The 71,468-nt window shown below is 48.2% G+C and overlaps 3 protein-coding genes across 3 annotated transcripts; 2 read left to right on the top strand and 1 right to left on the bottom strand.

Annotated features, from left to right (window-relative positions):
- Nucleotides 1-28,714: 28,714 nt before the first annotated feature.
- LOC103629801 (aldehyde dehydrogenase family 2 member C4) lies at nt 28,715-31,956 on the bottom strand. The gene is made up of 8 exons (XM_008650912.4): nt 31,666-31,956; nt 30,772-30,914; nt 30,266-30,649; nt 30,050-30,139; nt 29,623-29,937; nt 29,382-29,525; nt 29,184-29,245; nt 28,715-29,095 (listed from the first exon to the last, which is right to left on the bottom strand). The coding sequence occupies exons 1-8, from the start codon at nt 31,802-31,804 to the stop codon at nt 28,822-28,824; spliced, it is 1,551 nt and encodes a 516-aa protein (XP_008649134.1). The 5' UTR covers nt 31,805-31,956; the 3' UTR covers nt 28,715-28,821.
- Nucleotides 31,957-33,603: 1,647 nt separating this feature from the next.
- On the top strand, nt 33,604-35,748 carry LOC100276507 (uncharacterized). Its single transcript, NM_001150278.1, is given in 4 exon segments — nt 33,604-33,783; nt 34,184-34,350; nt 34,465-34,595; nt 35,187-35,748. Coding segments are annotated over 4 exon segments (459 nt in total). The 5' UTR covers nt 33,604-33,629; the 3' UTR covers nt 35,194-35,748.
- A 13,721-nt stretch (nt 35,749-49,469) lies between these two features.
- LOC103629800 (syntaxin-124) lies at nt 49,470-50,946 on the top strand. The gene is made up of 2 exons (XM_008650911.3): nt 49,470-50,037; nt 50,136-50,946. The coding sequence occupies exons 1-2, from the start codon at nt 49,603-49,605 to the stop codon at nt 50,628-50,630; spliced, it is 930 nt and encodes a 309-aa protein (XP_008649133.1). The 5' UTR covers nt 49,470-49,602; the 3' UTR covers nt 50,631-50,946.
- The last annotated feature ends 20,522 nt before the right edge of the window (nt 50,947-71,468 follow it).

Genomic DNA, 71,468 nt, shown 5'->3' with positions numbered 1-71,468 from the left:
CCGAGGAGATACTTGGAAAGTTTGTAAGCGGGCGGATGATGATCAAGGAGGCAAGATACGTTGACGATGCGTTGAATAGCCCAATCCAAGAGCCTCAAACCATTGCTCTCAAAGCAACGAGGAGCAGGTAGGCGCTACCTAGCAAGGTGGCACAAATTGAGGCGGCCGGACTTAATGATGAAGAAATGGCCCTCATCATCAAGCGTTTCAAGACGGCGCTAAGGGGTTGCAAGGAGCATCCCAACAAGACCATGACAAAGGGGAAGCGCTCATGCTTCAAATGTGGTAAGATTGGTCATTTTATCGCTAATTGTTCCGATAATGATAGTGACCAGGAACAAGGGAATAAGAGGGAAAAGAAGAAGGCTTACAAGAAGGCTAAGGGCGAGGCACACCTTGGAAAGGAGTGGGACTCGGATTGTTCGTCGTCCGACTCCGACAACGAAGGACTCACCGCCACCGCCTTCAACAAGTCGGCCCTCTTCCCCAACGAGCATCACACCTGCCTCATGGCAAGGGAAAAGAAGGTAAGCACTCGTGATACTAGTACTTACGCTTCCTCAAGTGATGAAGAATCTAGCGATGATGAAATATACTATTCATGTTTATTCAAGGGCCTAGATAGAACTAAGGTTGATAAGATTAATGAATTAATTGATGCCTTGAATGATAAAAATAGGTTATTAGAAAAGCAAGAAGATCTTTTGTATGAAGAACATGATAAGTTTGTAGAGGCACAAAAATCCCTTGCTTAGAAATTAAAAGGAATGAAATGCTTTCTTGTGAATTGTCTACATGCCATGACTCTATTTCTAGTTTAAAGAGCACAAATGATGATTTGAATGCTAAGTTAGAAATAGCTAGTAAAACAAACTCTCGTGAAGAACATGTTATGATTTGCAATAGGTGTAAAGATTTTAATATTGATGCTTGTAGTGAACACCTAGTTTCAATTTCTAAATTGAATGATGAAGTGGCTAGTCTTAATGCCCAACTTAAGACTAGCAAGAGTGAATTTGACAAACTAAAATTTGCAAGGGATGCCTACACGATTGGTAGACACCCCTCAATTAAGGATGGTCTTGGCTTCAAGAGGGAAGTCAAGAACTTGACAAGTCATAAGGCTTCCATCTCCATCAAGGAGAAAGGGAAGGCCCCTATGGCAAATAGTATTCAAAAGAACCATGCTTTCTTATACCATGACAGGAGATATTCTAGGAATGTTCATCATGATAGAAGTTGCAATGATGTTGTTTCACATGCTTATGATTCAAATGCAATGTTTGCTTCAAGTTCTTCTATGATGTATGATAGAAGTTTGGCTAGGAAAAATGTCATTCATCATGTGCCTAGTAGAAATGCTCATGTACCTAGGAAAACAAGCAATAAACCTTCTACAATTTATCATGCTTTAAATGCTTCCTTTGCTATTTGTAGAAAGGATAAGAAGGTAATTGCTAGAAAATTAGGGGCCAAATGTAAGGGAGACAAGACTTGCATTTGGGTCCCTAAGACTATTGTAACTAACCTTGTAGGACCCAACATGAGTTGGGTACCTAAGACCCAAGCCTAAATTTGCCTTGCAGGTTTATGCATCCGGGGGCTTGTAGCATCCCAAAAATTCAAATCCTGAAATTTTCTCAAACTCGCTCTAAATTCAAAATGAATTTCAAATTTCATTTCAAAATGTTTGTTTGCAAGTTGATATCAACAAATAAATTATAGTGGTCTATATTCTCTCCAAAATCCTCCTCAAAATATCCTACAAATGTTTCTCTAGTGACCCCCCTCAAATTCTTTCCAGAAATACCGCCCAGATATTTCCCCAGTAATCCCCTCAAGTTCTTTCCAGAAATACTGTCCAAATATTCCACCGATATATCTCCAAGTATTTTCTTCCTGAGAAATACCCTCAGAATCATTTTTCAAGTCCCTATAAACATTTTCTTCATAACTTTCCTCATGCTCATACGTATACGTATGCCTCTAGTGTCATACGGTGAGCTCTACAAGCAAATCTCACTTATACAAGGCAAATACATGCTAACCTCCCACTAATCATCTCATCCTCCCACTAATCCTCTCATCCCTCCCCCTAATCCCCCCACCATGGCTATAAATAGAGGGGCAAGGGCCTCCTCTCATCCCACCCCAAGCCATTTCATGGCAACTCTCTCCCCCCCCACACACACACACTCCATGTTCCACACAAGCACACACTAGCACAAGGATCGTTCGATTGTTCTTCGATCGTTCGTCCCCTGTTCTTAGTTTGTTTGTTCGTTCGTCCGATCGTTCGATCGTTCGTCCGTTCGTCCGATCGTTCGATTGTTCGTCCGTTCGTTCGTCCAAATAATCTTTTTCCTACCGTTATGCTGCTGAAATTCCGATCGTTCGTTCGTTCGATCATTCGATCGTTCATCGTTCGTTCATAGTTCCTATTCATCGTTCATCGTTCGTTCATAGTCCCTATTCATCGTTCTTCCAGATAATCTTTGTCCTGCCGTTATGCTGCCGAAATTCCGATCGTTCGTTCGTCCGATCATTCGATCGTTCGTCCGTTCGTTCATCCAAATAATCTTTGTCCTGCCGTTATGCTGCCGAAATTCCGATCGTTCGTTCGTTCGATCATTCGATCGTTCATCGTTCGTTCATAGTTCCTATTCATCGTTCATCGTTCGTTCATGGTCCCTATTCATCGTTCTTCCAGATAATCTTTGTCCTGCCGTTATGCTGCCAGAATTCCGATCGTTCGTTCGTCCGATCATTCGATCGTTCGTCCGTTCGTTCATAGTTCCTATTCATCGTTCATCGTTCGTTCATAGTTCCTATTCATCGTTCGTTCATACGACTATTCACCATCACTATTCACCGTTACTATTCATCATTACTATTCACTAACACTATTCACCATCGTTACTATTCAGTGTTACTATTCATCATCGTTACTATTCATCATCGTTACTACTCATCGATGATATCTAGTAACTTTGTCGTCGTCACTATTCATCGTAACTATTCATCGTTGCTATTCATCGATTAGTCGATCACCCCAAATTTCAACTACTCATACATCATGCTGTCCAATCCACCTAAGACCAGCCAGACCCATATTCCAGTCATACGAACTCCGGTGACTGTGATTTTCCTTCTAGTGGGAACTTCCCACCTGGTCACCCATCCCAGGCTTCTCCAAGTTGAGCACGCTTAACTTTGAGATTCCTTCGAACCGGGCTCCCAAACTCAGATTCCAATAATTCTCGTTTCTAAATTCTTATCAAACTATTCCCTATCCAACCATGTCATCCCTTAAGCATGGTCCATATTCCAGAAAAACTCTCAAAATACACTTGTCCTATATTCTGCTTATAACTCTCCTGTTCATACTAAGTCAGACGATTCATTCGTCAATATTCTCACCAACAGTGAACTTCACTGTGCTACACCACATACACCCAGCTACCCTCTCCCTCTCCACACACACTCAACACCCTCAGCCAAGGCAAACACCCCACCCACTCAGTTACTCCGCTCTTCCGGCTACACGCATAGTGTCGCTTCGCCTCCAGTCCACCCTCCTGGTAAGCACCTCCGCTCCACCACTAGTAGTATCTCAACACCACATGACACATATTCTACTCAAGACTCTACCCATCCATGTATCGCTATTTTGACCACTATACTAAATATCTGTTGGTATACTTGCTCGTTTGTATGTTTGCTTGTTCATGTTGCATAGTTATCGGAGCGTTCGTGTCATCTCGTGGAGGCCAGATCCGCGAGTCTACGCTAGGCGGTGGAGCCAGAAGCCAGTTCCGCGAGCTCCCCTTCCCCCTTCGCCGAATAAGCACGACAAGCTCACTGGATCCCTTTGATGCATAAATTACCTATGATTTTTCAACCACAACCCTCAGCCTGTTATTTTATGCATGATATGATTTTGAGACAAGTTATTATGGCCACCCAGCCGCTTGCCGCAATCAATCCCTGATATATATGTTCCAAATGATTTGAGAACAGGTGTGAGTTTTCAAAAGAAAATGCTTTTCAAAATGTGTGTGATGAAGGGTTTTCACCCTTATCACCTTGTGAGTGGGATAATCAGGGACTCCCTGGTTTAGGGGAGGGCCTAAGGTGTTGGCTCAGCTGGTTTAGGCGTGAGCAGAAGGATTGTCCCCTCATATAAGGACCGGTTTGTCATCTTCACTACCTGTACTCTTTAATAGTACAACCACTCGAGACTGTGTGGGCAGTCACTCAATCTGAACTCGTACGGTCCAACCCCAGGGTTATGAAGGTTGGGGAGCACCGGGAGGATAAGGAGGGGGAAAGTTTTGTCGGGTTTGGACATGGTGGTGGTCTGACTCCTTCTGGATAACCGTTAAGGTTAGGACGTGCGGGGAAAGAAAGAGAGTCGGATTCGGGTCTCATTGGCCATGGGATCGCAGAGCCGAACTAGTGGGTAAAGTGTACACCTCTGCGCAGAGTTTGAAAACCTATTCGAATAGTCTGTGTCCACAGGAATGGACGAGTCTGGTATGGTATGGCAATTAATGTTTTGTTTTCCAAAAAAAGAGATGCTTTTGAAAAGTGGTTTTTAAAAAGGTTCGGCGGTTGAGCCGTGAGCTATGGTGGACGGGAAGTCCAGTAGCTGTTTTTGAAAATGAAAACCAGTGGGAACTGCTGAGATACCTGGATGGTTTAGTCCAGGAGATTTTGTTATAATACTGAAAAACTTCCTGCTCCTTTTGGAGAGGATGCGCTTTGCAAAAATACAAAATGTTTTTCAAAACAACTCTGCATAAAATATTGTTGTTTCTGCAAAATATCCTGAGCTCCACATATTCCATGCATTATATCTGATTTCCCCATTCCGCGGGTGAAGGTGGGATGCTGAGTATGTTTGTACTCACCCTTGCTTATTTGTTGTTTTTCAGAAAAAGGAGATCGGGTAAGAGTTACGACTGTTCCCAACCTTGCCTGTGGCTGTTGGACCGCTGAATTGCTTCACTGCGTATATCGGGCTGTTTCAGCCCCACTCTGATGATATGTCCCGAGGTGTGGACCAACTCTTAAAGTTGTTCGCTACCTTTATAGGTTTGTCTCGTTTAAGCAGATCTGGAATCATCTGATGTATAAATGTGTTTACTAGCCTCCTGGGACTAGTAATTGTATCACATTTGAGTCCCAGAGGATCGGGACGCTTCAGGTGGTATCAAAGCTTTTAGGTTGGCCGCAGGACGTAACCCTTAGCCTGATCAAAAGTTTTTGAGTCAAAACTATTTTCTTAAAAAAATTCTTGCTCTCATCCCTTCATTTCAAAAATGCTTTCCCCCTTTCCTTCTCTCAGAAGTCAGATGGAGGTTCGCTGCCAAACCAGCTTTTGCCAGAATGAAGATGGTTTCCCCAAGTTGCTGAGAGCATGCACAGTTCGCCTCGGAATCAGGAGCTAGCCAGAGTATGATGGTCGTGAATTCATCGAGCATGGCACAGAGAAGTGTGTCGTGACTATATACATTGGATCCAGTCTGCACCATGTGGAATGGAGTGTCACTGCTGCTGGACACAGATTCAAGGACACCTGCCAAGTCGTCGCTCGCAAGGCATTGAGGGCCCTGTGTCAGATCTATGAAGAAGAAGTGGCCGACACCCCGCTCAGATTCTTTCCGCCCTTTCAGAGAGACCGTCCAGTTTGGATGGCCAGGATGCGTGCATTGGAAGGGAAGCAGCTGCTTGAGGACGACCCCACAGTCGTGTACCTCACTGCATACCTGCTCACCCTGGATGCGCAATATGATTTCTTGGCTCAGCACCACCGTCAGATGATTGCTTGAGCAGAAGATGAAGAGAAGCTCAATCGTAAGCTCCATGTGGATCTCACCACAGCTCAAGCCCGTGTAGCTACCTTGGAAAGTCGTGAAGCCATTGCTGTTGAAGCCCTGAAGCAAGACAAGGATGAGCACGTCCAGAAGTTGATGGAGGCCTACTTGGTAACCCATAACCAATGTAGAGCCCTGCGGATCCAAGAGCCCGCTTCATCCAACCCAGTTCAACCCATGAGAGCTGAAGATCCCCAGATTCTTGAAGGTCACCCAGTCTCTATCAGAGGAGAGAAGAAAGCTTGGGAACTCCCAGAAGGAGCCATAGTCTTGGAAGGAATTCCAGTCTCCCCTAAGGCTATGGATAAGCAAGAGCACCTCGAGTCGTCCCAAGATGCCCCGCCAGAGTTGTTTGAGCCCCTCACCATGAAGAAGATTCCAGCACCATCCCTTGAAGTCAAGGAAGAAGCTGCAAGCACCCCGCCACCACCGCCACCCTCTGAGGAGCTACAAGAGCTAGTCCAGCTTGAAGAAGAGTTCGACCGCGTCTTGCCATCTCAGTCGCCGCTAGCAGAAGTTATCAACATCAGCTCCCTCTTGACCCATCCAGGAGATGTCTCAGATTGAAGTTGTGCGCCAGCCTTGCCAGAAGAGAAGCTGCCTGGTCTGAGTTAGTTATAGCCAGTCCTCTGCGTGCATTGGGTAGTGAAGTTTTTCTTCACTTTGGTAGAGCCCTGCATGTATGAGAGGTAACCGTGTAGCCGCGTGTTTTGAAAAACTCTAATTGTGTTGCCCCCTAGGGCATTTCAAAATGAATTTCGCTTGATGTTTTCCTCCCTTTTGAGTGCATATGTGATGCTTTAACGTTAGTGCTCATAAGTTGCATTTAGCATAGTTATCAATTCAGGAGCCAAGCAATAGTAGTTATGCTTAGCCCTCGAATCTGAGTAGTTCGTGCTTTGGAAAAACTCTATTCTTCCCTTATTCAAAACATTTGATTTGTTTGTGCTTATCATTGCTGAGCTTGTGTTTTTCTTTCTTTTTAAGAAAGGTTTTCTCTAAAAACATAGAACACAAATTAGAGCTAATCCTCACCTTATGCTTCCATTCTCATCTTAACCCATCTCAAGAGAAAAGCACCTTGCCCAAGAAGATACCGGGAAGCTTACCCTTGAAGCATGGAATAAGCTACAGAGGAACCTATCCAGTCGCTCAGTCAAAAGGACCGGCCGTGAGAATCAAAGCACTGCCCCTGAGTCAAAGTAAACAGGAAAAGAGGGCAGAAGAAGTTATTACCATACAGAGAGGCAAAGATTCTTGGAACTAGAGACCACAAACATCAGGGTCATTGACCCCACCACTCACCCGTTCTCCCCGCACGCGTGCCCTGCCTCCATGCGCACTACCACCGCCCCATGCCCTTTTTGCAGCGCACCCACCGCCGCCATTACCGCCAGCAACACCATCTCCCCCTCCATCGAACTTGTTACCTTGTGTCACCTGCTCCATCACCACTACCCCGCAACCAAACACCAACACTCGCCTATAAAACCCCCCACCAGCTCCCTCAACTCCCATCTCGCTCAAAGCAAAGCACACTCCAGATAAATCCCCTCTGTCATAATCGCAAGCAACCCCATTTCCCACTCCCTCGCCCCTAAGATCACAATGCTTCGTGATTCTTGGGTTGAAGACTGTTGTACATGGTTCAACATCTTCGGTTTCCTCCTCTGTATGATGGTAATACTCTTTGATAGAATCCTCCAGTGGGAAGAGCAAAGAGAAAGAAAGGGTCAGTGAAAAGAAGATAGTGAAGAGAAGATGAGAAGAAGGTTGTCCCAAAATCAACCCAGTGTCAGTCATCTCTTCACAGCCTATTCAAGCAGCAGCAGAAGAAGTCCTCGTAACACCCTTGTTATGAGGTACTTCAAGGAGTTCAAATCCCCAAGATTCAAGAGTTCTACCCTCATTCTTTTTAAGTGGGGTAGTATTCCAGTAAGGTTCCTGCTATGGAGAAAAAGAAGAAGGCATGTAGCAAGCTTGTGGAGGACCAGATCATCAAAGCATATAAGTTTCTGGATGAGAAGTGGTCACCCAAGTTTTGTTGATGAAGCACCAGAAGACCAATCAAGAAAGGAATCCATGTGGGAGTTCGCAAGAGAAAGGTTTGCGTGTTGGCATCAATGCTTCCTCAATAAGCTAGCTGCCAAGCGAAAGCCAGAAGCCTGAAGATGATCTTTGAGTAGCCAGAATCAGCGTTTGCAATCAGCAACCAGATGCTCCGCCAGACCAGATCTTGTTGAAGTTCCATCTCCTCGAAGAGTTGCAAAGTGAAGATATGTAGCTGAAGTAAAGTTATACCCATAACCCTTCTAAGCCGAATCTTGAGGACGAGATTCCTTTTAAGTGGGGTAGATTTGTAGCATCCCAAAAATTCAAATCCTGAAATTTTCTCAAACTCGCTCTAAATTCAAAATGAATTTCAAATTTCATTTCAAAATGTTTGTTTGCAAGTTGATATCAACAAATAAATTATAGTGGTCTATATTCTCTCCAAAATCCTCCTCAAAATATCCTACAAATGTTTCTCCAGTGACCCCCTCAAATTCTTTCCAGAAATACCGCCCAGATATTTCCCCAGTAATCCCCTCAAGTTCTTTCGAGAAATACTGTCCAGATATTCCACCGATATATCTCCAAGTATTTTCTTCCTGAGAAATACCCTCAGAATCATTTTTCAAGTCCCTATAAACATTTTCTTCATAACTTTCCTCATGCTCATACGTATACGTATGCCTCCAGTGTCATACGGTGAGCTCTACAAGCAAATCTCACTTATACAAGGCAAATACATGCTAACCTCCCACTAATCATCTCATCCTCCCACTAATCCTCTCATCCCTCCCCCTAATCCCCCCACCATGGCTATAAATAGAGGGGCAAGGGCCTCCTCTCATCCCACCCCAAGCCATTTCATGGCAACTCTCTCTCTCCCCCCCACACACCCACACCATGTTCCACACAAGCACACACTAGCACAAGGATCGTTCGATTGTTCTTCGATCGTTCGTCCCCTGTTCTTAGTTTGTTCGTTCGTTCGTCCGATTGTTCGTCCGATCGTTCATGGTTCGTTCGTCCGTTCGTCCGTTCGTTCGATCGTTCGTTCGTCCAAATAATCTTTTTCCTACCGTTATGCTGCCGAAATTTCGATCGTTCGTTCGTTCGATCATTCGATCGTTCATCGTTCGTTCATAGTTCCTATTCATCGTTCATCGTTCGTTCATAGTCCCTATTCATCGTTCTTCCAGATAATCTTTGTCCTGTCGTTATGCTGCCGAAATTCCGATCGTTCGTTCGTCCGATCATTCGATCGTTCGTCCGTTCGTTCATCCAAATAATCTTTGTCCTGCCGTTATGCTGCCGAAATTCCGATCGTTCGTTCGTTCGATCATTCGATCGTTCATCGTTCGTTCATAGTTCCTATTCATCGTTCGTTCATGGTCCCTATTCATCGTTCTTCCAGATAATCTTTGTCCTGCCGTTATGCTGCCGGAATTCCGATCGTTCGTTCGTCCGATCATTCGATCGTTCGTCCGTTCGTTCATAGTTCCTATTCATCGTTCATCGTTCGTTCATAGTTCCTATTCATCGTTCATCGTTCGTTCATACGACTATTCACCATCACTATTCACCGTTACTATTCATCATTACTATTCACTAACACTATTCACCATCGTTACTATTCAGTGTTACTATTCATCATCGTTACTATTTATCATCGTTACTACTCATCGATGATATCTAGTAACTTTGTCGTCGTCACTATTCATCATTACTATTCATCGTTGCTTCATCGATTAGTCGATCACCCCAAATTTCAACTACTCATACATCATGCTGTCCAGTCCACCTAAGACCAGCCAGACCCATATTCCAGTCATACGAACTCCGGTGACTGTGATTTTCCTTCTAGTGGGAACTTCCCACCTGGTCACCCATCCCAGGCTTCTCCAAGTTGAGCACGCTTAACTTTGAGATTCCTTCGAACCAGGCTCCCAAACTCAGATTCCAATAATTCTCGTTTCTAAATTCTTATCAAACTATTCCCTATCCAACCATGTCATCCCTTAAGCATGGTCCATATTCCAGAAAAACTCCCAAAATACTCTTGTCCTATATTCTGCCTATAACTCTCCTGTTCATACTAAGTCAGACGATTCATTCGTCACTATTCTCACCAACAGTGAACTTCACTGTGCTACACCACATACACCCAGCTATAAATACACCCAGCTACCCTCTCCCTCTCCACACACACTCAACACCCTCAGCCAAGGCAAACACCCCACCCACTCAGTTACTCCGCTCTTCCAGCTACACGCATAGTGTTGCTTCGCCTCCAGTCCACCCTCCTGGTAAGCACCTCCGCTCCACCACTAGTAGTATCTCAACACCACATGACACATATTCTACTCAAGACTCTACCCATCCATGTATCGCTATTTTGACCACTATACTAAATATCTGTTGGTATACTTGCTCGTTTGTATGTTTGCTTGTTCATGTTGCATAGTTATCGGAGCGTTCGTGTCGTCTCGTGGAGGCCAGATCCGCGAGTCTACGCTAGGTGGTGGAGCCAGAAGCCAGTTCCGCGAGCTCCCCTTCCCCCTTCGCCGAATAAGCACGACAAACTCACTGGATCCCTTTGATGCATAAATTACCTATGATTTTTCAACCACAACCCTCAGCCTGTTATTTTATGCATGATATGATTTTGAGACAAGTTATTATGGCCACCCAGCCGCTTGTCGCAATCAATCCCTGATATATATGTTCCAAATGATTTGAGAACAGGTGTGAGTTTTCAAAAGAAAATGCTTTTCAAAATGTGTGTGATGAAGGGTTTTCACCCTTATCACCTTGTGAGTGGGATAATCAGGGACTCTCTGGTTTAGGGGAGGGCCTAAGGTGTTGGCTCAGCTGGTTTAGGCGTGAACAGAAGGATTGTCCCCTCATATAAGGACCGGTTTGTCATCTTCACTACCTGTACTCTTTAATAGTACAACCACTCGAGACTGTGTGGGCAGTCACTCAATCTGAACTCGTACGGTCCAACCCCAGGGTTATGAAGGCTGGGGAGCACCGGGAGGATAAGGAGGGGGAAAGTTTTGTCCGGTTTGGACATGGTGGTGGCCTGACTCCTTCTGGATAACCGTTAAGGTTAGGAGTGCGGGGAAAGAAAGAGAGTCGGATTCGGGTCTCATTGGCCATGGGATCGCAGAGCCGAACTAGTGGGTAAAGTGTACACCTCTGCGCAGAGTTTGAAAACCTATTCGAATAGTCTGTGTCCACAGGAATGGACGAGTCTGGTATGGTATGGCAATTAATGTTTTGTTTTCCAAAAAAAGAGATGCTTTTGAAAAGTGGTTTTTAAAAAGGTTCGGCGGTTGAGCCGTGAGCTATGGTGGACGGGAAGTCCAGTAGCTGTTTTTGAAAATGAAAACCAGTGGGAACTGCTGAGATACCTGGATGGTTTAGTCCAGGGGATTTTGTTATAATACTGAAAAACTTCCTGCTCCTTTTGGAGAGGATGCGCTTTGCAAAAATACAAAATGTTTTTCAAAACAACTCTGCATAAAATATTGTTGTTTCTGCAAAATATCCTGAGCTCCACATATTCCATGCATTATATCTGATTTCCCCATTCCGCGGGTGAAGGTGGGCTGCTGAGTACGTTTGTACTCACCCTTGCTTATTTGTTGTTTTTCAGAAAAAGGAGATCGGGTAAGAGTTACGACTGTTCCCAACCTTGCCTGTGGCTGTTGGACCGCTGAATTGCTTCACTGCGTATATCGGGCTGCTTCAGCCCCACTCTGATGATATGTCCCGAGTTGTGGACCAACTCTTAAAGTTGTTCACCACCTTTATAGGTTTGTCTCGTTTAAGCAGATCTGGAATCATCTGATGTATAAATGTGTTTACTAGCCTCCTGGGACTAGTAATTGTATCACATTTGAGTCCTAGAGGATCGGGACGCTTCAGGGCTCAAGCTGGATTATCGACAGCGGATGCACAAACCACATGATGGGGGAAAAGAATATGTTCTCTTCTTACGTCAAGAACAAGGATCCCCAAGATTCAATCATATTCGGTGATGGGAACCAAGGCAAGGTGAAAGGGTTAGGAAAAATTGCTATTTCATCCGAGCACTCTATTTCTAATGTGTTCTTAGTTGAGTCGCTTGGATATAACTTGTTGTCTGTGAGTCAACTTTGTAATATGGGATATAACTGTTTATTCACAAATGTAGATGTGTCTGTCTTTATAAGAAGTGATGGTTCATTAGCTTTTAAGGGTGTACTAGACGACAAACTTTATTTAGTTGATTTTGCAAAAGAGGAGGCCGGTCTAGATGCATGCTTAATTGCTAAGACTAGCATGGGATGGCTGTGGCATCGCCGTTTAGCACATGTGGGGATGAAGAACCTTCACAAGCTTCTAAAGGGAGAACACGTAATAGGTATAACAAATGTTACTTTCGAAAAAGATAGACCTTGTGCAGCTTGTCAAGCAGGTAAACAGGTGGGAAGCTCTCATCATGCCAAAAATGTGATGACAACATCAAGACCCCTGGAGTTACTTCATATGGACCTCTTCGGACCCCTCGCCTATCTAAGCATAGGAGGAAGTAAGTATGGTCTTGTTATAGTTGATGATTTTTCCCGCTTCACTTGGGTATTCTTTTTGTAGGATAAATCTGAAACCCAAGGGACCCTCAAGCGCTTCCTAAGGAGAGCCCAAAACGAGTTTGAGCTCAAAGTGAAGAAGATAAGGAGCGACAATGGGTCCGAATTCAAGAACCTTCAAGTGGAGGAGTATCTTGAGGAGGAAGGAATCAAGCACGAGTTCTCCGCTCCCTACACACCACAGCAAAATGGTGTGGTAGAGAGGAAGAACAGGGGGCTACTAGACATGGCAAGGACGATGCTTGGTGAATTCAAGATGCCCGAACGGTTTTGGACGGAAGCCGTGAGCACGGCTTGCCACGCCATAAACCGGGTCTACCTTCATCGCCTCCTCAAGAAGACTTCATATGAGCTTCTAACCGGTAACAAACCCAATGTGTCTTACTTTCGTGTATTTGGGAGCAAATGTTACATTCTAGTAAAGAAAGGGAGGAATTCTAAGTTTGCTCCCAAAGCTATAGAAGGGTTTTTGTTAGGTTATGACTCAAGTACAAAGGCGTATAGGGTCTTCAACGAATCATCGGGTTTGGTTGAAGTCTCTAGCGACGTTATATTTGATAAGACTAATGGCTCTCCAAGAGAGCAAGTTGTTGATCTTGATGATGTAGATGAAGAAGACGTTCCAACGGCCGCAATGCGCACCATGGCGATTGGAGATGTGAGGCCACTAGAACAAAAGGAGCAAGATCAACCTTCTTCCTCAACAACGGTGCATCCCCCAACTCAAGAAGATGAACCGGTTCATCAAGAGGAGGCGTGGGGGAGCACAAGATGTTCATGTGATAGAGGAAGAAGTGCAACCGGCACCTCCAACCCAAGTTCGAGCGACGATTCAAAGGAGTCATCCCGTCGACCAAATATTGGGTGACATAAGCAAGGGAGTAACTACTCGTTCTAGATTAGTTAATTTTTGTGAGCATTACTCGTTTGTCTCTTCTATTGAGCCTCTCAGGGTAGAAGAGGCCTTGCTAGATCCGGACTGGGTGTTGGCCATGCAGGAAGAGCTTAACAACTTCAAGAGAAATGAAGTTTGGACACTGGTGCCTCGTCCCAAGCAAAATGTTGTGGGAACCAAGTGGGTGTTCCACAACAAACAAGACGAGCACGAGGTGGTGACAAGGAATAAGGCACGACTTGTGGCAAAAGGTTATGCCCAAGTCGTAGGTTTGGACTTTGAGGAGACTTTTGCTCCTATGGCTAGGCTAGAGTCAATTCACATATTGTTAGCCTATGCTACTCACCATTCTTTCAGGTTGTTTCAAATGGATGTGAAGAGCGCTTTCCTCAATGGGCCAATCAAGGAGGAGGTGTACGTGGAGCAACCACCTGGCTTTGAGGATGAACGGTACCCCGACCACGTGTGTAAGCTCTCTAAGGCGCTCTATGGACTTAAGCAAGCCCCAAGAGCATGGTATGAATGCCTTAGAGACTTTTTAATTGCTAATGCTTTTAAGGTTGGGAAAGCCGATCCAACTCTATTTACTAAGACTTGTGATGGTGATCTTTTTGTGTGCCAAATTTATGTCGATCACATAATATTTGGTTCTACTAACCAAAAGTCTTGTGAAGAGTTTAGCAGGGTGATGACTCAAAAGTTTGAGATGTCGATGATGGGCGAGTTAAGCTATTTCCTTGAGTTCCAAGTGAAGCAACTCAAGGATGGGACCTTCATCTCCCAAACGAAGTACACGCAAGACTTGATCAAGCGGTTTGGGATGAAGGACGCCAAGCCCGCAAAGACTCCAATGGGAACCGACGGACACACCGACCTCAACAAAGGAGGTAAGTCCGTTGATCAAAAGGCATACCGGTCTATGATAGGGTCTTAGTGGGTCTTATTTATGTGCTAGTAGACCAGATATTATGCTTAGTGTATGCATGTGTGCTAGATTTCAATCCGATCCAAGGGAGTGTCACTTAGTGGCCGTGAAGCGAATTCTTAGATATTTAGTCGCTACGCCTTGCTTCGGGATCTGGTATCCAAAGGGGTCTACCTTTGACTTGATTGGATATTCAGACTCCGACTATGCTGGATGTAAGGTCGATAGGAAGAGTACATCAGGGACGTGCCAATTCTTAGGAAGGTCCCTGGTGTCGTGGAGTTCTAAGAAACAAACTTCTGTTGCCCTATCCACCGCTGAGGTCGAGTATGTTGCCGCAGGACAGTGTTGCGCGCAACTACTTTGGATGAGGCAAACCCTCAGGGACTTTGGCTACAATCTGAGCAAAGTCCCACTCCTATGTGATAATGAGAGTGCTATCCGCATGGCGGATAATCCTGTTGAACACAGCCGCACAAAGCACATTGACATCCGACATCACTTTTTGAGAGACCACCAGCAAAAGGGAGATATCGAAGTGTTTTATGTTAGCACCGAGAACCAGCTAGCCGATATCTTTACCAAGCCTCTAGATGAGTCGACCTTTTGCAGGCTGCGTAGTGAGCTAAATGTCTTAGATTCGCGGAACTTGGATTGATTTATAGCATACATATGTTTTATGCCTTGATCATGTTCCTTAATGCATTTTGTTGTTTATTTATGGTGCTCAAGTTGTACAAGCACCTCCCGGACCTCACAAGTCCATTTGCAAGTGATGCACATGTTTAGGGGGAGATGTGCTACAACTTGACCCTTTGAGACTAACTGTGTGCTTGAGTTTGCTTAATTTAGTCTCAAAGGAGGTTTGAAAGGGAAAAGGTGGACTTGGACCATGCAAGACTTCCACTACACTCCGATGAAAGAGTAACTGATTCCAAGTTCATCTTTGTACTCTTATTGCCTTTTTTACTCTTAGTTGAAGATTTTGGTGAGGCAATGGGGTTAAAGGGCCAAAATTGATCCTGTTTTGGTGCTTGATGCCAAAGGGGGAGAAAATAAGGCCAAAGCAAGAAATGGATCAGCTACCACTTGAGAAGTTAAGTTTGAAAGAGTTAGAGTTTTTGTTTGTCAAAATACTCTTGTTTGTCTCTTATTGTCAAAACATTGATCTCTTGCGGGGAGAAGGCTTGATTATGGGAAAAGGGGGAGTTTTTGAATCTTTGATCACTTTCTCTTGAAATATCTCTCTTTATGTTTCAACAAGTGTGTTTGACTTAGAGATAGGAAATTGAGGTGGATTTGCAAAAACAAACCAAGTGGTGGCAAAGAATGATCCATATATGCCAAATTTGAATCAAAACAATTTTGAGTTCTCATTTGTATTGATGTTGCACTTCCTTTAGTTGCTTTTTATTGTGTTGGCATAAATCACCAAAAAGGGGGAGATTGAAAGGGAAATGTGCCCTTGGGCCATTTCTAAGTATTTTGGTGATTGAGTGCCAACACAAGTGGACTTATGTTAATCTATGCAAAGTGATGGACAAAGTGCAAATCAAGTAAAAAGGTATGTTTCTAAGACTTAGTACATTGTTTTGGAGACTAATGTATTGTGTCTAAGTGCTGGAAACAGGAGAAATCAAGTTGGAAAAGAGATGGCTTTGTTCAGCCAAAGACAGCTCGGTCTGGGTGCACCGGACTGTCCGGTGGTGCACATAACAGTGTCCAGTGGTGCACCGGACAGTGTCCGGTGGTGCATCGGACAGTGTCCAGTGCGCCAGGCCGGCGTATGTCAACTGGCTGCTCTCAGGAAGCAATTAACGGCGTACGGCTATAAATCACCGGACTGTCCGGTGGCGCACCGGACTGTCCGGTGAGCCAACAGTCGGTCGGGCCAACGGTCGGCCGCATAATCCGCGCGCGACGCGTGGCAAGAGCCAACGGTCAGAAGGGGCACCGTACTGTCCGGTGTGCACCGGACAATGTCTGGTGCGCCAACGGCTCCAAAGCGCCAACGGTCGGCTTCTCCAAAGAAGGAAAGAAATCTGCACCGGACAGTGTCCGGTGGTGCACCGGACTGTCCGGTGCGCCAGGCGACAGAAGGCAAGAATTGCCTTCTTGAAATGCTCTCAACGGCTCCTAGCTACCTTGGGGCTATAAAAGGGACCCCTAGGCGCATGGAGGAGCACACCAAACATTCTTTGAGCATTGTTGATCATTCACACTTCATTCTTGCGCACTTGTTCGACATTCTTAGTTATTTGAGCTCCGTTCTAGTGAGAACCTCGAGATATTGTCTTGAGCTCAAGTCTTGATCTTGTGTGTGCGTATTTGCTATGGATTTGAGTGTGTTGCTTCCCTCCCTTACTCTTGTGCTTCATTGTGATTCTTATTGTAAGGGCGAGAGACTCCAAGTTGTGGAGATTCCTCGCAAACGAGAAAGAGTAAAGTAAAGAAAAACACCGTGGTATTCAAGTTGATCATTGGATCACTTGAGAGGAGTTGAGTGCAACTCTCGTCCGTTGGGACGCCACAACGTGGAGTAGGCAAGTTTTGTACTTGGCCGAACCACGGGATAAATCCTCGTGTCTCTTGTGCTTGTCCTTATTGTGTCTATTGTGCTTCACAAGAGCTCTCCTCTCTACTCACTTGATTTCATTGTTCTAACTCTTAATCAAGTTTGTGGTGTTAAGTTTTAAGTTTTACAGGATCACCTATTCACCCCCCCTCTAGGTGCTCTCAATGTCTTGAATGTACTTTGTTTGGCTAATGAAGGTGCCCTCTTGGAGTTGCTTCACTTGAAATCCCAAGAAGTACTTCAACTCCCCCATCATACACATCTCGAATTTTTGTGTCATGATCCTACTAAATTGTTCACATGTAGATTCGTTAGTAGACCCAAATATAATACCATCAACATAAATTTGGCATACAAACAAATCATTGTCAAGAGTTTTAGTGAATAGAGTAGGATCGGCCTTTCCGACTTTGAAGCCATTAGTGATAAGGAAATCTCTTAGGCATTCATACCATGCTCTTGGGGCTTGCTTGAGCCCATAAAGCACCTTAGAGAGTTTATAAACATGGTTAGGGTACTCACTATCTTCAAAGCCGGGAGGTTGCTCAACATAGACCTCTTCCTTGATTGGTCCATTGAGGAAGGCACTTTTCACGTCCATTTGATAAAGCTTGAAGCCATGGTAAGTAGCATAGGCAAGTAAAATGCGAATTGATTCTAGCCTAGCTACGGGTGCATACGTTTCACCGAAAATCCAAACCTTCGACTTGTGAGTATCCCTTGGCCACAAGTCGGGCTTTGTTCGTTGTCACCACACCATGCTCATCTTGCTTGTTGCGGAACACCCACTTGGTTCCTACAACATTTTGATTAGGACGTGGAACCAAATGCCATACCTTGTTCCTTGTGAAATTGTTGAGCTCCTCTTGCATCGCCACCACCCAATCCGAATCTTGTAGTGCTTCCTTTACCCTGTGTGGCTCAATAGAGGAAACAAAAGAGTAATGTTCACAAAAATGAGCAACATGAGATCGAGTGGTTACCCCCTTATGAATGTCGCCGAGGATGGTGTCGACGGGGTGATCTCGTTGGATTGCTTGGTGGACTCTTGGGTGTGGCGGTCTTGGTTCTTCATCCTCCTTGTCTTGATAATTTGCATCTCCCCCTTGATCATTGCCGTCATCTTGAGGTGGCTCATCTTTTTGATCTTCTCCTTCATCAACTTGAGCCTCATCCTCATTTTGAGTTGGTGGAGATGCTTGCGTGGAGGAGGATGGTTGATCTTGTGCATTTGGAGTCTCTTTGGATTCCTTAGGACACACATCCCCAATGGACATGTTCCTTAGTGCGATGCACGGAGCCTCTTCATCACCTATCTCATCAAGATCAACTTGCTCTACTTGAGAGCCGTTAGTCTCATCAAACACAACGTCACAAGAAACTTCAACTAGTCCCGAGGACTTGTTAAAGACTCTATATGCCCTTGTGTTTGAATCATATCCTAGTAAAAAGCCTTCTACAGTCTTAGGAGCAAATTTAGATTTTCTACCTCTTTTAACAAGAATAAAGCATTTGCTACCAAAGACTCTAAAATATGAAATATTGGGCTTTTTACCGGTTAGGAGTTCGTATGATGTCTTCTTGAGGATTCGGTGTAGATACAACCGGTTGCTGGCGTAGCAGGCGGTGTTGACCGCTTCGGCCCAAAACCGATCCGAAGTTTTGTACTCATCAAGCATGGTTCTTGCCATGTCCAATAGAGTTCTATTCTTCCTCTCCACTACACCATTTTGTTGTGGGGTGTAGGGAGAAGAGAACTCATGCTTGATGCCCTCCTCCTCAAGGAAGCCTTCAATTTGAGAGTTCTTGAACTCCGTCCCGTTGCCGCTTCTAATTTTCTTAATCCTTAAGCCGAACTCATTTTGAGCCCGTCTCAAGAATCCCTTTAAGGTCTCTTGGGTATGAGATTTTTCCTGCAAAAAGAACACCCAAGTGAAGCGAGAATAATCATCCACTATTACTAGACAGTACTTACTCCCGCCGATGCTTATGTAAGCTATCAGGCCGAATAGATCCATGTGTAGGAGCTCGAGTGGCCTGTCAGTCGTCATGATGTTTTTGTGTGGATGATGAACTCCAACTTGCTTCCCTGCCTGACATGCGCTACAAATCCTGTCTTTCTCAAAGTGAACATTTATTAGTCCCAAAATGTGTTCTCCCTTTAGAAGCTTGTGAAGATTCTTCATTCCAACATGTGCTAGTCGGCGATGCCAGAGCCAGCCCATGTTAGTCTTAGCAATTAAGCAAGTGTCGAGTTCAGCTCTATCAAAATCTACTAAGTATAGCTGACCCTTTAACACTCCCTTAAATGCTATTGAATAATCACTTCTTCTAAAGACAGTAACACCTACATCTGTAAAAAGACAGTTGTAGCCCATTTTACATAGTTGCGAAACTGAAAGCAAGTTGTAATCTAAAGAATCTATAAGAAAAACATTGGAAATGGAATGGTCAGGTGATATAGCAATTTTACCCAAACCTTTGACCAAACCTTGATTTTCATCCCCGAATGTGATAGCTCGTTGGGGATCTTGGTTTTTCTCATAGGAGGAGAACATTTTCTTCTCCCCTGTCATGTGGTTTGTGCACCCGCTATCGATGATCCAACTTGAGCCCCCGGATGCATAAACCTACAAAACAAGTTTAGTTCTTGACTTTAGGTACCCAAATGGTTTTGGGTCCTTTGGCATTAGACACAAGAACTTTGGGTACCCAAACACAAGTCTTTGACCCCTTGTGCTTGCCCCCAACATATTTGGCAACTACCTTGCCGGATTTGTTAGTTAAGACATATGATGCATCAAAAGTTTTAAATGAAATGTCATGATCATTTGATGCACTAGGAGTTTTCTTCTTAGGCAACTTAGCACGGGTTGGTTGCCTATAACTAGATGTCTCACCCTTACACATAAATGCATGGTTAGGGCCAGAGTGAAACTTCCTAGAATGAATTCTCCTAATTTTGCTCTCAGGATAACCGGCAGGGTACAAAATGTAACCCTCGTTATCCTGAGGCATGGGAGCCTTGCCCTTAACAAAGTTGTACAATTTCTTAGGAGGGCCATTAAGTTTGACATTGCCTCCCTGTTGGAAGCCAATGCCATCCTTAATGTCAGGGCGTCTCCCACTATAAAGCATACTACGAGCAAATTTAAATTTTTCATTTTCAAGTTCATGCTCGGCAATTTTAGCATCTAATTTTGCTATATGATCATTTTGTTGCTTAATTAATACCATATGATCATGAATAGCATCAATATCAACATCTCTACATCTAGTGCAAATGGTGACATGCTCAGTGGTAGATATAGAGGGTTTGCAAGAATTATGTTCAACAATCTTAGCACGCAATATATCATTTTTATCTCTAAGATCGGAAATTGTAACATTGCAAACATCTAGTTCTTTAGCCTTAGCCAGCAATTTTTCATTCTCAATCCTAAGGCTAGCAAGAGAAATGTTTAATTCTTCAATCTTAGCAAGCAAATCATCATTATCATTTCTAAGATTGGGAATAGAAACATCACAAGCATTTAAATCAACCTTAGCAATTAATTTGGCATTCTCATTTCTAAGGTTGTTAATAGTCTCATGGCAAGTGCTTAGCTCACTAGATAAATTTTCACATTTGTCTACTTCTAGAGCATAAGCATGTTTAACCTTAACATGCCTTTTGTTTTCTTTAATAAGGAAGTCCTCTTGGGAGTCCAAGAGATCATCCTTCTCATGAATAGCACTAATCAACTCATTTAATTTTTCCTTTTGTTGCATGTTTAGGTTGGCAAAAAGGGTACGCAAATTATCTTCCTCATCACTAGCATTATCATCACTAGAGGACTCATATTTAGTGGAGGATTTAGATTTAACCTTCTTCTTTTTGCCGTCATTTGCCATGAGGCACTTGTGGCCGACGTTGGGGAAGAGAAGGCCTTTGTTGATGGCGATGTTGGAGGCGTCCTCGTCGGAGGAGTCGGAGGAGCTCTCGTCCGAATCCCACTCGCGGCATACATGGGCGTCGCCACCCTTCTTCTTGTAGTATTTCTTCTTCTCCTTTCTTCTCCCCTTCTTGTCGTCGCCCCTGTCACTCTCACTAGAAATAGGACATTTTGCTATAAAGTGACCGGGCTTACCACACTTGTAGTAAACCTTCTTGGAGCGAGGCTTGTAATCTTTCCCCCTCCTTTGCTTGACAATTTGGCGGAAGCTCTTGATGACGAGCGCCATTTCCTCATTGTCGAGCTTTGAGGCGTCGATTGGTTGTCTACTTGATGTAGACTCCTCCTTCTTCTCCTCCGTTGCCTTGAATGCAACTGGTTGTGCTTCGGATGTGGAGGGATCATCTAGCTCATTGATTTTCTTTGAGCCCTTGATCATATACTCAAAGCTTACAAAATTCCCGATTACTTCCTCGGGAGTCATTAGTGTATATCTAGGATTACCACGAATTAATTGAACTTGAGTAGGGTTAAGGAAAATAAGTGATCTAAGAATAACCTTAACCATCTCGTGGTCATCCCACTTTTTGCTCCCGAGGTTGCGCACTTGGTTCACCAAGGTTTTGAGCCGGTTGTACATGTCTTGTAGCTCTTCTCCTTTGCGAAGCCGGAAGCGATCGAGCTCCCCCTCGATCATCTCCCGCTTGGTGATCTTGGTTAGCTCATCTCCCTCGTGCGCGGTCTTGAGCACGTCCCAAACTTCCTTGGCGCTCTTTAATCCTTGCACCTTGTTATACCCCTCTCGACTTAGAGAGGCGAGGAGTATAGTTGTGGCTTGGGAGTTGAAGTGCTCAATTTGGGCCACTTCATCCACATCATAATCTTCATCCCCTATGGATGGTACCTGTACACCAAACTCAACAACATCCCATATACTTTTGTGGAGTGAGGTTAGATGAAATCGCATTAAATCACTCCACCTAGCATAATCTTCACCATCAAATGTTGGTGGTTTGCCTAATGGGACGGAAAGTAAAGGTGTATGTCTAGGAGTGCGAGGATAGCGTAAGGGGATCTTACTAAACTTCTTGCGCTCATGGCGCTTAGAAGTTACGGAGGGCGCGTCGGAGCCGGAGGTGGAAGGTGATGACGTATCGGTCTCGTAGTAGACCACCCTCCTCATCTTCTTTTTCTTGTCGCCACTCTGATGCGACTTGTGGGAGGAGGCTTTCTTCTCCTTCCCTTTCTCCTTTTTGCGGGACTCTTCCGATGAAGTCTTCCCGTGACTTGTAGTGGGCTTGTCACCGGTCTCCATATCCTTCTTGGCGTGTTCTCCCGACATCACTTCGAGTGATTAGGCTCTAATGAAGCACCGGGCTCTGATACCAATTGAAAGTCGCCTAGAGGGGGGTGAATAGGGCAAAACTGAAATTTACAAAATTAATCACAACTACAAGCCGGGTTAGCGTTAGAAATAGAAACGAGTCCGAGAGAGAGGGCGTAAAACAAATCGTAAGCGAATAAAGAGTGTGACACGTGGATTTGTTTTACCGAGGTTCGGTTCTTGCAAACCTACTCCCCGTTGAGGTGGTCACAAAGACCGGGTCTCTTTCAACCCTTTCCCTCTCTCAAACGGTCCCTTGGACCGAGTGAGCTTTTCTTCTCAATCACTTGGAACACAAAGTTCCCACAAGGATCACCACATGATTGGTGTCTCTTGCCTCAATTTACAAGTGAGTTTGATCTCAAGAAAGAATGAGAAATAAAGCAATCCAAGCGCAAGAGCTCAAAAGAACACAACAAATCACTCTCACTTAACACTAAAGCTTTTGTGGAATTTGGGAGAGGATTTGATCGCTTGGGTGTGTCTTGTATTGAATGCCTAGCTCTTGTAAGTGGTTGGAAGCTAGAAAACTTGGATGACTTGAATGTGGGGTGGTTGGGGGTATTTATAACCCCAACCACCAAACTAGTCGTTTGGTGGAGGCTGCCGTCGCATGGCGCACCGGACAGTCCGGTGCGCCACCGGACACTGTCCGGTGCGCCAGCCACGTCACCAGGCCGTTGGGTTCCGACCGTTGGAGTTCTGACGAGTGGACCCGCCTGGCTATCCGGTGGTGCACCGGACAGGTCCTGTAGACTGTCCGGTGTGCCACCCGCGCATGCTCTGCTCCTCTGCGCTCGCTAGCGCACATTTAATGCGTTGTAGTCGACCGTTGGCGCGAAGTAGCCTTTGCTCCGTTGGCTCACCGGACAGTCCGGTGTGCACCGGACATGTCCGGTGAATTATAGCGGAGCAGAAATCCGAAGCTGGCGAGTTCAGAGCCGCTCTCCTCTAGAGCACCGGACACTGTCCGGTGGTACACCGGACAGTCCGGTGAATTATAGTGAAGCATCTCTGAGAATTCCCGAAGGTGCGAAGTTTGGCTTGGAGTCCCCTGGTGCACCGGACACTGTCCGGTGGCACACCGGACAGTCCGGTGCGCCAGACCAGGGCAGCCTTAGGTTATCCCTTGCTCTTTGGTTGAACCCATTTCTTGGTCTTTTTATTGGCTTAATGTGAACCTTTGGCACCTGTATAACTTATAGACTAGAGCAAACTAGTTAGTCCAATTATTTGTGTTGGGCAACTCAACCACCAAATTTAATTAGGAAATAGGTGTAAGCCTAATTCCCTTTCATCCATGTAGGTACATTAGGTCTCTTAATTGGACATTATAACCTATTGACCTTTCCGATTGGTGAGATTTTCCAATCGGTCTTACCGGCTGTCGCTCCTAAGTGGTTGAGCGAGGTCTCTTTGTTGGCCGGTCACTTAGGTCGGCCTTCTTATTCATATATTTAGATAATAATTGATCAAAGATCGGGCCAGATTTGACCAGTCGACTGGATGCCTTGAACGTGTTTGTCTTCCACGTAACTATTTCTGGTTGGCGAGGTTTGGAGGTACATGGTCGTCGCTGCTGAGAGCACCTAGAGGGGGGTGAATAGGTGATCTTGTAAAAATCAACACTAAATAGCACAAACTTGGTCTATGAAGTGTTAGTGAAATCAAAACCAAAGTGCTATGTCTAAAGAGAGAGAGATGACTCCTTCACTTAATTGATCTTCACAAAGTGAGAATTAAACTTAGAGCAATTATCAAGTGAATAGAAGCAGAGAGAATCACACAAGAATAACGACAGGTTACACGGCGAATTTTATCCCATGGTTCGGCCAAGTAGAACACTTGCTTACTTCCACGTTGTGGCGTCCCAATGGACGAGGGTTGCACTCAACCCCTTTCAAGTGATCCAATGATCCACTTGAATACCACGGTTTTCTTCCTTAGTAGATGTTTCCCTTTTGTGAGGAATCTCCACAAGTTGGAGTCTCTCACTCTTACAATATTGATCTCAATGAAAACCACAAGAGTAAGGGAGGGAAAGAAACACACGCAAGAACTAGAGTCACAACAATGACACGCACACAAGTCAAGAATCGAGCACAGAAACACAGCGCAGTGAGTCTACAACTCAACAAGTGCTCAAATCTTAAAGGCAATGATCTGAATGCGTGCTTGCGGAGTCTAGGCGTCTTAGGATGTTCAATGGAGGCTTGGTGTTGTGCTCCATGCGCCTAGGGGTCCCTTTTATAGCCCCAAGGCAGCTAGGAGCCGTTGGATCTCTATTTGGTAGGCAATTCTGGCCTTCTATCGGTTGGCGCACTTGGACAGTCCGGTGCACCACCGGACATGAACAGTGCTCGATTTCTTTCCTTCTCTGGCGAAGCCGACTGTTGAGCCCTTGGTCCCCTTGGCGCACCAGACAGTACGGTGCGACCTGGTGACCGTTGGCTCTCGACATGCGTCGCCCGCTGATCGCGCTGCCGACCGTTGGCACGGGCGCTGATGGCTCACCGGATAGTCTAGTGAATTTTAGCCACGACACCCTTGACAATTCTCGAGAGCAGAGAGTTTACCGCTGAACCAGTGTGTGCACCGGACAGTCCGGTGCACCGCAGGCTGGTGCAAGTCTGGCTAGACTTAGCCACACTTCTCCAATCCAATCTTATTTGACTTGATAAGGTTCCTAGCACTTAGAGGAATATATTAGTACCAAAAACAATTCACTAAGGCTATAGTCATACCTTGATTCTTGATTTGCATCTCTGTAACACTTAGCACATATCAACCAAAACAATATGTGTTGGACATCTAATCACCAAAACATTTATAGAAATGGCCCAAGGGCACATTTCCCTTTCAGTTGCTCCTAGGCATTGCCGGACTATCCGCTTGATCAGTCCGGACTGTCCGGCGGTGTCCCAGATCGTCCACGTCTTTGCGTCGGACTGTTTGCGGTGCACAGGATAAGGGTCCGTGCCTGACCGACTGCCTGCGTCTGCCCCCAACATTGGAGATCGTGATGGTGATCTTCAAGGTCTCCCCTCCATCAGGAGTTTTTTCCGCCATCACTTTCCTGTGAGAAAATTTAGTATTTTCATCAGCCTCTCGTGTGTCACCGATGATGATCTCCTTGCCCTTGCCCTTATCACCACGCTAGGTCGAATCAGAAATTATTTCCATCAAAGTTGATCATGTTAATTGGGAAGGGCTTCGTGTCCACCTGCATTTCCTAAAATTTCAATCGTCCCTCGTTAATGGCCGATTGGAGCTATCATTGAAACACATTACAATCATTACTGGCGTGAGAGAATGAGTTGTGCCACTTGCAGTATGCGTGGCGTTTGAGTTCGTCGACGGATGGAATAGTATGGTTTATCTTAATGTTGTCATTTTTGAGTAATTCATCGAATATTTTATCACATTTGCCAACAATAATGTAAACTTAAACTCTTCTTGTCGTTACTTTTGAACCGCCTGCAAGGAGGAACAAGCTGAAGACTTGGCCTGTTTTGGCCAAATCATTTCAGCAACGTACACCTCTTTTGATTTGTCATCCGAGCTACTCTGGTTGCATTTACCAAATGGACATTGTGACGAACCGCTTTAGAAGTATCTTTGCTTCGGCTTTCACAAGCTAAAGCTCTCTTGTGTAACTAAGCTAGCGTGAAAAAACTGAATGACTTCTAATCTTTCTTTTAAATAATAATGCATTCCATTAAAGTTAAACCCTAAACCTCTCGATGTATTCATTAACCGATTCATCTTTCCCTTGTCGTAGGGATAGATCTAACTCATAATCGCCGAAGAAGAAATGGCCATGAAATTTTTGTTCTAATTCTCCCACCAAAAATAGAATGAGGAGACAGTGTAGCGCACCACACGAATGCATTTCATGTTAGGGACAGTTAAAATAGACCTACACGGAACACCTTTATGTTGGCCAATTCTCCTAATTGTGCTAGGAACTGTCCTATGTGTTTGTGCGTGCTCTTACCCTGTTCACTCGATTTTTTGCGAATTCGAGTATACTAGTTTCTTGTGGGTACGGGTGATAATCAAATCGGCTATCATAGGGCCTCCAATATGACTTCCCCAAGGATCATGCTAAATCTGAGCTTATCTCGGAATGCACCGGTAATCTCTTCACTCGTTATGTCGATGACAGCCGTTAACGTATTCGGACTGTCCGGCGCTATGCGTGGATGGTTCGAATTGTTCGTTTAAGGTTTGCGTAGAACGTGGCGACTCGGGTGCGGATCTTGATACTTTGATTCTAAAAATGGGACCGGCCACCATTGGTCTGCGCCCACGCGCGGACGGTCTGACCATGCATAGATCGGCGGATTTACCCTCGATTTGTGTAGGATGCTATGGTTGTCCAGGGTATGTGTCCATCGGCATCCCGTAAAGGGGTTGTGATTGGCCATGCCAATCTGCAGCCGATGAATCACATGTGTTTTCCCCTAATTCAACCTCGTGCGAAGGGAAATTTGCGACAACAGATTTATCAAATGTGTGTGCTAGCCTCTTATAGTCACTTTGCATACCCCTTATAATTTGTTGCATTTGGTCTCGCTGCTCATCTATGTAAGGTGTAAGAGATTGGATTTTGTTTGTTTCACTTACCTTGGGGGTAGCCGTAGCAGGTTGGAGCGAAGCCAGATCAGACGCCCATTGTCGAACGACCTTGTTATTCATGTCCACTCTGAAGTTGGCCAGAACTTCGCTTGTGCTTCCTTGATCATCTGCTCCTTGTGCTCCTCAAACTCCAGTTATTCTTCAGCTGGCAGGGTTGGCTCAATGATGTTGTTGGGGGAGATGTCAGAGCTATCTTTTGAACCGGCCATTGAGGGGCGATATGATAGATATTTACACAAGTTCATCAGCGGGGTCGCCAAAAATTGTGTTGGCGCCGATCTAGGCCCAATCACTACGATGAGTACCGGCGGTGGTGCTCTCTGCAGAAGCGCGGATGGTCCACAACTTGGCGCGAAGGCTAGGGTTTCTGCCCGACGAGCCAGACGGTCCGCGCGTGCGCAGAGGCGACGAAGTTTGCCAACAACACCTAGATCTCGCTCCCGGGAGGGACCTGTCGACGAGGAGAGATCCTAGGGTTTGTCTTGGAATCGGCAGGCCACCCAAGACGTCTCTAAACGACGTAGAGCCGGAGAGAGGTGAAGATTAGAGGAAGAAATCTATGTTACTGTCTACTCCTGTGACAAAAGGTAAAAAATTGAAGGTAAATTGATTGTTTTATCGATTGTTGGTTGTTCAATCGACCATACCCCTTCAAATATATAAGTGGGAGATCTAGACCCGTTTCTAAGCATTATCCAACAGCTCCCGCGGAATTAGAGGACCAAACACGCGATGAGATATGGGTTTTAACCGTCTGATTCGATCTATTCACCACGACCATCCACGTCTATGGTCGGACCGTCCGCGGGCCGGACCATCCGGGCCTCAAGGTCGGATCATCTTACCGTGCCTAGTGCCACAAATGGTGCTCAACACAGGTAAAAAAAATTTGAAGACATTTTATTTGAAACAAAACCAAAGTGACCTAATTAAATTTGGAATAGAGAACCACCAGTAATAGTAAAACAGATCGATATCTACCAACTTGTTTCTTTATACTCGATATAAAACCTAGAAATACTTGTGGCCGGGTGGAGATGTTACAGCGCTTACTTGTGCACCTACCGTAGATTATGTGTAATATAGTATTTAGCCGTGCGATGACATAATAGTTACCGAATTACATGGTCAGCAGAAGCCTAAACGACGCCGGTCTAGTGGTATATGTAGGTGGCGAGGAGGGCGGTGAGCACCAGCGCGCACGCCACCATCTGGTCGACGGCCTGCCAGTAGATCCTGGTCGTCGCCCTCGCAGCCGCCTCGCGACGACGGTCGTGCGCGGGCTGCGGCATCCTCGGGAGGACGAAGAAGAGCGCCGGGAGGAGGGTGATGAGAAGCGCGAGGCACCTGATCGAGACGGGCAACGACAATCCCTCCATCTCCATGTCGTCCATGGGCGGCGGAGATCGACGACGACCCTGCAAATAGCAGCTGCTACTGCTAGCTAGTTGGCTGTGTAGGTACGGTGGTGGGTGAATATATTGTTGAGCAGGCGGCGGGCGCCCGGCCGGCTGAAGTGGCGCCGCTGCCGCTGGTAGTGTCCGTCTGGCTCTGCACTGCAGTGCGGCCAGCTCGTTGGGGTTGGGTTGATTTCCTTGAGAAGCTAGACGCAAAGATGCATGATGAGCACACTCCACTAACGCACGCACGCACGACTCACGGAAGACTTGATCGGCGACGTACGACACCGACAGGGAGATAGTGGGTGCAGCCTGCAGGTGCATGCGCTAGCTGCTTGACCGCGCTGGCCGTCCCGTCGTCCAGCTGATTGATACAGCTGACTAGCTACAAGGATTTCCGCACAATATAGCTAGCTACTTTATTATCAATAAATAAATATCTTTTGACCACTGCTGTATATGTGTTGTGGGTGGGTGACTGACACCAGAAATTAAAGAGAATCAGATCCAGGGCGAGGCGCGGAGCGGGGTGACGACGGACTTGACGGCCAGGTACTTGTCGAGCGCGTGCATGCCCTCGTCCTTGCCGAAGCCGCTCATCTTGCGGCCGCCGAAGGGGCAGTCGCTGCCCATGGCGAAGTAGCAGTTCACCCACACCACCCCGGCGCGCACCGACCTCACCACCCGGTTCGCCACGTCCAGGTCCCGCGTCACCACCCCCGCCCCCAGCCCGTACCGCGTGTCGTTCGCCCTCGCGATCGCCTCCTCCACCGTCCTGCATGCATATATATACGGAGTATCAACATGCATGCATGTGATGATATTGTGAATGCTAGTAAGAGCGTCGGTTGTTTGTTACGCACTTGAACTTCATCAGGCACATGACGGGTCCGAAGATCTCCTCCTTCGCTATGATCATGTCCTCCTATGGAGTGGAAGAAGAAGGGGGAGAAAAAAAAGAAGAAGAAAAGTCATCTCTCATGCATGTCAGACGGTGAAGCTAGACTGTACGTAGTAGTACGTATATATAACTGTCGCACTAGTGTTCGTTCGCGTCGCACCTTGACGTTGGTGAAAACTGTGGGCTCAATGTAGTAGCCTTTCCCTTCCGGACCGCATGGCCTTCCTCCAGTCAGAAGAGTGGCCCCTTCTCGCTTGCCATGGTCAATGTAGCTCAGAACCCTCTCATACTGAGCCTTGTCCACCTGCGCGCACATCGAAAATGTCGACCATGCAACCTTATGATGATGATGATGATGATCATGAGAGCGATCGAGCGAGGTGTTTATGAACGAACGTAACCTGCGGGCCCTGGTCGGCGCTAGGGTCGCTGAACGGGTCGCCCACGACCCAGCTCCTCATCCTCTCCGCCAACCTCTCCTCGAACCTGTCGTAGACGCGTTCCTGCACGTAGACGCGGCTCGCGGCGACGCAGGCCTCTCCCTTGTTGAAGAAGCTGGCGCCGACGGCGAGCTCCACGGCCATGTCGAGGTCGGCGTCGTCGAAGACGATGAGCGGGGACTTGCCGCCCAGCTCCAGGTAGACGGGCTTCAGGTTGCTCTCCGCGGAGGCCTTCATTATGAGGCGCCCGACCTCCGTGGATCCGGTGAAACTCACCTGAAACAAACATGCATGGTGCAGGGGAACGCACGCCGCGCGCGTCAGAACGAACACGTACGAAGGCGAGTCCGGTAGTGTAGTGGCTGCTGATCTGTCGGTAGTTACTTGCCATGTCAACGTCCATGTGAGACGCCAGCGCGGCTCCTGCCGTCGGGCCGAAGCCTGGCACGACGTTGATCACGCCGTCTGGGACCCCTGCCTGCGAGACCGGAGGATCAGTCAGTTATTAAGCGTTCTGTTCAGAACGGGGCGCCGGGGAACAGCTAAAAAAAGCAGCTCGTCGTTGAATATGCGAATGCGAATGCGAATGCGATATGCATGCAACCTGCTTGGCGAGCTGCGCGAGGTACAGGGCGCTGAGCGGCGTCTGCTCGGCGGGCTTGACGACCAGGGCGCAGCCGGCGGCCAGCGCCGGCGCCACCTTGACGGCGAACATGGTGGACGGGAAGTTCCAGGGGATGATGACGCCGGCGACGCCGAGCGGCTCGCGCAGGGTGTGGCCCTGGAACTGGCCCGGCATCTTGAGCGTCTCGCCGTGGATCTTGTCGGCCGCGCCGGCGAAGTAGCGCAGGCTGCCGGCGGCGTTGCCGACGTCCACCGCCCGGGTCACGGCCGGGTGCTTGCCGGCGTCCAGGCTCTCCAGGGCCGCCAGCTCGTCCGCGCGCTCCTCCACCAGGTCGGCCAGCCTCGCCATGATCCGCCCCCGTTCCTGCCAGTTAATGTTGCGTTGCCCACGTCGTCGCTAGTCAATAGTCATCATCGGCCACACTAACTACCAAGGCAGTTGCGTAGTACGTGTACAGACTACAGAGGGGTCGAGGAGCATCGTACGGATCCAGACATGCGTGGCCACTCGCCGTGGTCGAAAGCGGCCCTGGCTGCCCTCACTGCCAAGTCCACGTCTTCTTTGTCAGCTTCTGCCACGCTGGCGATGACGCCCCCCGTGCGCGGGTCCCTCGTCTCGAACGTCCGGCCTGAACAGCATCCAGACATGTTACACTCTGTTTTTTTTTTGCTCAGTGGAAAAGCTTTGTGCAGCCCAAGTAGACTACGCCGAGCCCCTGAGCTCGCTCGCAAGTCGCAAGAACAGAGATAGGCAGATAGGAGTCCATATTAGCGTCCGCTTCAGGCTTGCAGATCCAGAAGCAGAGAGCCTCATGCATTCAACTCTCAAGCAGTCACGCGATGCAAAGCACGGTTTAGTCGGCGTACGTAGATATAAAATCTAGAATAAACTATACATTATTAATGATAAAGAATTAACAATCAGGTATATAGTAGGTGGTAGGTGGGCTTAGATATAGACAGTCTGACAGATAAGCTGTAAATAACTTTTTCTGTCAGTAGCTAGCTAGCTGTTGCTGTATGTATTATTAACCTGCTTTCTCTAAAAAAAATGTTGATTAATACAGTAATTCTTAATGCATGTGAACCAGACGTCGTCGCCGTCTAGTACTCATCACAGGACAGAGAGCTCGTTAATCGCTGGCTGGCTGGCGAGTTATTTACCTGCATATGCATGCACAGCTGTCCGGTAAATCTTTCCAAAACGAAAAAAAACGTTGCGTTGCGTATATATAGGAGAGGTGACGGGAACTTTGGATTAAAGCCAGCTGTAAGTCGGTACTGCTAGATCGGACCGATCGATTCGGTAGTAATCGGGAACCAGCAAGGAACCATTCTGGACAGGAGTGGGCGCTAGAGAGGGCAGTACAGTACATGTACCTGAGACGGCGTCGACGAAGGATCCGTTGATGAAGAGCTTGGTGAACCTGATCTCCGGCACGTCGAACAGCAGCTGCCCGCGCTCCTCCCCCGCCGCCGTCGTCCGGTCCGCACCGCCGCGGTTGCTCTCGCTCACCATGGCCGGCCGCGCGCCGTCGCCACCCGCTTGCTCACGGTCACGGGTCGAGGGAGAGTGTTCGTCGTTTGGTGAGCCTGTGCGGAGAGAGGAGGCGGCGGACGACGGTCTCCTGGGATTTCTTCTCTATATAAATAGACCCACGGCCGGCCGCCACCAACCTCGCTGTCAAGCTGTGCTGCCTGTGATGTGTGATGTGATCACACACATCGCACGCGGACCACGCGGTGCGCGGAAATGGGCCCCAGCAGCAACGTTCGACTCGAGCCCATGCCATGCAACACCTGCTAAGCCTGACCCGTGCACGGGCAAGGGCAGCAGTTTCATTCGGTTTGAACCCGTGCTCTCACATGAACTAGAACTCTAGAAGATGTAATCTCTACTATACTTAAAGCACCAGTTTCAACGGTTGTCATGCGTCATAATTTTACAACACACCCCTTACATTTCCTTCAAATCAACCTGTAGTCCTATGCGCGTGCATCATTGTCCCAACAAACCTCCGCACCCTGCTCGCCCATCTCGGCGCCTCCTGCGACCTGCATGCATCTCCAACAAACCCCGCCCCTCCCGCATCTGCAACAAACCCGCGTCGCCTCCCCCATATCAAACAAATCCACGCGCCTGTCATCTCATAATACGGAGGTACCGCGCCCAGCTCACCCCCCTCCCGCATACTCCAACGCGCGGGTGTTTTTCATCGCCCAAACCCTAGCGGCGACAATGACCGAGGTGGCTGGCGACAGGGACAAGGAGGTCCCCACTAGAGCGGACGAGCACCATGGTGTGTGACGCCGGCTGCTTGACGGGGTCGCTAGCCCTCCTACTCGCCGCGGCGGGCACCGACATCCTAGCCTCTGTCGTCTTGGCGTCCATGGTGTCGGAGGCGCAACGGTAGTTGGTGCTGACGGTGGCGTGAAGCCATCCTCCGTGCCTCGATCCTCCTCCTGGTGGCATTGTCCTTTGTCGTGGCTGCTGCTCCGTGAGTCCCCCTTTCCTCCTCTTCCTGACCTATCGCCCTGCTTGTCGCACGAACGAATTGGCTTCTCTCGCCGACGCCACCGGTGCCGTCTATTCATGACCTTTTGCTGGCCTGCTCCTGCGCCACGACGACATGCAGCTCTGCCTCCAATAAGCAGTGCGACGATGAGGATGCGAGCAGGCGCACGACAGAATTAGCTCCTCTCGCCGTCGTCGGTTCGTCTATTCAGTGCATGTTGCTGGCCTGCTCCTGCACCACGACGTCATGCAGCTCCGCCTCCGAGAAGTAATGCGACAATGAGGATATGAGTACGCGATGGGAGCTGGACGCTCCCTCTCCTGGCTAACCTTTCTGTTTTTTTATTTGTTGTGCATAGGAAAGGTTGTCTTCCCGAACTCAAAATCCAAATGGATTCGATTTCACATTCAACAGAATGTTTACCATTGCCATTAAGATGGGTTTGCAGTTTCCTGTTAGACAAACTGATATTGATGGGATACTTGGTCTCCGAGAGAACGAATTGTAATGATCTGTTAATGGGATATCACACAGGAGAAATCATTGCATCCCTTTTATTTTTCCCATCATGATCATATATGTTATCTTTGACTCAAATTTCTAAATCCGTGTACTAACATAATCCAGACATGCTAGGTAGAGATCTACGGCAATAGAATCCAGACGTACCAACTAAAATGTTAGGTAAGTATGAACCCTGATTGTTTAATTTACCAACTAAAATGCTTGGTAAGCATGTACTTTATGCGTGTTACGATCAGTTGTGCTGTTGGATATCTAGGTTGTAGTATTGTCTAACTTTATACACTTTCAGGGACATAGGTTAAAATGATTCTAAATCAGAGCTCAAATAAGAGTACGACCAACACTTCTTGCACCTGCTCAAGATGTTTTCCACCTCATAGTGTCGTTACGAAATGTGTGAACAGGAGATTAATAAAAATATCCCCTCTTGCATGTGAGCCTGCAACCAATAAAAAAGGTGCCCTGTTATATCTCTGTTGTTTTATATCTGGTCAATATAGATGATTCTGCCTATTTATTCTAATAGGATTGCATCTGCATGTCCTAGATTGTTTGTTAGAATACTTAATTGATACTGAAATATAAAAAGTTTCTAGATCAGTACTTTTTTACTAATATCTCCTTTCTCCTTTTCTTTGTGTTCCCTTCTATTGATTGTCTTTTTTTGTTCTTTTGCTTCCCTTTTCTTTTTATGCTCTATTCCTAGCTATAGGTCCTCCCTTTTTTATTGATGAATGCAAAAGGACAGATTGCATTTTATGCTTTTTGTCGCCTCTTCAGAATGTACCTAATATATTATTTGCTTAGCTCTAATGTGCTCTTTTTTATTTCATATTTTGGTGCATGATTTATGTCAGTGTCTATTTACTGGACATATGTTCATGTTCACGCGGCGCTTCATAAAATCTGCATAGGATACATCGCACTTCTATCTGACCTACTCAGGTCTGGTGTTCAGCGGTTGCCACACCTAGGATATCAAATGGATTACATCTCCAAAACGGAACCTTTCTATGTCTGCATGGTATGGTATAGAAGTACTTATTTTAGCATTTGAAGTTATGATAGATAGCAAATATTTTTGGCTAGGTTAAGAGGAGAAATCTATTCTCATTGGTCATCTATGTGACCTCTTCAGAACTCAAGTTCCTTGGCTGATCCATATAGAACGATGCTACCTACTACCACAACATTACCATCTAAGCAAATTGTGTTATTTGTTCATCTACGTCGAAAAGCACATTTGACCATTTTGGGTGCTCACACAAGGTTCGAAATTGTTGGTATTTTTTACATTAGATTATGCTTTATGGGAACTATATCCTTATGCTCTGAAACACATGCTTGTTGGCACTGCTTCTTAACAAGTAATGGTGGTGCTTGCTGATTCTCACTAGCGAGCGATGAAATAGTTTTGACAATATTTTGTGCGTCTTAGCGAAATTATTTTATTCTATGGTTTACCTTTTGTTAGTGATAACTACAGGTGACTTATGGCCTAACCAGTTGCAATAAAATAAGTTTGATCTTTGGTCTGATATACTTTCAAATATCTATTTGTACATATGTAAAAGTTTATCTTTTCCATATTTCTATATTATGCAGTATTTTGCCCATCATTATATTGCACATGAAAAATTCTCAAAGTAGGATTGATGGGAGCTAACATCTTGTGGAATTATTCAAATAAAATAGTGTGTTATGCATGCATGAGCCATGATAAATGGTGTACAATGAAACCAAGAAAATCTTTTGGTCTTACCATGCAGACATTTTTATTATGTACTATGAAGTTGTCATATATGTTCCTTATTATCTGAGAAAGATTTAATAAAAAGCCCTTTCTACCTATTTCTACAGATTCTAAATGAAATTCTTGGAGATAGAGAGCGTATCCAATCTCTGTATTCTGAGATTCCTGGGAGAACCACAAGCAATGCCAGTACCTCCAGAAGAACTTCTAATTTCAGTGTGGACGCAACTGGAGATGAAAGCCTTTCTGTTGAAGCACACAATTGTATACTCGACAATACTGCGTCTATTTTATCCATGAGGAGCTGCGCTGACAAGCTGTGGAAGAGAAGAAAAGGTTCAAAACTTTAAAATCAGAAGATAAACCAGAGGAAGCAATGCAGGCTTTCAAGTATGGTAAAGAACTTGCAAATCAAGCTGCAACGCTGGAATTACAACTGAAGAGTAGTAGTAGAATGGCTACACAAGCGTCTAATGTCTCTTCTGTTGTTGGTACTTCGACGACGGCTGGTTCTGATGAGGCTAGAATAAAAAGGACTTCAACTGCGAAAAAGAATTAAGAAAGAAAAGAATGATCTTGCATGGGCTTAGAGATATAGGTTGGTCATATGCAGGCACTGTTTTGCTATTTTATATTGGCACAAATGTGTAATTTGGAAAACACATGTCCTATGTTGTGCTTCCTTGCGTCCTCTAAAACAATGTTATAGACTTTTATGTCTTTTCTGTAATATTTTTTATCTAAATCTTTTTTGTAATATTTGTATATCACAACAAACTGCCACATGAATTTTGCCCCTCAAATGGTCGTTTGATCTATATAACTATCCAATTCAAATCATATTTGTTACTATTGTTATAATTTACATGTAAAGGGGTGCCATACAAATTTATTTTAGAGAAGAGCAAGATGATCCTAGACTTTATTGAAGGCTTTCTAACAATGCTGAAGGATGAAATTGCTATCATATTTATAATACAAAGACAATACTCGACCACAACCTCCTCGATGAGTGATGGCCTAGGCTACGGCGCGGGCACTATGGCCAGGCCAGGGACGCGTGCGAGGCCATAATGTCGAGTAGGTATATTGTTCAATAAAATGTCCATCTCATCAATAACTTACATAATTATTACGAGAAATCGTAGCAACGCACGGGTCCTTAACTAGTACTTAGTATATTTGACTAAGAAAAAATACTTGTATTAAATTATGTTATTTATTTGCAATATAGACATAATACATAGTCATACTCTATTCTAATTATCATAAATCTCTACTACTTATTAAGGCTGCAATAGTAGTCGGTCATTCCCTGTTCTGCCCATTCGTGTTCTGTCATTCCGATTCCCTCCTCCCCGCGCACAGCCCATTCCCATTCTCATTCCCCCGTACAGCCGGCGCCTAGCTAAAATTAAAAAAATACACATGGTCCCAAGGGGATTTGAACTCATGACCTCTCAAGCAAATGATAACAGTAGCTACCACTACACCACATGTGTGTTTATGTCTACATCTATAATAGAAAACACATCTACTACATCTCTCCCCAAGCCCACCTGCTATCCTTGCACAATGCGTAGTATTAGATAAGTATCACTGAAATTCTTGAACTATATTTTTGGATGGAGTGAGTAGTATTTAAAGAAGAGCCTTACATGCAATTTCTTTTGTTTGAATAATATTTTCAACTTAAATTCCTTTTTTTTCATGCGTGACATTTATTCTTCGTAATATTTTTTCCATGGATCTGACTTGTGAGTCATTTTTATAAACCAACGCCAAACATGAATCCATGTTTCTTACTTGAAAACCCTAAACAAACATCATTAGCAGGAGGCACTTGCGTTGGGGTCGCTCATCGACGACAAGAAGAAACTTGGCGACTGCCAGTTCGACCTCTAGAAACAGCCCTACGTGGCCGCATGTGCCGCTATGTACGACAAGCTCTGGCGCCGCCGCCGCTTGGACACGGTGCAGAGCGGCTGCTCCGCGCTGTCCATCGTCAAGCAGGGGGACCTCATGGTCGTCGCCGTCATCGGTGACTCTCGGGTTGTTTTGAGCACTGCATTCAACGACGACACCATCACGTCGTCCAGCTCATCGTCCACCTGAAGCCCAACCTGCCACGTAAGTCGCTACTGACTGGCCATGAATTTTTGTGCTCTGAGACGATGGCCGTTGCTGACGTTGTATGAGTGTCCTTGGAAACGATGTATGTAGAGGAGTAGCGCATCTGGTGGTGCAACGGTCAGGGATACTACCTTGCTGATGAGCCCGGGTGCACTTCGTTTTACAGCCCAACCAAGAGTCATCAGTACTCGGTATGTCGTGCGCGTTCGATGACTACTATATCGAGGACTATGGCGTCATCTTGGCGCCAGAGGTGACTGAAAGGGAAATGTGCCTTTGGGCCATTTCTAAGTATTTTGGTGATTGAGTGCAAACACAAGTGCTTAAATGTGAAAATATGCCCATGGATGAACAAAGTGCAAATCACAAGTTAAGGTATGTTTCTAAGCCTTAGTACATTGGTTTTGTGTACTAATATTCTTGTCTAAGTGTTAGAAACAGGAAGAAGAAGAGGAGTGGAGGGCTGCTTCGGGCTGGGGCACCGGACTGTCCGGTGTGCACCGGACAGTGTCCGGTGCGCCAGACCAGCGCGGAGCAAACCAGCCGCTCTCGGGTTTTTCTCCGGCGACTTCGGCTAAAATTCACCGGACTGTCCGGTGTGCACCGGACTGTCCGGTGTGCACCGGACTGTCCGGTGAGCCAACGGTCAGCCGGGCCAACGGTCGGCCGCGCGATCGGCGCGCGACACGTGGCCGAGCCAACGGTCGGAAGGAAGCACCGGACTGTCCGGTGTGCACCGGACTGTCCGGTGCGCCAGATCTGCAACGGTCGGCAACGGTCGGCTTCGCTGTTTATGGAAATAAATCGGGCACCGGACAGTGTCCGGTGTGCACCGGACTGTCCGGTGCGCCCGACGACAGAAGGCAAAGATGGCCTTCCAGATTTGTTCTCAACGGCTCCTAGCTGCCTTGGGGCTATAAAAGGGACCCCTAGGCGCATGGAGGAGAACAACAAGCATTCCTTGAGCACTCTTGATCACTCACACATCAATCTCGCGCACTTGTTCGACATTCTAGTGATTTGAGCTCCGTTCTAGTGTGCTAGTCTTTTGAGCTCAAGTCTGGGTCTTGTGTGTGCGTATTCGCTGTGATCTTTGTGTCGTGTGTGAGTTGCTAATCCCTCCCTTGCTCTGTGATTCTCTGTGAACATCTTTTGTAAGGGCGAGAGGCTCCAAGTTGTGGAGATTCCTCGCAAACGGGATTGAGAAAAGAAAAGCAAGAACACCGTGGTATTCAAGTTGATCATTGGATCACTTGAGAGGAGTTGAGTGCAACTCTCGTCCGTTGGGACGCCACAACGTGGAGTAGGCAAGTTTTGTACTTGGCCGAACCACGGGATAACCACTGTGTCATCTCTGTGATTGGATTCTTGTGGTTATTGTGTTTTGACTCCTCTCTAGCCACTTGACATAAACTGTGCTAACGCCTAATCAAGTTTTGTGGCTATAAGTTTAAGTTTTTACAGGATCACCTATTCACCCCCCCCCCCTCTAGGTGCTCTCAATTGGTATCGGAGCCGTTCTCTTCGAGAAAGGGACTAACCGCCCGAAGAGATGGATCCTAAGGGGAAGGGAATCGTGATCAACGATAAGGAGAAGGAGTCCTTCGTCAATGAGCCCAAAGATGACAAGCCTACCGACTCCGGCTCGGGTCATAGACGAAAGGAAGGGAAGAAGAAGAAGACGAGGCGCATCAAGGAGATCGTCTACTACGACGACAGTGATGAGTCTACATCTTCCCAAAAGGACAACGACCACAACGACTACGAGCAAAGGAAACCGGTTAATTCTAACTTTTCTTTTGACTACTCTCGTATTCCGCAAAGTTCAAATTCACATTTGCTTTCCATTCCACTCGGCAAGCCCCCACACTTTGATGGGGAGGACTACGGATTTTGGAGCCACAAAATGCGTAGTCACCTATTCTCTCTCCATCCTAGCATATGGGAGATTGTAGATAGTGGAATGCACTTTAATAGTTCGGATAGTCCTATATTCATTAATGAGCAAATCCATAAGAATGCACAAGCTACTACTGTTCTTCTAGCCTCATTGTGCAGGGATGAATATAATAAAGTGAGTGGCTTGGATAACGCCAAGCAAATCTGGGATACCCTCAAGATCTCTCATGAGGGAAATGACGCTACCTTGCTCACCAAAATGGAGTTGGTGGAGGGCGAGCTTGGACGGTTCGCGATGATAAGGGGCGAGGAGCCAACTCAAACATACAACCGGCTCAAGACCCTTATCAACAAAATAAGGAGCTACGGAAGCACACGATGGACGGACCACGACGTCGTCCGACTAATGCTAAGGTCCTTTACCGTTCTTGATCCTCATTTGGTGAATAATATTCGTGAGAATCCCAGGTACACCAAAATGTCGCCCGAAGAAGTCTTAGGAAAATTCGTCAGCGGGCGAATGATGATCAAGGAGGCAAGGTACGTGGACGACGCCTTGAATGGACCGATCAACGAACCACAACCTTTTGCTCTCAAAGCAACAAGAAGCAAGGAGGCGCTACCTAGCAAGGTGGCACAAATTGAGGCGGTCGGACTTAATGATGAGGAGATGGCTCTCATCATCAAACGCTTCAAGACGGTGCTAAAGGGTCACAAGGGGCAGCCAAGCAAGACCAAGACAAAGGGGAAGCGCTCATGCTTCAAGTGCGGTAAGATTGGTCATTTTATCGCTAACTGCCCCGATAATGATAGTGACCAGGAAAAGGGAAACAAGAGGGAAAAGAAGAAGCATTACAAGAAGGCAAAAGGCGAGGCGCATCTAGGCAAGGAGTGGGACTCGGATTGCTCCTCTTCCGACTCCGACAATGAAGGACTTGCCGCCACCGCCTTCAACAAATCAGCCCTCTTCCCCAACGAGCGTCACACATGCCTTATGGCAAGAGAGAAGAAGGTATGTACTCGCAACTCTACCTATGCTTCTTCAAGTGAGAACGAATCTAGTGATGAGGATGAAGTAGATTATTCATGTTTGTTCAAGGGCTTAGATAGATCTAAGATAGACAAAATTAATGAATTAATTGATGCCTTGAATGAAAAGAATATACTTTTAGAAAAGCAAGAGGATTTGTTGTATGAAGAACATGATAAGTTTGTAGAGGCTCAAAAATCCCTTGCATTAGAAATTAAAAGAAATGAAATGCTTGCTTGTGAATTGTCTACATGCCATGATTCAATTTCTAGATTAAAGAGCATCAATGATGACTTAAATGCTAAACTAGTAAAAGCACAAAAATCCAACTCTTGTGTTGAACTTGTTGAAATTTGCACTAAGTGTAAGGATGTTGATATTAATGCTTGTAGTGAACACTTAGTTTCCATTTCAAAATTGAGTGATGAAGTGGCTAGTCTTAATGCTCAACTTAAGACTAGCAAAAGTGATTTTGAAAAACTAAAATTTGCTAGGGATGCCTACACGGTTGGTAGACACCCCTCAATCAAGGATGGACTTGGCTTCAAGAGGGAAGCCAAGAACTTAACAAGCCATAAGGCTCCCATTCCCGCCAAGGAGAAAGGGAAGGCCCCTATGGCTACTAGTGCTAAAAGGAACCATGCCTTTTTGTATCATAATAAAAGACAAACTAGAAATAGAAGTTATGATGCTTTTGATTCATATGTTTATGATTCTCATGCCATGTTTGCTCCTAGTTCTTCTTATGTGTATGATAGAAATGTTACTAGGAGAAATGTTGTTCCTAAAAGAAATGTTGCAAATGTTCATAGAAAAGTAGTAAATGAACCCTCTACAATTTATTGTGCTTTGAATGCTTCATTTGCAATTTGTAGAAAGGATAGAAAAGTAATTGCTAGGAAGTTAGGGGCAAAATGCAAAGGTGATAAAACTTGCATTTGGGTCCCTAAGGAAATTGTGACTAACCTTGTAGGACCCAACAAGAGTTGGGTACCTAAGTCCCAAGCCTAAATTTGCCTTGCAGGTTTATGCATCCGGGGGTTCAAGCTGGATTATCGACAGCGGATGCACAAACCATATGACGAGGGAGAAGAAGATGTTCACCTCCTATGTCAAGAATAAAGATTCTCAAGATTCAATTATATTCGGTGATGGGAATCAAGGCAAGGTAAAAGGTTTAGGTAAAATTGCAATTTCTAATGAGCACTCCATATCTAATGTGTTTTTAGTTGAGTCTCTTGGATATAATCTGCTATCTGTGAGTCAATTATGCAATATGGGATATAACTGTCTATTTACAAATGTAGATGTGTCTGTCTTTAGAAGAAGTGATGGTTCACTAGCTTTTAAGGGTGTATTAGACGGCAAACTTTATTTAGTAGATTTTGCAAAAGAAGAGGCCGGTCTAGATGCATGCTTAATAGCTAAGACTAGCATGGGCTGGCTGTGGCATCGCCGCTTAGCACATGTGGGGATGAAGAACCTTCACAAGCTTCTAAAGGGAGAACACGTGATAGGTCTAACTAATGTTCAATTCGAAAAAGATAGACCTTGTGCAGCTTGCCAAACAGGGAAACAGGTGGGAGGCTCTCATCACACCAAAAATGTGATGACGACATCAAGACCCTTGGAGATGCTGCATATGGACCTTTTTGGACCCGTCGCCTATCTGAGCATAGGAGGAAGTAAGTATGGTTTAGTTATTGTTGATGACTTTTCCCGCTTCACTTGGGTGTTCTTTTTGCAGGAAAAGTCCGAAACCCAAGGGACTCTCAAACGCTTCCTCAGGAGAGCTCAAAATGAGTTTGAGCTCAAAGTGAAGAAGATAAGGAGCGACAACGGATCCGAGTTCAAGAACCTTCAAGTGGAGGAGTTCCTTGAAGAGGAAGGGATCAAGCACGAGTTCTCCGCTCCCTACACACCACAGCAAAATGGTGTGGTAGAGAGGAAGAACAGGACGCTCATCGATATGGCGAGGACGATGCTAGGAGAGTTCAAGACCCCCGAGTGCTTTTGGACGGAAGCCGTTAACACTGCTTGCCACGCCATCAACAGGGTCTACCTTCATCGCCTCCTCAAGAAGACGTCGTATGAGCTACTAACCGGTAACAAACCCAATGTATCGTACTTTCGTGTATTTGGGAGTAAATGCTACATTCTAGTGAAGAAGGGTAGAAATTCTAAGTTTGCTCCCAAAGCTGTAGAAGGGTTTCTATTAGGTTATGACTCAAATACAAAGGCGTATAGAGTCTTCAACAAATCATCGGGTTTGGTTGAAGTCTCTAGCGACGTTGTATTTGATGAGACTAATGGCTCTCCAAGAGAGCAAGTTGTTGATTGTGATGATGTAGATGAAGAAGATGTTCCGACGGCCGCTATACGAACCATGGCGATTGGAGAAGTACGGCCACAGGAACAAGATGAACGAGATCAACCTTCTTCCTCAACTATGGTGCATCCCCCAACCGAAGATGACGAACAGGTACCTCAAGTGGAGGCGCTTGATCAAGGGGGAGCACAAGATGATCAAGTGATGGAGGAAGAAGCGCAACCGGCACCTCCAACCCAAGTTCGAGCGATGATTCAAAGGGATCATCCCGTCGATCAAATTCTGGGTGACATTAGCAAGGGAGTAACTACTCGATCTCGATTAGTTAATTTTTGTGAGCATTACTCTTTTGTCTCCTCTATTGAGCCTTTCAGGGTAGAGGAGGCCTTGCTAGATCCGGACTGGGTGTTGGCCATGCAGGAGGAGCTCAACAATTTCAAGCGCAATGAAGTTTGGACACTGGTGCCTCGTCCGAAGCAAAATGTTGTGGGAACCAAGTGGGTGTTCCGCAACAAACAGGACGAGCACGGAGTGATGACGAGGAACAAGGCTCGACTTGTGGCAAAAGGTTATGCCCAAGTCGCAGGTTTGGACTTTGAGGAGACTTTTGCTCCTGTGGCTAGACTAGAGTCAATTCGTATCTTGCTAGCATATGCCGCTCACCATTCTTTCAGGTTGTACCAAATGGATGTGAAGAGCGCTTTCCTCAACGGGCCAATCAAAGAGGAGGTGTACGTGGAGCAACCCCCTGGCTTCGAGGATGAACGGTACCCCGACCATGTGTGTAAGCTCTCTAAGGCGCTCTATGGACTTAAGCAAGCCCCAAGAGCATGGTATGAATGCCTTAGAGACTTTTTAATTGCTAATGCTTTCAAGGTTGGGAAAGCCGATCCAACTCTTTTTACAAAGACATGTGAGGGTGATTTGTTTGTGTGCCAAATCTATGTCGATGACATAATATTTGGTTCTACTAACCAAAAGTCTTGTGAAGAGTTTAGCAGGGTGATGACGCAGAAATTCGAGATGTCGATGATGGGCGAGTTGAACTACTTCCTTGGATTCCAAGTGAAGCAACTCAAGGACGGCACTTTCATCTCCCAAACGAAGTACACGCAAGACTTGCTAAAGAGGTTTGGGATGAAGGACGCCAAGCCCGCAAAGACTCCGATGGGAACCGACGGACACACCGACCTCAACAAAGGAGGTAAGTCCGTTGATCAAAAAGCATACCGGTCAATGATAGGTTCTTTGCTTTACTTATGTGCTAGTAGACCGGATATTATGCTTAGCGTATGCATGTGTGCTAGATTTCAATCCGATCCTAAGGAATGTCACTTAGTGGCGGTGAAGCGAATTCTTAGATATTTGGTTGCTACGCCTTGCTTCGGGCTCTGGTATCCAAAGGGGTCTACCTTTGACTTAGTTGGATACTCAGACTCCAACTATGCTGGATGTAAGGTCGATAGGAAGAGTACATCGGGGACGTGCCAATTCTTAGGAAGGTCCCTGGTGTCATGGAACTCTAAGAAACAAACCTCCGTTGCCCTATCCACCGCTGAGGCCGAGTACGTTGCCGCAGGTCAGTGTTGCGCGCAACTACTTTGGATGAGGCAAACCCTCCGGGACTTTGGCTACAATCTGAGCAAAGTCCCACTCCTATGTGACAATGAGAGTGCTATCCGCATGGCGGAGAATCCTATTGAGCACAGCCGCACAAAGCACATAGACATCCGGCATCACTTTTTGAGAGACCACCAGCAAAAGGGAGATATCGAAGTGTTTCATGTTAGCACCGAGAACCAGCTAGCCGATATCTTCACTAAGCCTCTAGATGAGAAGACCTTTTGCAGGTTGCGTAGTGAGCTAAATGTCATAGATTCGCGGAACCTGGATTGAATTGTAGCATACATGTACTTATGCTTTTGATCATGGTCCTTTTTGCATTTTGTTGCTTATTATGGTGCTCAAGTTGTACAAACACTCCCTGGACCTCACAAGTCCGTTGCAAAGTGATGCACATGTTTAGGGGGAGATGTGTTACAACTTGACCCTTTGAGACTAACCATGTGCTTGAGTTTGATAATTTAGTCTCGAAGGAGGATTGAAAGGGAAAAGGTGGACTTGGACCATGAAAGACTTCCACTGCACTCCGATGAGAGGGTAACTAATTCCAAGTTCATCTCATGAAATCTTATTGCCATTTGCTCTTAATTGAAGACTTTGGTGAGGCAATGGGGTTAAAAGGGCCAAGATTGATCCCGTTTTGGTGCTTGATGCCAAAGGGGGAGAAAATAAAGGGCCAAAGCAATAAATGGATCAGCTACCACTTGAGAAATTTCGAAAAAGTATAATAGAGCTTTTGGTTTGTCAAAACTCTTGTATTGTCTCTTTTGTCAAAAGTTGGCTTCTTGTGGGGAGAAATGTTGATTATGGGAAAAAGGGGGAGTTTTTGAAATCCGTGGTCAAATTCTTTGGAATGACTCTCTTTATGCTTCAATATGTATGTTTGACTTAGAGATAGAGATTTGAGTTTGATTTGCAAAAACAAACCAAGTGGTGGCAAAGGATGATCCATATATGTCAAAATTGAATAAAACTCAAAGTTAGTTTTTATTTGAAGTAGTTTTGCACTTGTTCCACTTGCTTTATGTTGTGTTGGCATAAATCACCAAAAAGGGGGAGATTGAAAGGGAAATGTGCCTTTGGGCCATTTCTAAGTATTTTGGTGATTGAGTGCAAACACAAGTGCTTAAATGTGAAAATATGCCCATGGATGAACAAAGTGCAAATCACAAGTTAAGGTATGTTTCTAAGCCTTAGTACATTGGTTTTGTGTACTAATATTCTTGTCTAAGTGTTAGAAACAGGAAGAAGAAGAGGAGTGGAGGGCTGCTTCGGGCTGGGGCACCGGACTGTCCGGTGTGCACCGGACAGTGTCCGGTGCGCCAGACCAGCGCGGAGCAAACCAGCCGCTCTCGGGTTTTTCTCCGGCGACTTCGGCTAAAATTCACCGGACTGTCCGGTGTGCACCGGACTGTCCGGTGAGCCAACGGTCAGCCGGGCCAACGGTCGGCCGCGCGATCGGCGCGCGACACGTGGCCGAGCCAACGGTCGGAAGGAAGCACCGGACTGTCCGGTGTGCACCGGACTGTCCGGTGCGCCAGATCTGCAACGGTCGGCAACGGTCGGCTTCGCTGTTTATGGAAATAAATCGGGCACCGGACAGTGTCCGGTGTGCACCGGACTGTCCGGTGCGCCCGACGACAGAAGGCAAAGATGGCCTTCCAGATTTGTTCTCAACGGCTCCTAGCTGCCTTGGGGCTATAAAAGGGACCCCTAGGCGCATGGAGGAGAACAACAAGCATTCCTTGAGCACTCTTGATCACTCACACATCAATCTCGCGCACTTGTTCGACATTCTAGTGATTTGAGCTCCGTTCTAGTGTGCTAGTCTTTTGAGCTCAAGTCTGGGTCTTGTGTGTGCGTATTCGCTGTGATCTTTGTGTCGTGTGTGAGTTGCTAATCCCTCCCTTGCTCTGTGATTCTCTGTGAACATCTTTTGTAAGGGCGAGAGGCTCCAAGTTGTGGAGATTCCTCGCAAACGGGATTGAGAAAAGAAAAGCAAGAACACCGTGGTATTCAAGTTGATCATTGGATCACTTGAGAGGAGTTGAGTGCAACTCTCGTCCGTTGGGACGCCACAACGTGGAGTAGGCAAGTTTTGTACTTGGCCGAACCACGGGATAACCACTGTGTCATCTCTGTGATTGGATTCTTGTGGTTATTGTGTTTTGACTCCTCTCTAGCCACTTGGCATAAACTGTGCTAACGCCTAATCAAGTTTTGTGGCTATAAGTTTAAGTTTTTACAGGATCACCTATTCACCCCCCCCTCTAGGTGCTCTCAGTGACGCAGAGGAGGACCGACAACAATGACCAGTTCGTCATCATCGCCATCGTTGGGGTAGCTTTTTGTGCCGGCTTGCCTTTAATTCTCTTCGCAAACACACACTTGCCTTTTTGTTTATGCAAAAGCGTATGGTGGTATGTGTCTGATGACTAACGATGTACGATGTAATTTCTTCCGGTATGTGTGGAACATGCTCTATAATGATGAGACCATGCAAATCGTGACATATATCGAAGTCTGCATGATACTGATGGTTGCAATGTAGTGGTGAAACTGATAGATTATAAATAACAAAATTTATGTATGGCCAGAATCACAAATTGATTTTGAAACTTTTTCTCGTAACGGTATAAAACACATTTTGTATATAAGTTATCGTAGTGTACTCATATTATATATTCCCGTTGCAACGCACGGGCATTCAGCTAGTATAACATATATATTTGTCTCTCATACATGCTAACATGCGCGTGTACGCTTACATTAATCAAATTTCTAGTATATTCATCTCTACTACTTATTAAGGCTGCAAGAGTAGTCGGTCATTCCGTGTTCTACCACCATTCTTGTTCTGCCACTGTTCTGTCATTCCCGTTCTGCCACCATTCCCATTCTCATTCCTTGTTCTGTCTTTCTCATTCCCCCTCCCCGCAAAGCCCATTCCCATTCATATTCCCCCGTACATCCTACGTCTAGCTAAAATTAAAAAAACACATGTCTTCAAGGGGATTTGAACCTGTGACCTCTCAAGCAAAGGCCAAGAGTAGCTACCGCTACACCACATGTGTGTTTATGTCTACATCTATGACAGGAAACACATCTACTACATCTCTCACCAAGCTCACTTGCTACCCTTGCACAATACGTAGTAGTAGATAAGTATCATCGAGATTCTTGAATTATATTTTTGGATAGAGGTAATATTATTTAAAAAAGAGCTTTGCATGCAATTTCTTTTGTTTGAATAATGTATTATACTTAAATTCCCTTTTTGCATGTGTGACATTTTTTCTTCGTAATAATTTTTCCATGGATCAGACTTGTGAGTCATTTTCATAAACCAACGCCGAGCATGAATCCATGTTTCTTACTTGAAACTCCGAACAAACACCATGAGCAGGAGGCACTTGCGTTGGCGTCGCTCATCGATAACGAGAAGAAGCTTGGCGACTGTCAGTTCGACCTCTAGAAGCAGTCCTACGTAGTCGCATGCGCCGCTATGTACGACAAGCTCCCGCGAAGCCGCCGCTTGGACGTGGTCCAGAGCAGCTGCACCGCGCTGTCCATCGTTAAGCAGCGGGGCCTCATGGTTGTCGCCAACGTCGACGACTCTCGGGTTGTTCTGGACACCGCATCCGACGACGACGCCATCACGCCGTCCAGCTCATCGTCCACCTGAAGCCTAATCTGCCACATAAATCATTACTGACTGGACATGAATTCTTATGCGCTGGGACGATGGATGTTGCTGACGTTGTGTGAGTGTCCTCGAACATGATGTATGTAGTGGAGTAGCGCATCCGGTGGTGCAACGGCCACGGGTACTATCTCACTGATGAGCCCAGGGTGCACTTCGTTTGGCAGCCCAACCAAGAGTCATCGGTACTCGTCATGTCGCGCGCGTTCGACGACTACTATATCGAGAATTGTGGCGTCATCTTGGCGCCGGAGGTGACGTAGAGGAGGATTGACAACAGTGACCAGTTCGTCATTCTCGCCACAGTCAGGGTAGCTTTTGTGCCGGCTTGCTTTTAATTTTCTTCGCAAACACACACACTTACCTTTTTGTTTAAGCAAAAGTGTATGGTGGTGCGTGTCTGATGACTAATGATGTATGAGGGAATTTCTTTCGACATGTGTAGAACGTGCTCTCCAATGATGAGACCATACAAATCGTGGCATATATCGAAGTCTGCATGATACTGATGGTTGTAATGTAGTGGTGAAACAATTAGATTAAAATAACAAAATTTATGTATGGCTAGGATCACAAAGTGATTATGAAACATTTTCTTATAATAATATAACACATATTTTGTATATAAGTTATCGTAATATACTGGTATTATATATTCCCGTTGCAACGTACGGACACTCAGCTAGTATTGATAGAAGTGAGTAAAGTACAACTGTACAAGTTGCTGGAGAGAGCCCGACTGAAGTAGGGCTGCAGGTTCGGTTTTTTCAGCGTTCAGAAAACTTCGGTTCTCAAAAAAATCAAAACCGGCCGAGCGGTAGAAATCAAAAGACGACGAGTAAAATCGATGATATATATATGCTGATACAAGTAAAGAGCACTAGAAACAATCTAACCAATAGAGAGTACGTACGTGAAATAGGCCAACAAACATTATTGGCAAAGAAACAAGCCAAATATGCACAAGCTTTTGGAGGACGCCGCCGTCAACACATATTTCAATCTAACAAATTGTAACTATTGCCAGTGTCAGCACCCACACAGCAACCAACAATCTAACAAATTGTCTTGTGTCTCGCGCGCCGCCGTCGGAAGGAGGGAGATATCAGGTTTGATATGGATGCGTATGCGTCTGGTCTGGATCACCTTTCAACTACGTGCATGGTGTTGGGCTGTCCGGCTGGGCCGAGCTATCAAGATGGGCCGAGGCCACAATCACGAGGGAGCACACAGGGAAGATTAACTTAGTTATAGGCTAATGGGTAGGTTTAGAATCTAGGTTGTATAACCCTTTACGCTAGAGATAGCAACATTTAGTTAAAACTATAGCCGTACATAAGATAATTTATTTATCATATATGTTCTGACTAAGAAAAATATATGCCATAGTTTTGGAGAGATTTGATTGCCTAATTCATCCTCCGTCTTAATGCAAAATGAGTATAGAGGACGAGGAGGCAACTCGGTATAGACTATAGGGCAAAATTGATCGAGGTGTGCCTTGCATATATATATACACATGCCGTTAGAATGACCGGAGCAAGACACTGATGATGAGACCATGACCATGCATGCCGCATTGCCACAATTAGAGAGAGAGAAACACTTGTCCCCTAGAGGGGAGGGAGGCCTTCCTTTCTACCACTTCCCGCCATTTGGTGACGCCATATATCCATCTAGGAAGGCAAGCCATGACCATTCTTTGAAACTCGCCGTCGTAGCTCTCTTGTTCCGCCGCGCCATTTCCCTGTTTCAGTTTCTCTGTGGCTTTCCGCGCGCTGCATGACCTGGTAGATTGTTGTGAAGATGAACGACCTGTTCTCGTCGAGCTCGTTCAAGAAGTATGCGGACTCGAGCGTGGCGACGTCGGCGGGGGGCGCGGAGGCCGGCGGCGAGAGCGTGATTAACCTCGACAAGTTCTTCGAGGATGTGGAGGCGGTGAAGGACGACATGCGCGGTCTGGAGGGCATGTACAAGGGCCTCCAGTCCACCAACGAGGAGACCAAGACGGCGCACGACGCCCGCACCGTCAAGTCCCTCCGCTCCCGCATGGACAAGGACGTCGAGCAGGTGCTGCGCCGCGCCAAGGCCATCAAGACCAAGCTCGAGGACCTCGACCGCTCCAACGCCACCTCGCGCAAGGTGCCCGGCTGCGGGCCGGGGTCCTCCACGGACCGCACTCGCACCTCCGTCGTCGCCGGCCTCGGCAAGAAGCTCAAGGACCTCATGGACGACTTCCAGGTATAGTATATTGCTTGCTTGTGCTTGGTGGTGGTGACGACATGTAGAAAGTTAATTAATTAATGGACGCGCGCGCGCGCGCTCTTCCATTAATCCAGGGGCTGAGGGCGAGGATGGCCGCGGAGTACAAGGAGACGGTAGCGCGGCGGTACTACACGGTGACGGGGGAGAAGCCGGAGGACAGCACGATCGAGGCGCTCATCTCGTCCGGGGAGAGCGAGTCGTTCCTGCAGAAGGCGATCCAGGAGCAAGGGCGCGGGCAGGTGATGGACACCATCTCGGAGATCCAGGAGCGGCACGACGCCGTGAAGGACATCGAGCGCAGCCTCATGGACCTGCACCAGGTGTTCCTCGACATGGCGGCGCTGGTCGAGGCGCAGGGCCACCAGCTCAACGACATCGAGAGCCACGTCGCGCACGCCAGCTCCTTCGTGCGCAGGGGCACCGTCGAGCTGGAGTCCGCGCGCGAGTACCAGAAGAGCAGCCGCAAGTGGATGTGCATCGCCATCCTCGCCAGCATCGTGCTCATCGCCGTCCTCGTCTTGCCCGTGCTCGTCAACCTCCGCATCTTGACGCTCCCCACCAGACGATGATGAATCACTCCAAGGGGCGCCTCTCTCTCTCTCTCTCTCTCTCTCTCTCTCTCTCTCTCTCTCTCTCTCTCTCTCTCTCTCTCTCTTCGTGTTTGTTCTTCTCTCTATTTCCGTACTTCATTTTTTTCTTGTCAAGGTCTCAAGGATTCCCGTTTTGTTTCCAGGTTTGTACCATTTTATTATCTGTTTTTTTCTTGGTAGTAGTAGTTTAATTTTCAAAAGCATGCTTCTGCTACATGATTGACATTTGACAAAGAAGACATGCATGGGACGTATGAGCGTTGTGAATTACAGTGACTCTGTAACAGTTCGGTAATTTGAGATCAAGAGCCAATAGGTGTGGATGGTTACTCGAATTGAAGGACGTTTTAAATGTGGATTCCTACCGTACTATGCAAGATTGCTGAGAAATTGGGTTTATCCTGTTGGGTTGGATTTTGATACCTAACAGTAAACAAAAAAAGACACAGTGGACAAATTAAAAAATCGAATCAGACAACTAGAGGAGATGAACGGGACCCAATATTACACTCTAACCTCCAAAACTCCAAATGACACACAAGAGATGTCTAAGCACCCACTAGTGGATAAATGTTCTTGGTAAAGACCGGAGAACACAACAAATCACTTGAATCTGAGTTTCATTTTTTCAGAAAAGTTTCTGTGACATACACGAGTCCAATAAAACAAATAGATCTCAAAACGGACACCAAAAAGTCCGAAACGGTCCAAAAATGTGTCGCTTACTCATGTTGTTTTCAACAGCCCGAAACTAAGTTCTAAAATGCAAAATTAATCCAAACATACCCTAATTGAGATGAAATTTTGTACACGCCTTCAAGGCAGTTCCAAAGGTGTCCACCAAATTTGAATTCAAAAATATTTAAACCTCAAAGTCATATATGAAAGCATGAATTCGAATGGATTTTTTTATCAAAATGGCTAAAGGGAATGGAAAATCGTGCTCTAGGTGAATCAGCCCTGTCGGAGAGGAAATTCTCCGTCCGGGTGGCGGAACGCACCCGCCCTAAATCCTAAGACGAGGAGGGGCCTAAGTGTTTTGCCTGCTAGCTAGATGGACGATGAACACAAGAACACACAAGGGTTTAGAGTGGTTCAGGCCGCCGGAGCGTAATACCCTACTCCACTGTGTGCTGTATTGAGCTTGAGAGCTTATATGAACTTGTGAGTCTGAGTGTCCGAGTGAGCTTGCTTGTAACGTCGTGTGCCCTACCTTTTATAGCTCAAGGGGGGCACATACAAGGCTGCTGAGCCCTGACATGTGGGCCCAGGGGCAAAATGGAGGGAATACACTATAAAAGTATCTCATGTCAGCAACGGCTGGGCAATCTTCAGGCGCAATAATGTCCGTAGTGCATATAGTATTGATATCCAGCGCCGCTTCCTCGATAACGCGCGAGTGATGATGAGCATAGTGTACGCCGCAGCACGGGCGTACTGCTTGCCAACGGAATGGACAGGCACGCCGCTTGCAGGATGGCCTGGTCGCCGCCCGTCAGCGGAGTGGACATGGCTCATTAAATTCTAAGGCGGCACATCGCCTGCTAGTGGAGTGGACAGGGCTCATTAAATGCCGAGGCCGCACATCACCTGCCAGTGGAATGGACAGGCGGCGCGCCTTATCCGCAATAAATGCAGAGGCCGCGCGGCCCAGAGGCCTTACGTCAGGCTCCGCCCACGGGCAGCGTGCCACGTGGCAACATCGGGGCTCCGCCTGAGCGGGGAGCAGGAGCATACGTGGTATGGTCCAGACACGTGTCAGCTCCGGACCCCCGCCTGGCCTTGATTAAGGCCTGGGTATTCTTTGTCTCGGAATCCCGGGACCCTACTGTGAGTGGCCCGGACCCCACACGGAGGGGTCCAGGACCTGCCCCAGGGGTCCGGTTTGTACCCGTGGAGGTCCTGGACCTTGCCCGGAAGTCCGGTCCGTATATGCAGGGGTCCGACACTTTCCCATGGGGGTCCGGACCCACTATTGATACCTTGGAGGATATTGTCTTCTTCGGCCATGTGGCGGCCCTGGAGCCGTCCCTGTTGTGGGGTCGGGTGCTATTCACCACGCGACTAGAGACAGCCGCACGGGCACCGTGTCTTCATACTGTAGTAAGGGGTACCCCTGTTTCAGGGTAGCGACAGTGGCCCCCGTGCCCACCTCAGGGGAGGATACGAGCCTGCAGGTGAGGCTAAAGCTTGATTGACGATTGGCACGCCACTTCCGTGCGCTTGCTGACATAATCACTGCCAGTCCGCCTTCGGATAGAGATGGCCAAATGGGCGGTCCGGCCCGGTCCGGCCCGGGCCCAGTGAAGCCCGACCCGTTTTGGGCCCGACCTGCCAAGCACGGTTAGAAAACCGGGCCGGGCCGTCTAAGCCCGCGGGCTCGATTTCCTGTCCGAGCCCGGCCCGCAGCAGGCCTAAACGGGCCGGGCCGGTCCGTTTAGCACGAAAAAAGCGGGCCGAAAAGCGGGCTAAACGGGCCGGTAAGCACGTTTTAGTGCAAAAAAAGCGGGCTTAACGGGTTTAGGGGTAAACAGGCCGTGCCGGGCTTGCCCACCGTGCCTAGTTTCCTGTCCGAGCCTGGCCCGCTTATACGTGCCGGGCTGGCCCGGGCCTGCATAGAACCGGGCCGTGCCGGGCTCGGACCGTGCCCAAACAGCGGGCTTCGTGTCGGGCTCGCGGGCCTCGTGCTTATTGGCCATCTATACCTTCGGACACGCCAACTGCCAAGTCTATCCCCGCGGCTGACTGACCCACGGCCCCCACGCCTGATGGTTTTGCTGGGCCACACACGAGGCGCCTCGATACCGCTGCATTGGTTTAAAAATTCACCTTCTTTGTCCTTTGTGGCGGCCCCGAGGAGGTGCAGTACTGGCGCGAGCGGCGGTTCGCTCTTTCTGCACTCAGAAACCGACGCCCAAGGAGTATGACTCGTGGGCCCGAGCCTCTATGTCAGAGACTGGGCCGTTGTTTTCGGTGGAGATGGAGAGGCGCACTACCGTGGGCGGCGGTTCGCCTTCTTCGCACTCGGAGACCCGCACGCCAACTGTATGACTTGTGGGCCCAGGCCCCCGTGTCATAGGCTAGGCTGCCTTGGTGCGCGTCGGGCGAGATTTTCTGCGGTGTCTCGGGGCGCGAGCGGGAGAGTCTTCCTTGAGAAGGGGTTCACCCCGCGTGCAGCAGTTACGCTTTCGCATTCTCTCCAACTGCAGCGCCCTTTCGCCTTCTATCTCTCCGCACCCCTTTGCATTCGCGTTCCTCTGCCTTTAGCCGCCGTAGTCGCCATGGCCTCGCTAGTCCATCCCGAGCGCTTCCAGTCCGAGGTGGCACTCAACCTGGTGCGCAACCTGCCCGGATGGGGCACGCCGGCGTTCGCCGGAAGGATCCGCGCCGGCGCTTCACCCCTCGGCGATCTTGCCGCCGGGGAGTTCGTGCTCTTCGTCTCCTACCTCTCCTGTGGGTTGGCGCTGCGGATCTCGCCTTTCTTCCTGCTGCTGCTGGAGGAGCTCGGCCTCCAACTTCAGCACCTCACGCCCCACTCCATCCTCCAGGCGGCCATCTTTGCCCACCTGTGTGAGATGTTCGTGGGGGTGGCGCTTCTTCCACCAGTGCTCGGACGAAAGGGTGTTGCGCAGCGACCTTCCGGAGAAAGCGAGTTGAGATGCAGCTCCATCTTTCGCATGAACTTCATTGCCTCCTGCAGCAGCCTTGTTAGCTCCTCCCTGAACTTCACCGGCACCTCGTGGTACGCCTCCATGAACTGGTCGAGCTCCGGTCCGTCTCAGCGGCCAGGCTGCCGAGCACCATGCGCTGTCGCGTCTCCATCTCTTTGGCTTTAATAGCCTCGACGTCGCCTCCAACGATGAGGGCTTCTTCGCCTTGACGCACGCATCGAGGAGACCGCCGTCGTTGGCAAGCTGCAGCACCGGGTTGCTGCTAGCTCCTCTGTTCCCAGTGACCACCACCGTGTTCGGGGTGAGCGGCAGGCCTGCGCCCGGCGGTTACGGCGGCAGCTACGCTACGACAACGCTGAGGGAGGATGCCCACGGGCGGTGGTAGTGATCGCTGGTCCGGTTGCCGACACTGAAGACGCCGCCCGGGAGGTCGTACAGGACGCCGTGGAGGCGGCGGCTGCGCGCTTCCAGCGCGACCCTGCTGATGTCGAGTAGCTTGTACCTGTAATGAGGCTAGGGCTCCGCTTGAAGGCGGATGTAATAACTTTTATTTTTGTAAGATACTTTTGGGAACTATCAATTAAACAACTCTTATCTGTATGGTATTTTGTCTTGCTGTGTGTGGCGTTACCAACTCCTCTCCTGGTACCTGCCCCCCTTGGGATGTAGGCTCGACGTGTCGAGGCTGGATACCAGCATACCTAAGAAAGAGTTGGTGACCCGGCCCCCAGGAGGTAGCCTCTCCTGGTACCAGGACCTGTACACAGCTTCGGCTAAGGAGCGTTAGTAGCACACCCATAGGATCCATCGTCTGGTATCAGCCATCCTTTGATTCATGCAACAGGACCTGCAGGATTTAGCCTGGGAAGCCAAGCCGTGTGCCCGGACCCCCTGAATCACAGCTCTAGATACTAGGACACCCATCGCAGAGTGGTGGAGCGTGCATGCTTAGGGTACGGGACCAGGCTAAGCGGCTACACAGTTCCGGACCACCCCAGGAGACGTGCGTCCATTCTCTAGAACCGGACCCCAGGTTGCCGGACCCATAGGACTATAGTTCCAAATACTAGGGTACCCATCATAGAGTGGTGGAGCATGTAGGTTTAGGGTACGGAACCAAGCTAAATGGCTACACAGCTCTGGACCACCCCAGGAGACAAGTACCAGTTCTCTAGAACTGGCCCCCAGGCTGCTGGACCCCTCTGCCTTCGTAGAGGGGTCCTAAACTGCAATTCTGGCTACTCAATTCGGATGTCATCATACCAGCAGGGGTGGAAAACTGTATGGGTGGGTTAGATAAAAAATAATATCCGGAATCTGTAGCAGAATAAAACCATCACATGAGCACATCTGAGGGGGTAAATCCTTCCTTTATAACTTGACATGCATGGGTGCAGACCAACGGGCCGGGCTTATGAGGGTGGACCTCATCAGGCTGGCGTACACGTATGCACAACCTAGTTACAAAAAGAGGAAAACTTAACCCCTCAGGTTTGCTCTTATGGGTAGAACTTACGGAGATGCTCTATGTTCCAGGGGTTGGGAAGAGGCATTCCTTCAGCTGTGGCGAGGCGGACACACCCGGGTCGGCATACTTCCATCACCTTGAAGGGTCCTTCTCAACTGGAGGGGAGTTTGTGGAGCCCTTCTTGGTTTAGAATTCGCCTTAGGACTAGGTCCCCCAAACCTGAGCTCCCTACTATGCATGAACCGCTGGCGGTAGCGCCCGATCGCTTGGTTGCACTGTGTATTTTGGATTGTTGCTCGCCATCTGCGCTTGTCGATGAAGTCCATGCCCTTATGCCATAGCTGTTCCTGCATAGACTCATCGAAAGCCAGGACCCGTGGGGTGCCCATAAGGATTTCCGAGGGAAGGCAAGCTTCGGCCCCGTAGACCAGGGAGGACGGAGTCTCCCCGGCAGCTCAACTAGCTATCGTCACCGGAGTCGGAGTCTCCGGTGAAAACGTCCTTCAGGACCCCCTCGGGCGACTGATACCCGAGGTCCCATTCTCCCACGACCACCTCGCCGTCGTTGACCCTTTCCTTGCCAGGCTAGCGACGAGATGGGGAGCCATCCCTAGAAGTCTGCTCGCGCCGCTCGCTGACGCGCTTCGCGAGCTCGATGATCTCGCGACACTCCGCGACGCTGTGGCAACTGTTGGGGTGTACAGGGCATGTGCCACTGTTACCCCTCTGCGGTCGTGGGTGCTTGTTGCGCTCGCTCTGGCCCCCAGTCACGGCTGCGACGATCGAAGTAGTAGACAACGTCCTCTCGTGGTCGCGGTTCTTCTTCTTCTTCTTTTTGCCATCTTGAGCGACGACACCCGAGCCACCCGTCTAGGTAACCCTGGTCTGTGGTGCCGAGTGCCATGCACGGCCCTCGGTGGCCCTAGCGCACTTGTCGGCCAGAGCGAAGAGCATGGTGACAGTTTCCACGTCATGCGTGGCTAACTTCTCCAGCATCTTTTCATCATGCACCCCCTGGCGGAAAGCGGTGATGATGGAGGCATCGGAGATACGGGGTATGGTCCCTCGTACCTTGGTGAAGCGGGAGATGAAGGCCCAGAGAGTTTCCCCGGGCTCCTGCCTCACTGCATGGAGGTGTGTGTAACACCCTGAATTTGGGGGTATAAAATTTCTTTGCTCATATTCACAAATTCAGGTGTTACTTCCCTTTTCTCATCCTTCCTCATTCTTTTCTTTCTCATTTCTATAGGAGAAAAGTGCTTATTTCATTTGTAATTATAGTTTAATATGGTTAAACCCTAAGGGAGTATGAGTTGTTGCATCATGTTGAACCCTAGATTTCACTTTTGTTTGGTGCATAATTCTTGGAAAGTCTAATTTGAATTTGTGGCTTATTTGGATTTGAATCAAATAGAGAAAATAAAAAGAAAAGAGAAAACAATTCCAGAATAAAAGGAAAAAGGAAAGAAGCCCAACCCTGCCCCCCCCCTCGGCCTTTCGGCCCACTAAGCCCATCCCTCGCGCGCGCTCTCTTCCCCCCGCTCTCTCTGCCCTGGCGGGCCCGCCCGTCAGCGCAGCCGCCTCCCGCGCGCCCGCCTTCTCCGCGCCCACGTCGCGCGTGGAGCTCGCAACCGCCCCGCCCTTGGCCACTTGAGCCCCGAGCCCCACTCGCCCTCTCCCCCTCCCCCATTTGCGCTCCAGCAGACCCCTCTTCCACCTCTCCCTCGCTGCGCGCACGCCAGAGCGCCGCCGCCACAAATCCCCGCCGTCCCGAGCTCGTTTCCCGGCCACCGTTGGAGCTCCGCCGTGTCCGTTGCCACGGTGAGCTTCGCCCCGGCGTCCGCAACCCGGGACGCGCCCCAATTCCCTCTCCCCCTCCCTATTTCTCTCTGCCCGCGCTCACCCGCCGTTCCCCGTGCAGCCGCGGAGGTCCGCCACCGCCGCCCCAGGCCACCGTCGCGCCATTGCCGTCGCGGAGGAGTCCCCGGAGCCCGCCTTGAGGTAAAGAACCTCTCCCGCCCCTATCGACCCGTGTATTGCCTTCTGCCATGTGTAATTCCTCGCCGGAGTAGATTTATGCCGCCGCCGAGCCGCTCCGCCGTGAACCGCCCCCCTCCGGTGCCCCTGCCCCGACCCAGACCCCACCAAAGGACTCCCCGTGCCCTCCCCAACCTTCCCGGCCGCTCAGGTCGCCTCGGAGGCCCGCTAAACGCCCGCGCCCCTCGTCTCCGGCGAGTCCTCCGCCGCGGGGACGAGCGCCGCCGCCCCAGCTAGCCGTAGAAGAAGCCCAGGCCGGCCACCCGATCCCCACCGTCCGTCCCAGATCGGGCGGTCCCGTTTTAATTAGGTCAAGCCTAATCCTGGCCGTCCGCCGGAGATCCAGCGGCCCAGGCCCGCTTCCCCCACACCCCGTCTCCCTGCCGTTTGGGCCCCGCCTGTCAGCCCGCCCGCGCGCTCGCTCTGCCCGCCGGCCCCGCCTGTCAGCCCGCCCGCGCGCTCGCTCTGCCCGCCGGCCCCGCCTGTCAGCCTGCCCGTGCCCCGCGCTGCCCACCCGGTCCCGCCTGTCAGCCGCCCAGGCCGCCGCGCGCTCGCGCGCCCGCCCGCAGGATCTAATCCTGGTCGTTCGCTTTAGATCTGACGGCCGTAGTAGCCCGATACCCCTTCGCCTGTGCTTTTTCTTAAAGAGACCCCCGGCTTTCTGGAATTTGAACCTGCCGTCCCTGGTTTCTCTCAGTTAGGTCCCTGGACCTTTTATTTAATTCAAAATAGGTATTTAGGGTATATTTTTAACCCCTAAACTTGTAAAATTCATAACTTTGTCATATGAACTCCAAATTAGGTGCTTCAAATTGCAAAATGCTCATGATGTTTTTGTCTATCTATTTAAACAATGTTTCCCTGCTGTTTCCATGTACCAATTAATAGTTAATTACTAGGATAGGATTAAGGCTATTGGAACCCTATTTGAATTAATTAGAAGTTGGTAGACTTTAATAAAAGTTAGAATACTTAAGTTTATGGACTTAAACACCTAAGTTTAGGAACTTAAAACCATGTAATGATTTAATCCCTCCACTGACTTAAACCTGATTAGTGGATAATGAATCACTTTGTATAGTCCTCTACCCCAGACCTAGGGAACACCAGAGTGCCTATCCCTTTTCTACTATGAACTTGTGATCTCTCTGCTGCATATGTTTGGTATGTTGCTTTTGTTTGTTATCTTCCCAAGTGCATAGTGTGAATGATTACTTTACGTAGACAACGAGCAGTCTGTGTTTCCCGAGGTTGTTGCAGAGGAAGTCCCTGATCAGCAGTTTGGTGAAGGCAAGTGTCCTCTGACCCATTATGTCCCGTTCACTTATAACTTACTATCCCACATTACTTACTTGAAACCTAAGGATTGACTAGCTTTACACTTTACTTTATCCTTGATAACCTTATGGGCTGTTATGGTTAGCACTCTGCTATTGCCTGAACTTAATCAATGAACATGATGTGACTATTTATGATACTGTTATCCTGATGATGTTGATGATCTTGTGATACTCTAGGGGGCTCAGGCTGTTTCCTGAGTACCTCTCCGTAAGGACCTGTTCGTTGAGAGACCACCCGGGATAACAGTGCAACCATGAGGGTGAAATGGGATGCCCTTAGCTGATTAATTAGATGAACTAGAGGTGTAGTTGCTTAGCCGTCGTGCCGTCAATGGGGTCCAGGCACAGTGCTTGCTCTGCCGAGGCTGAGTGCCGAGGTTCTTTCGTTTTGCTCTTTGTTAGTCACTCTCCTGCGGGGAGGGGTACTGTGTTTATCAAACTGGAGAAACCTAACGGGCAGCTATGATCTCTAGGGAATCTTTGTAAAAGCTACGTAGTGATGCCCTGCCGGACCACCTAGGTAGTGGTCAATGGGGATTAGCTCTCCCCGGGTAGAAAGGGAATCATGACTCATGGGTAAAGTGTGCAACCTCTGCAGAGGGTAGTGAAACTGGTATATCAGCCGTGCTCACGGTTAAGAGCAGCCTTGGGATCCTCTTTGATTAGAGATACAGATGGTTCGGGATACAAGGATTATGTTATGGTTTCGGTTCGACTATGATGATGATGTTCCTCGATGAGGAAATGGTTTACGGGTTGGTTAATGATAAAATCTGGCTTCTACTAATGATAAATACCTGACCAACTAAAAGCAACTGCTCGAGCCTAACCCCACATAAAGCTAGTCCACTCCAGCCAAAAGGGACATTTGCTGAGTACGTTGATGTGTACTCATCCTTGCTTTACCACAAAACACCAGGTTGTCCGCATTGTAATCACTGCTCAGGAGAAGGCGAAGCCGTGGAAGGAGACTTCCAGGAGTTCCAAGACTACGACGAATTCTAGGTGTGGGTTGGCGGCAACCCCCAGTCAGCTGCCTGTGAAGGCCTTATCTTTACTGCGTTTCGCTAGTACTTTGATTTACTTGTTAAGACAATGACTATGTGGATGTCTATGACTCTATGATGTAATAAGTACTCTTTTATGTTATTATTCGAGCATTGTGTGATGATGTTCATTTATGTAATCGCTGTGTACGTGAGTTCTGATCCTGGCACGTACATAGTTCGCATTCGGTTTGCCTTCCAGAACCGGGTGTGACATAAGTGGTATCAAAGCCGTGCTGACTGTAGGACCGCTGACCTAGAGTAGCACTGGTCGTACTAAGGACTATTGACCTTCCCTCTCACCTTGACCTCTGATGTTACTTCAAAAGTCGGTCACATCGACCAACCCTATGTTCTACTACATATATATACTATATTATACCTTGTCAAAAATTTTTATCTTATTCTGTCTATGGTTTATTCACTTGTCATATTAGTTCTGCTCTTACTCTTATGCTTACGGTGTCTTTTGTAGATGGCTCGTCTTAGACACACTACACGTAAGTCGGTGATTCCTTTCCCGCCGTCTCGACTTGCGGAGCGTCCACTGCACCGCACCGTGTCCGGTCAGTCGAGTCACCTGGAGAGGCTGCACCACCGCCTGCGTGAGGAGCAGGAACGCCGGCGTCAGCACAGAGAGCAGCAGGGCTCTTCCTCCCCACCCCAGCGAGAGGTGGAGTCCGTGAGGCCCCGTTCCTCTGTTGCCCAGCTGGAGGCGCCCCCTGCACCGCCGCGGGACGTTCCAGCTGTTGGAGGAGCTGCTGGAGGAGGTCCTAGAGGAGACCCCGACGACGACAACTCAGACCACAGCACGGAGTCCTCTGAGCCGCAGGAGGCGGAAGGATGGGTCGCCCGACCCATCACCCGTGACGCCGCTCGCGGTTGTCACTTCCACGACGCACTCGACACTTTGCTGCGCCAGGCTTTCGACCGGCACACCTGGTCGATCGAGTATTGTTGTGTAGTCTACCAGCACAGTCGCGGGAGGTACCCGGACCGCTGGGAGGCTACCTGCCTAGTTCGCCGTCCGGAGGATGACCTCCAGGGTGCGGAAGCCGTTTTGAAGCACTACTCCATCTCCGAGAGGGACACTGCAGAGGCGGCTATGCAGGATGCAGCACGGCGTGCACTCTCCCAGTACTGTTCTTTGTTCGGTGGCGTGGCCGACGGTCTTAACCTTCGGTACTACCCCCGCCGCCCTACTGGCAGCACCGAGAGTGTGGTTGTCTCACCTGTTGGTGAGGGTAACCCTAGGTTGAGCAGCACAGTCAACCTAGTCGCGGTGCTTAACACCGAGCTGGATCACTCTCTGGACGAGTTGAGCAGGGCTCGAACGGAGATTGCTGAGTTGCGTGCTGAGCTAGCAGAGCGCCGCCACCAGGAGGGTGGTTCCCCCGCTCCTGTTGGGACTCAGCACCCATACCGCTCGCCGCCACGTGGTCACCACACTTATGGTTCCCCTGTCTGTAAGACCAGGATAGATCTGGATCCTTAGATCGTTAGCGTCGGAGTTTGTAATAATTCTTAAGTCAGATGTCTCAGTCTTAGGTAGTCAGTTTAGTTTGCTTATCAGTTGCTTCCATTTAGTTTAGTTTGCTTATCAGTTGCTTGCATGCTTGTTATGATGAACTTGTGCTGGATTTGAATCTTTGTAATGACTGTAGCCAACATGTGGGTTTCCCCTGCAGTTTGGCTTAGCTAGTAATGTTAATGAAGTCAGTTGCTTAGTTGGGAAACCATTTACTTCTACTCTCCTTCTTATCTGGGAAGCTGTGTTGAATCATAATGAGGATCAGTGAAGCTCTTTGTTCACTCAGTGTCATGAAGAATTCTGTATTCTCTTTTCTTATGCTGAAGGGTTGTAAGATCAATGCTGATGTATGAATGTATTCCACAGATGTCTGACAACAGACGCCGATGCAACAGGCGTGCTCAGCAAGAGCAGCATGACCAGCAGGAGGAACAACAGAGGCAGCCTCCCCCACCACCCCCGATGTCAGTGGAGCAGATGTTCTTGATGCAGACCCAGGCAGTGCAGGCCATTGGGCAGACTCTGGCAGCCATGCAGCAGGCTCAACAGCAACCCCAACCCCAATTGCAAGTGCAGATGCCCCAGATGCCACGAGATAAGCGTGGTGAGTTCATGAGAGGGCACCCTCCTACCTTCGCCCATTCTGCTGACCCCATGGATGCAGAAGACTGGTTGCGTGCAGTGGAAAGGGAACTGCGCACCGCCCAATGTGACGACAGGGAGAAGGTTCTGTATGGTCCCCGCCAGCTAAGGGGAGCAGCCCAGTCCTGGTGGGAGTCCTACCTCGCCACACATGCTGACCCCGAAGCCATCACCTGGGAAGAATTCAGCGAGAGTTTCCGCAGGTACCATGTGCCAGAGGGACTGATGATCGTGAAGAAGGAGGAGTTTCTGGCTCTGAAGCAGGGACCCCTGTCTGTTAGTGAATACAGAGACAAGTTTCTGCAGCTGTCTCGTTATGCACCTGAGGACGTCAACACTGATGCTAAAAGACAGTACAGGTTCATGAGAGGTTTGGTGGATCCCCTGCATTACCAGCTGATGAATCACACCTTCCCCACCTTCCAGCACCTGATCGACAGGGCAGTTATGACTGAGAAGAAGCGTAAAGACATGGAAGATCGGAAGCGCAAGATGAGTGGACCCCAGTCCGGAGGCATCAGCCGTCCACGTTTCTCCGGCAGTTCATCTCAACAAGGCAGACCTGGTCACCCACAGGGATATCAGAATCAGAATCAGCGTCCACATCAGCAGCAGTTTCAGAGGCAGTACCCACAGCAGCAGCAGCAGTATCGTCAGCACAGCCAGTAGGGAAGTAATCAGTATCAGAAGCAGAACAACCAGGCACCTCGCCTTCCTGCCCCAGCAGCAAATCAGAGCAACCAAGCAGCCCCAACACAAGGAGGAGGCAGAGGATGTTTCCACTGTGGAGATCAAGGCCACTGGGCGATGCAGTGCCCAAAGAAGATAGCTCAGCAGCAGGCCAACCCCAATGCTCCAACAAGGCAAGGTGTACTGCAGCCGGCAGCAGGCAATCGTAGCCAAGCATACAACCGTGGAAAGGTGAACCACTTGGAGGCCGAAGCAATCCAGGATGCACCAGATGTGGCAGTAGGTATGTTCTCAGTCGAATCTCATCCCGCAAAAGTGCTATTTGATACTGGTGCAACCCATTCATTTGTCACTGCAACCTGGGTAGAATTGCATAACATCTCAGTAGAGGCAATGATGCCGCCCATGAGGATTAATTCGGTTGGTGGCAAGGTACAAACAGATAAAATATGCTCAAATATAATGGTGGAAATAAGGGGGATAGGATTCCCCAGTGACTTAATAGTAATAGACACCCCCGGGATAGATGTTATTCTAGGAATGAACTGGTTAATGAAGTATGAGGCAAATGTTAGTTGTGACAAGAGGACCGTAACATTGAAGTCCCCGTCAGGAGAAGAGGTAGTGGCCGAGCTATGGATGCCTAGATCAGCGGAGGGAGTCTGTCACCAGATTTCAGTTGATAGTAAGGAGCCTAACCCGCTCGAGGCTATCAAGGTCGTGTCAGACTTTCCGGATGTGTTTCCCGAGGAGCTAACGGGCATGCCACCCGAGAGAAAGGTTGAATTTGCCATAGAGCTTATCCCTGGTACCACCCCCATTTCCAAAAGAGCCTATCGAGTGTCTGGACCAGAATTGGTGGAGCTCAAGAAGCAGATAGATGAGATGTTAGAGAAGGGTTACATCAGGCCAAGTACCTCGCCTTGGGCCGCTCCAGTGTTGTTTGTAGAGAAGAAGGATGGTACCAAAAGGATGTGCATAGACTACAGAGCCTTGAATGAAGTCACTGTCAAGAACAAGTACCCCCTGCCAAGGATAGAAGATTTGTTCGACCAGCTCAGAGGTGCCAGCGTATTCTCGAAGATAGATCTGAGATCTGGTTACCATCAACTCAGAATCCGACCCTCGGACATATCGAAGACAGCATTCATCACCAAGTATGGGTTATATGAGTTCACAGTTATGTCCTTTGGATTGACAAATGCGCCAGCCTTCTTTATGTATCTGATGAACAGCGTGTTCATGGACTATCTAGACAAGTTTGTGGTAGTGTTCATCGATGACATTCTCATATACTCTCAAAGTGAGGAAGATCATGTGGAGCATTTGAAGATGGTATTGCAAAGGCTTCGAGAGCATCAGTTGTATGCCAAGCTGGGCAAATGCGAGTTCTGGATTCATGAAGTCTTATTTCTGGGTCATATCATAAACCAAGATGGGTTGGCAGTGGATCCAAAGAAGGTAGCAGATATCCTGAACTGGAAAGCATCGAAGGATGTTCGTGGGATCAAGAGCTTCATTGGAATGGCTGGGTATTACAGGCGTTTCATCGAAGGCTTCTCAAAGATTGCTAGACCGATGACAGCGTTGCTAGCGAAGAAAGTTGAGTTTAAGTGGACCCAAAAGTGTCAGCAAGCATTTGAAGAACTGAAAAATAGATTGACTACAGCTCCTGTGTTAGTTCTGCCTGATGTTCACAAGTCATTCTCAGTGTATTGCGACGCTTCTTACACCGGATTGGGATGTGTGCTAATGCAAGAAGGAAGAGTGGTAGCATACTCATCTCGGCAGCTGAAGATCCATGAGAAAAATTATCCCACACATGACCTGGAGTTGGCAGCAGTGGTTCATGCTTTAAAGACCTGGAGACATTACCTGTATGGGCAGAAGTGCGACATCTACACAGATCATAAAAGTCTGAAGTACATATTCACCCAGTCAGAGTTAAACATGAGGCAGCGAAGATGGTTGGAATTGATCAAGGACTATGAGTTGGAGATACATTACCATCCAGGCAAAGCCAATGTTGTTGCAGATGCTCTGAGCAGGAAGAGTCAAGTCAATATGTTGGCCTCGTACCCGATGCCGTATGAGTTAGCCAAAGAGTTCGACAGACTGAGCCTCGGTTTCCTGAACAGTACGCAGGGAGTAACAGTGGAATTAGAGCCCACCCTAGAGCGGGAGATCAAAGAAGGGCAGAAGGATGATGAAAGCATCAACAAGATCCGGCAGCTGATCTTAGAAGGAAGAGGCAAAGACTTTCGAGAGGACGAAGAAGGAGTAATATGGTTCAAGGACCGATTGTGTTTCCCCGACCTCAAACCTATTCGGGAACTGATCCTCAAGGAAGCTCATGAGACAGCCTACTCCATACACCCAGGGAGCGAGAAGATGTATCAGGATTTAAAAAGGAGGTTTTGGTGGTATGGCATGAAAAGAGAGATCGCAGAATATGTCGCCATCTGTGATAGCTGTCAGAGAACCAAAGCAGAGCATCAAAGGCCCGCCGGATTGTTGCAGCCATTGCGGATTCCTCAGTGGAAGTGGGATGAGATCGGGATGGATTTCATAGTTGGCCTACCTCGTACCCGGGCCGGCTATGATTCCATCTGGGTGGTTGTGGACCGCTTAACAAAGGTGGCCCATTTCATACCTGTGAAGACGACATACACCGGAGCAACGTTAGCTGAGTTATACATGTCACGGATAGTCTGCCTTCATGGTGTGCCGAAGAAGATAGTGTCAGATCGAGGAACGCAGTTCACATCTCATTTTTGGCAACAACTACAAGAAGCTTTGGGCACACATTTGAACTTCAGCTCAGCTTATCACCCGCAGACTGACGGTCAGACTGAAAGAACTAACCAGATCCTAGAAGATATGTTGAGAGCCTGTGCGTTGCAAGACAAGTCAGGATGGGACAAAAGGTTACCTTATGCAGAATTCTCCTACAACAATAGTTACCAGGCCAGCTTGAAGATGTCGCCATTTCAGGCACTCTATGGACGGAGTTGTAGGACTCCGCTGCATTGGGACCAGCCTGGAGAGAGACAGGTGTTTGGCCCCGACATCTTGCTTGAAGCCGAAGAGAATATCAAAATGGTTCGGGAGAATCTGAAGATAGCCCAGTCAAGACAGCGAAGCTATGCGAACCGAAGGAGAAGAGAACTGAGTTTCGAAGTGGGGGATTACGTCTATATGAAGGTGTCACCTATCAGGGGAGTCAGAAGGTTCGGGGTTAAAGGCAAGTTAGCACCCCGGTACTTTGGGCCATATCAGATTCAAGCAAAGCGTGGAGAGGTGGCTTACCAACTCAACCTACCAGAAAGTTTGTCGGCAGTGCACAATGTGTTCCATGTGTCGCAATTGAAAAAGTGTCTGCGAGTACCAGAAGAACAGTTGCCAGTGGAGGGTTTGGAGGTCCAGGAGGATCTGACATACATAGAAAAGCCAACGCAGATTCTGGAGTTTGCGGACAGAGTCACCCGGAGGAATACCATCAGAATGTGCAAAGTCAGATGGGGTCACCACTCCGAAGAAGAAGCAACCTGGGAACGAGAAGATGATCTGAAGGCCAAATACCCTGAACTCTTTGCTGACCAACCTTGAATCTCGGGGCGAGATTCTTTTAAGGGGGATAGGTTTGTAACACCCTGAATTTGGGGGTATAAAATTTCTTTGCTCATATTCACAAATTCAGGTGTTACTTCCCTTTTCTCATCCTTCCTCATTCTTTTCTTTCTCATTTCTATAGGAGAAAAGTGCTTATTTCATTTGTAATTATAGTTTAATATGGTTAAACCCTAAGGGAGTATGAGTTGTTGCATCATGTTGAACCCTAGATTTCACTTTTGTTTGGTGCATAATTCTTGGAAAGTCTAATTTGAATTTGTGGCTTATTTGGATTTGAATCAAATAGAGAAAATAAAAAGAAAAGAGAAAACAATTCCAGAATAAAAGGAAAAAGGAAAGAAGCCCAACCCTGCCCCCCCCCCCTCGGCCTTTCGGCCCACTAAGCCCATCCCGCGCGCGCGCTCTCTTCCCCCCGCTCTCTCTGCCCTGGCGGGCCCGCCCGTCAGCGCAGCTGCCTCCCGCGCGCCCGCCTTCTCCGCGCCCACGTCGCGCGTGGAGCTCGCAACCGCCCCGCCCCTGGCCACTTGAGCCCCGAGCCCCACTCGCCCTCTCCCCCTCCCCCATTTGCGCTCCAGCAGACCCCTCTTCCACCTCTCCCTCGCTGCGCGCACGCCAGAGCGCCGCCGCCACAAATCCCCGCCGTCCCGAGCTCGTTTCCCGGCCGCCGTTGGAGCTCCACCGTGTCCGTTGCCACGGTGAGCTTCGCCCCGGCGTCCGCAACCCGGGACGCGCCCCAATTCCCTCTCCCCCTCCCTATTTCTCTCTGCCCGCGCTCACCCGCCGTTCCCCGTGCAGCCGCGGAGGTCCGCCACCGCCGCCCCGGGCCACCGTCGCGCCATTGCCGTCGCCGAGGAGTCCCCGGAGCCCGCCTTGAGGTAAAGAACCTCTCCCGCCCCTATCGACCCGTGTATTGCCTTCTGCCATGTGTAATTCCTCGCCGGAGTAGATTTATGCCGCCGCCGAGCCGCTCCGCCGTGAACCGCCCCCCTCCGGTGCCCCTGCCCCGACCCAGACCCCACCAAAGGACTCCCCGTGCCCTCCCCAACCTTCCCGGCCGCTCAGGTCGCCTCGGAGGCCCGCTAAACGCCCGCGCCCCTCGTCTCCGGCGAGTCCTCCGCCGCGGGGACGAGCGCCGCCACCCCAGCTAGCCGTAGAAGAAGCCCAGGCCGGCCACCCGATCCCCACCGTCCGTCCCAGATCGGGCGGTCCCGTTTTAATTAGGTCAAGCCTAATCCTGGCCGTCCGCCGGAGATCCAGCGGCCCAGGCCCGCTTCCCCCACACCCCGTCTCCCTGCCGTTTGGGCCCCGCCTGTCAGCCCGCCCGCGCGCTCGCTCTGCCCGCCGGCCCCGCCTGTCAGCCCGCCCGCGCGCTCGCTCTGCCCGCCGGCCCCGCCTGTCAGCCTGCCCGCGCCCCGCGCTGCCCGCCCGGTCCCGCCTGTCAGCCGCCCAGGCCGCCGCGCGCTCGCGCGCCCGCCCGCAGGATCTAATCCTGGCCGTTCGCTTTAGATCTGACGGCCGTAGTAGCCCGATACCCCTTCACCTGCGCTTTTTCTTAAAGAGACCCCCGGCTTTCTGGAAATTGAACCCGCCGTCCCTGGTTTCTCTTAGTTAGGTCCCTGGACCTTTTATTTAATTCAAAATAGGTATTTAGGGTATATTTTTAACCCCTAAACTTGTAAAATTCATAACTTTGTCATATGAACTCCAAATTAGGTGCTTCAAATTGCAAAATGCTCATGATGTTTTTGTCTATCTATTTAAACAATGTTTCCCTACTGTTTCCATGTACCAATTAATAGTTAATCACTAGGATAGGATTAAGGCTATTGGAACCCTATTTGAATTAATTAGAAGTTGGTAGACTTTAATAAAAGTTAGAATACTTAAGTTTATGGACTTAAACACCTAAGTTTAGGAACTTAAAACCATGTAATGATTTAATCCCTCCACTGACTTAAACCTGATTAGTGGATAATGAATCACTTTGTATAGTCCTCTACCCCAGACCTAGGGAACACCAGAGTGCCTATCCCTTTTCTACTATGAACTTGTGATCTCTCTGCTGCATATGTTTGGTATGTTGCTTTTGTTTGTTATCTTCCCAAGTGCATAGTGTGAATGATTACTTTACGTAGACAACGAGCAGTCTGTGTTTCCCGAGGTTGTTGCAGAGGAAGTCCCTGATCAGCAGTTTGGTGAAGGCAAGTGTCCTCTGACCCATTATGTCCCGTTCACTTATAACTTACTATCCCGCATTACTTACTTGAAACCTAAGGATTGACTAGCTTTACACTTTACTTTATCCTTGATAACCTTATGGGCTGTTATGGTTAGCACTGTGCTATTGCCTGAACTTAATCAATGAACATGATGTGACTATTTATGATACTGTTATCCTGATGATGTTGATGATCTTGTGATACTCTAGGGGGCTCAGGCTGTTTCCTGAGTACCTCTCCGTAAGGACCTGTTCGTTGAGAGACCACCCGGGATAACAGTGCAACCATGAGGGTGAAATGGGATGCCCTTAGCTGATTAATTAGATGAACTAGAGGTGTAGTTGCTTAGCCGTCGTGCCGTCAATGGGGTCCAGGCACAGTGCTTGCTCTGCCGAGGCTGAGTGCCGAGGTTCTTTCGTTTTGCTCTTTGTTAGTCACTCTCCTGCGGGGAGGGGTACTGTGTTTATCAAACTGGAGAAACCTAACGGGCAGCTATGATCTCTAGGGAATCTTTGTAAAAGCTACGTAGTGATGCCATGCCGGACCACCTAGGTAGTGGTCAATGGGGATTAGCTCTCCCCAGGTAGAAAGGGAATCATGACTCATGGGTAAAGTGTGCAACCTCTGCAGAGGGTAGTGAAACTGGTATATCAGTCGTGCTCATGGTTAAGAGCAGCCTTGGGATCCTCTTTGATTAGAGATACAGATGGTTCGGGATACAAGGATTATGTTATGGTTTCGGTTCGACTATGATGATGATGTTCCTCGATGAGGAAATGGTTTACGGGTTGGTTAATGATAAAATCTGGCTTCTACTAATGATAAATACCTGACCAACTAATAGCAACTGCTCGAGCCTAACCCCACATAAAGCTAGTCCACTCCAGCCAAAAGGGACATTTGCTGAGTACGTTGATGTGTACTCATCCTTGCTTTACCACAAAACACCAGGTTGTCCGCATTGTAATCACTGCTCAGGAGAAGGCGAAGCCGTGGAAGGAGACTTCCAGGAGTTCCAAAACTACGACGAATTCTAGGTGTGGGTTGGCGGCAACCCCCAGTCAGCTGCCTGTGAAGGCCTTATCTTTACTGCGTTTCGCTAGTACTTTGATTTACTTGTTAAGACAATGACTATGTGGATGTCTATGACTCTATGATGTAATAAGTACTCTTTTATGTTATTATTCGAGCATTGTGTGATGATGTTCATTTATGTAATCGCTGTGTACGTGAGTTCTGATCCTGGCACGTACATAGTTCGCATTCGGTTTGCCTTCCAGAACCGGGTGTGACAGTGTGCCTCCACGCCATGCCGCTGATAAGCGCTGGCGAAGTTCGCTATGAACCGCGTGCAGAGCTCTTCTCAGGAGTAGATTGATCCTGGGGTAAGGTTCATGAGCCAAGTCCGGGCTGGCCCAGACAAGGCTACATGGAAGTATGTTGCCATTACGGCGGTGTCTCCACCTGCTGTCGTAATGGCGGTGACGTAAACCTGCAAGAATTTCGACGAATTTGACGTATCGTCGTAATTCTCTGACAGGTGTGGCCAGAACTTGGATGGCCAGGTCGCCACGCGGAGATGATTCGCTAGTGCGGCGCAGCCCACACCGGCCAATGGGACACCCGCTTGGATCCGGGCGCCCGTTGGGGTTTGCGGCGCAACCGCAGCGAAGTCGTAATCGAGGTTGAGACCTCGACATTTTGTCGGCGCTCATGCGCCCTCTCCAGAGAGACGCGGGCGTCCTCGCCCGCACGCCTGCGGTTGAGCTCTGTCTGCAGGTCATTAGACCTCTCCAGAGAGACTGGAGCGTCCTCTCCTGCACGTCGGCAGTTGAGCTCCACCCGCAGGTCTTAGGTCGGTGCGGCCCTCACCGAGGGCGAGCGCACTGACACCGATGCCTCATGTTGGCGCCGGGACGACCGAGGCCTGGGCCTGGTTGAGCCAGAGTGCGCCATGCCGAGTAGACGATCGATATCATCACGCCACTCCTTCATGGCCCCCGGCGAGGCCGTGGAGCTTGGAGGGTGGCGCAGCAATTCTCTGGCCACAGACAGTGCCCCAGGCGCAGCCCTAGATGCCCTGGATGTTTGCGCGGGAGTGTGCTGCCGCGCAGAGTGCACAACAGCGGCTGCACCAGGCACAGGAAGGTTGGTGGCCCGCGGTTTGGAAGAGGCAGCCGCCTCTTCCACCATGAAGTCCTCGGGCATGAAATCATGGTGCTCAACGATGTGAACCATCGTGTCGAGCAGGAAAACAAGCAAAAACCTAAAGCCTAGGCCCCTACCTGGCGCGCCAAATGTCGGAGAGGAAATTCTCCGGCCGGGTGGTGGAACGCAACCGCCCTAAATCCTAAGATGAGGAGGGGCCTAAGCGTTTTGCCTGCTAGCTAGATGGACGATGAACACAAGAACACACAAGGGTTTAGAGTGGTTCGGGCCGCCAGAGCGTAATACCCTACTCCACTGTGTGCTATATGGGGCTTGAGAGCTTGTATGAACTTGTGAGTCTGAGTGTCCGAGTGAGCTTGCTTGTAACATCG

Source organism: Zea mays, chromosome 6 (assembly GCF_902167145.1).
Source record: "Zea mays cultivar B73 chromosome 6, Zm-B73-REFERENCE-NAM-5.0, whole genome shotgun sequence".
NCBI lineage: Eukaryota > Viridiplantae > Streptophyta > Magnoliopsida > Poales > Poaceae > Zea > Zea mays.
The sequence above is the reverse complement of the archived record's forward strand: the minus strand, read 5'-3'. Positions and strand labels throughout refer to the sequence as shown.

Bases quoted from the DNA above. Each gene is read 5' to 3' on its own strand.
- LOC103629801 (XM_008650912.4), bottom strand. From the start codon at position 31,804: ATGGTGAGCGAGAGCAACCGCGGCGGTGCGGACCGGACGACGGCGGCG. The intron at 30,650-30,771 runs GTACGATGCTCC...ATTAACTGGCAG, and splicing joins GGCCACGCATGTCTGGATCC to GAACGGGGGCGGATCATGGC. The intron at 29,246-29,381 runs GTGCGACGCGAA...TCCACTCCATAG, and splicing joins CAGTTTTCACCAACGTCAAG to GAGGACATGATCATAGCGAA.
- LOC103629800 (XM_008650911.3), top strand. From the start codon at position 49,603: ATGAACGACCTGTTCTCGTCGAGCTCGTTCAAGAAGTATGCGGACTCG. The intron at 50,038-50,135 runs GTATAGTATATT...CCATTAATCCAG, and splicing joins ACCTCATGGACGACTTCCAG to GGGCTGAGGGCGAGGATGGC.